General features: G+C 37.9%; 3 protein-coding genes and 2 long non-coding RNA genes across 11 annotated transcripts in view; 3 read left to right on the forward strand and 2 right to left on the reverse strand.

The window, feature by feature from the left end:
• Window positions 1–18,809: 18,809 nt before the first annotated feature.
• LOC118471694 (uncharacterized) lies at window positions 18,810–32,076 on the reverse strand. The gene is made up of 3 exons (XR_004849043.2): window positions 31,938–32,076; window positions 20,837–28,192; window positions 18,810–18,986 (listed from the first exon to the last, which is right to left on the reverse strand). It is a non-coding gene; the product is annotated as an uncharacterized LOC118471694 (long non-coding RNA).
• Window positions 25,136–37,709, forward strand: trib3 (tribbles pseudokinase 3). 3 transcript variants are annotated; one of them, XM_035957611.2, is made up of 5 exons: window positions 25,136–25,278; window positions 28,036–28,152; window positions 31,970–32,245; window positions 32,479–32,771; window positions 33,930–37,709. In XM_035957611.2, exons 3-5 carry the CDS (start codon window positions 31,970–31,972, stop codon window positions 34,411–34,413), a joined length of 1,053 nt encoding a protein of 350 aa, XP_035813504.1. In that variant the 5' UTR covers window positions 25,136–25,278; window positions 28,036–28,152; the 3' UTR covers window positions 34,414–37,709. The 3 variants fall into 3 exon arrangements, with proteins under 3 accessions (XP_035813504.1, XP_035813503.1, XP_023146845.1); XM_035957610.2 differs by lacking the exon at window positions 28,036–28,152 and adding an exon at window positions 29,662–29,691 and having other exon boundaries at window positions 25,140–25,278; XM_023291077.3 differs by lacking the exon at window positions 28,036–28,152 and having other exon boundaries at window positions 25,144–25,278.
• A 2,321-nt stretch (window positions 37,710–40,030) lies between these two features.
• atrip (ATR interacting protein) lies at window positions 40,031–65,416 on the reverse strand. Of its 5 annotated transcripts, none has more exons than XM_035957612.2 (18): window positions 65,341–65,416; window positions 63,841–64,178; window positions 63,301–63,383; window positions 62,834–63,004; window positions 61,248–61,363; window positions 58,947–59,071; window positions 58,729–58,824; window positions 56,665–56,764; window positions 54,846–55,001; window positions 52,862–53,120; window positions 52,654–52,707; window positions 50,884–51,056; window positions 46,528–46,664; window positions 45,566–45,657; window positions 45,412–45,486; window positions 45,242–45,320; window positions 41,661–41,861; window positions 40,031–40,328 (listed from the first exon to the last, which is right to left on the reverse strand). In XM_035957612.2, exons 1-18 carry the CDS (start codon window positions 65,379–65,381, stop codon window positions 40,261–40,263), a joined length of 2,364 nt encoding a protein of 787 aa, XP_035813505.2. In that variant the 5' UTR covers window positions 65,382–65,416; the 3' UTR covers window positions 40,031–40,260. The 5 variants fall into 5 exon arrangements, with proteins under 5 accessions (XP_035813505.2, XP_023146843.2, XP_023146844.2 ...); XM_023291075.3 differs by having other exon boundaries at window positions 58,729–58,827; XM_023291076.3 differs by having other exon boundaries at window positions 58,729–58,827; window positions 65,142–65,399.
• Window positions 48,404–50,728, forward strand: LOC129349025 (uncharacterized). Its single transcript, XR_008601817.1, has 2 exons — window positions 48,404–48,506; window positions 48,884–50,728. It is a non-coding gene; the product is annotated as an uncharacterized LOC129349025 (long non-coding RNA).
• A 4,085-nt stretch (window positions 65,417–69,501) lies between the features above and the next one.
• The window catches only part of LOC111582418 (uncharacterized), a 26,858-nt gene continuing 24,270 nt past the window's right edge, over window positions 69,502–72,089 (forward strand). Inside the window, exon 1 of the mRNA XM_023291078.3 lies at window positions 69,502–69,879. Coding sequence (XP_023146846.2) covers window positions 69,838–69,879 — 42 coding nt within the window. The 5' untranslated portion in view covers window positions 69,502–69,837. The remainder of the gene's footprint in view (window positions 69,880–72,089) is intronic.

Below are 72,089 nucleotides of genomic sequence, written 5' to 3' on the forward strand. Positions count from 1 at the left end.
TTTACCACTGTGCTATAGGAACTATGTTTTAGTTGATTCCAGTTCATAACAAAAACCCAAAATGAATGCTGGTTGGATGTCATTAAGCTTCACAGAAGTCTTTGTCATGGTGCCCTCAAAATGCTCAGAAAACTTTTTGAGTTCAGTCAACTTTTAATGAATTTATGTTCAACCAACAAACTTTAGTGGAAGTAGCTTTTCCTCTACAGTTAAAGGTGTTTAAATTAATGTCTTGCAGCTAAAACACAAGTATTTAAGTTGAGAATTAATAAAAATTAAATCATTCTAACCAGTCTTTTGCATGCCATTATGTATGTACTTAAAATATTCATGAACAGAAGTTCTAGGGTTGGTAAATTTTTAAGTTAAGTTGCTGTATTGTTGAAATTATGTTATCAAGCTAAATTCATTAGGTTGCTTCAACTTGAAATTAGTCTTAAATCAACTAAAGCAGAAATTAGAGTTTAAATTACACAGTATTAAGTCAATGCAACATTATTATGTCAACACAACCCATTAAAACAATGTTTGCAGCTTAAAATGTTTATCTGAATCATTAAATCAGAGTTTTTTTTTATATCTTGTTGTCATGTATTTAATTAATTTGTGTATCTGGTCCCTTGAATTACTTTTTATGGTTCAGTGTTTGTTACTGATAAACTAGTTACACAGGAAGGTTTAAAGAATCTTTGCCTGAGATTTATCAAACTATATGTCAAGGAGCAGCTCCTAAATGAAGTCATGAGAGTTTTCATCTGAATCATTAAGACAAACATCAGTTTCTGTCTCTTTCTGTTGTTTTATTTCAGTAAATGAGCTCTTAGCTCCCTGGAGAGGAAGAATCTGACTCTAATTAGCTGCTGATGTAACTCACCTGCATGATGAGGATCCTCACAGCCTTATGTTTGATTCTTTATTTAGACTTTAGTTGGGCACATGTGCACTTCTGAATGTATAGGAATACTTCTCGTATGGATCTGGGACGACATTTCTGCCATCAGAGTTTATATGGTGGTCATATAGTAAAAGCAATAATAGAGTTTAACAGGTCAAAGATAAGCACAGTTCATAGTATATTTGTGTAGGTATATAGAGCCTATATTGAATACCCTTTAAACTGCCTCTTAGTGAGAAAATGTGTTGAAATGGGAAACTGAGTGATGAACAGTTTTAATATGATATCTATACTTACTACTTACTGACGTCTGACGTTCTCTCTCTCTCTAGGTGCCGTGCTCCTTCAAAGCATTGGCTGTCATGGCCCTCCACTCTACCCTGCTCTTAGCTGTCTTCATCAATTCTTTAGCTTCTACATTTGCCCACGTGCTCAAAGCCTTCACATATCCAACTCTTGGTCTTCCTCTTCCTCTCTTTCCTTCTATCTTTCCAGTAACTGCTAGGTGTTCCAAGCCTTCCCTTCTCATCACGTGCCCAAAAAACTCCATCTGCCTTTTCCTGATTGATTTTAGTAGCCCTCTTTCCGTTCCCGCTCTTCTCAAAACTTCTTCGTTGCTTGTGTGCTCAGTCCATGGAATCCTCATCATCCTCCTTAGAAACCACATTTCTGCTGCCTGCACTCGGTCTATCATTGGTTTTGAGACGGTCCAGCATTCACAGCCATAGGATAGCACAGGATAGATGTAGCAGTGCAGAATCCTGATTTTAGTGGTCATTGGCATTTTCCGATCTTTGAGTATGCTTTGCATTTTGTGGAACGTTTCTTTGGCTATACCGATTCTTCTCCTTATCTCTGCATCACATCTACCGTCATCTGTTATCAAACTTCCTAGGTAGTTGAACTTCTCTACTTGCTTGATGTTATTCCCCTATACATTTAGGTTGCATCTCGGGTGTATCTTGCTTTTGCTGATGACCATACTTTCCGTTTTCTTGATGTTGATTGAAAGGCCCATTTTCCTACTCTCTTCCACTACCTTGTCCAGTAGTGCTTGTAGCTTCTCTTCCGATGTTGCTATGATCGCTGTGTCGTCTGCGTATCTCATATTTGTACTGTTTCTTCCCCCGACGATAAGTCCTTCCAACTCTTCTAGCTCTCTCATTATTGTTTCACTGTAGATGTTGAAAAGGTCTGGTGAGAAGACGCACCCTTGTCTAACTCCTCTCTGAATCATCTTGTACTGGCTGAAATCGTTTCCAATTCTGATGCATGCAGATTGCTCCCAGTAGAGGTTTCTTATCACTCGCAGATCCTTTCCATCTAGGTCTAGTTTTTCCAGTATGTCGAATAGTTGTTTGTGTTTCACCTTATCAAAAGCTTTTGTATAGTCGATGTAGCAGATGTACAGATCTTTTTGAACTTCTAGCGCTCTTTCTGCAAGCATTCTGATGATGAAAATGGCATTTCTTGTACCGGTGTCTTGCATGAAACCACACTGTTCTGGTCCGATTTCTGGTCTTATCTTGTTCCTTGCTCTTTTCATCAGAATACGTAGGAGAATCTTTGTCATGTGACTCATGAGGCTGATAGTTCTGTGTAGTTCACAGTCTATTGCACCTGGCTTCTTTGGTAGGGCAATAAAGATAGATTTTTCCATGTCCTCGGGGATTTCTCCACTGTCATAGATCTGGTTCATGATCTCCGTTACTTTGACGATTCCAAACTCGTCTAGTGCTGTTAGTTGTTCCACAGTGATTCCATCCGGTCCAGCGGCTTTGTTCTTCTTCATTTTGTGCATAGCTGCTCTCACTTCTGATTTCAATATCTTTGGTCCATCTATTGATTTAGAGATTGATGGCTTTCCTTTCCTGTCATCTTCGAACAGTTCTTCGATGTATTGCGACCATCTTTCTAGAATTTTCTCCTTATCCATAATAGTAGTACCATCCTTTGCCCTAATGCATCCTGAGGATGAACATGTTCTTGAACCAACCAAATCTTTTATCCTTTTGTACATGTCGTTGGGATCTGTTCGTTGGCTTTTCTCGATCTCTTCACACTTTTTCTGTAGCCATTCTTCTTTAGCATTTTTACATTTTGTTCTGATGGTTTTGTTCAGACGTTGGTATTCCTCACTTTCCCTGTTGAAAACTTGCTGCCTTTTTTTCATATCGTCTAGTATCTCTTGCGTCATCCATCCTTGCTTAGCTGTTCTTTCTCTCTCCGGTAGTACTTCCTCTGTTTTTTTGTGATTGCTTCTTTGAGGTTGTCCCATGTGCTCCTATTGTGATCTTCTGCCAGTGCTGCAAATCGAGTCTTGACCTTGATGTTGTATGTTTCTTTGGTCTCCTGATCAAGAAGAAGTTCTTTCTGTCTACTGGGTTCCGATTTCCCTTTTTTCACTTTCTTTAGTCTCGTCCGTATGTTGCAAATCACTGGAACGTGGTCACTGCCACAGTCTGCACCGGGGTACGATTTGACTTGGGTGACAGCGTTTCTGAATCTTCTGCAGATTGTGATGTAGTCTATTTGGTTCCTGACTTGATCTCCTGGACTTTTCCAAGTCCATTTTCTTCTAGGGTGGTTTTGGAACCATGTGTTGGAGATGACTTGGTTGTTTTGCTTGCACCACTGGACCCACTGTTCTCCTCTTTCGTTGCGGGTGCCTAGCCCGTGTTTTCTCACGATATCTGAATCCTTTTCTTCTCCCACCTTCGCGTTAAGATCTCCCATGATGATCACCATTTCTTGTGAGTTGCATTGGTTTCTTGCTTGCTCTAGTTCTTCATAGAACTTCTCGATCTCCTCTTCTGGTGCTTCTGCTGTAGGTGCATATAGCACGATGATTGCTACGTCAAAAGGTGTTCCACTCAGCCTTGCTAAAAGGACCCTGTCTGAGACTGCCCACCATCCTTTGAGTGCTTTGGAATTCTTTTCGTCAAGTAGTAAACCTACACCTCTCTCATGTCTGTTTCCTCCAGCATAGATCATTCTGTAACCTTCACTTTGGAATTCTCCTGAGTTTGTCCATCTCGTTTTACAGATGCCTAGGATGTTCACCTTCATTCTTGTCATTTCCTGCTTGATGTTGTCCAGTTTCCCACATTGGTAGAGAGTCCTGACATTCCAGGTTCCAATTCTTATCTGTTTCCTTGATTTGACGTTGCAGTCAGTAGCCTGTTGACGGTCCGGGTCCACCTGCTGCCCATGGAGTTCCGTGCCGAGCGAAGAAAGGACATACTTTGATGCCTTGCCATTCACGCTGTTCTTGTTTTTCCTTTTAGTGTGTTTGACCATGATAAACTAGGCATAGGTACTAATGGTAGTTTGCCGTTTCTTTCCAATAGCAGCAGTTCCATACTTTGATGGAGGGTGCTCTCAACCGTTTGGGTGATAGAATCACCTTTCCGCTTGATAGCTTGTTACAGGGCCAGAGAAGTCAAGCTTGCAAGCCACTTATAGCTGCCCCCGTAACACTTGCCGGCCTGCGTTACCACCGGTGCACCGTAACCCTGGCACGGGGAGCTACTGGGGTGCTAGCACCTTGCTCAAGGGAGTCCCAGGGATACAGTTTAACGTCATGTCCATGACGTGCTATACAGCACGTGGTTTGAAATCAGAGTTTTCCTTCTCCTAGCCTTTGCCTAAGGAGGCACGACCTACAAGGCAGCAGGTGGTTGAATTGGTAAGTGCCAGAGCATATCCACACGCCGGTGGGTCATGCGCACTGTACCTCTGGGGCTCCAACCTGCTCCGAGATCCCTCACAGTTTAGCCTGGGTCCACAAGGTACCCAGTTACCATGGTGTGCCACGGGGAGGCACTGTGAGAGTCTTGACATGTAGAACCATAAAACCATCAGGAAGGGGCTTACGCACTCGGCCCTTCTTTTCACTCCGGAGAGCTAGATGGCAGCTGCAGCTGGAAGCGAAAGAGACAAGCAGACTACACTACACTTCACTATGCTACAGCACTACAGACTACAAGCCCTGCGTTCACGAACACCACACCACGTCTGACGTTAGGGTGAGCGTATTGCGTCACTTCCTGTTGTAGCGCTGTGTTGTGTTCTGTGACTGTTGTAGCTTATCCACTCCATCTAATTTGATATTCATTAAATCTGTGTAGCGGTAATATTTGAATCGTAACATACACTCGTTTTCTTCACGCACCCTCTCAGTACTTAATTCTAAGTTAATCTGTTATCTCTGTCCGCTAGCCTAGCACTTAGCAGTTAGCATGGCTTCTCCCTCTTCCTCTCCTTCTCTTTCCTGCTCAGTGTGTCACATGTTTAGTTACTCCTCTGCCTCCTTTAGTCATAACGATACCTGTAATAAATGCAGTCTCTTTGTAGCTTTGGAGGCGAGGCTCTCTGAATTGGAAGCGCAGCTCCGCACCATGGAAAACACCCCGTTAGCTGTTAGCCAGGCCCCCTTAGCCGGTGCGGACCGCAATAGCATAGCTGCTAGTGTAGCTTCTGCTAGCCGTCCCCTAGCAGCTCCCGAGCAGCCGGGAAGTCAGGGTAGCTGGGTGACAGTTCGTAGGAAACGTAGTCCTAAGCTCAAGCCCGCTGTCCCGGCACACCACAAACCGCTTCACGTTTCTAATCGTTTTCCTCACTCAACGACACACCCGCTGAGAAACCAACTCTGATCACTGGCAGCTCCGTAGTCAGAAACGTGAAGCTAGCGACACCAGCGACCATAGTAAAATGCCTCCCAGGGGCCAGAGCGGGCGACATAGAAGCAAATTTGAAACTGCTGGCTAAAGATAATCGTAAATACAGTAAGATTGTTATTCATGTCGGCGGTAATGACACCCGATTACGCCAATCGGAGGTCACCAAAATTAGTGTGGCATCGGTGTGTAACTTTGCCAAAACCATGTCGGACTCCGTAGTTTTCTCTGGACCCCTGCCTGATCTGACCAGCGATGATATGTTTAGCCGTATGGCATCGTTTCGCTGCTGGGTGGCTCCGTGGTGCACTGCAAATGATGTTGGCTTTATAGACAATTGGAGCTCTTTCTGGGGAAAACCTGGTCTGATTAGGAGAGACGGCATCCATCCCACTTTGGCTGGTGCAACTCTCATATCTAGAAATATGGCTGATTTTATTAGAACTCCTAAAGCATGACAACCCAGAGTTCAGACCAGGATGCAGAGTTGTAGTCTTCCACACCTCTCTGCAGTTTTCTCTCAGCTGTCACCCTCCAGGAATTAGCTTTATTGAGACTGTGTCTGTCCCCCGACCACCAAAATTCAATAAATTAAGCAATTCAAAAATAAACAAAAGACATAGTAACCATAAAAATCTAATTAAAATTAATACCACTATTTCAACTGAGCGAAAAAACAGGAAAATTAAATGTGGTTTGTTAAATATTAGATCTCTCTCGTCTAAATCTCTGTTAGTAAATGATTTGATAAGTGATCACCAGATTGATTTGTTCTGTTTGACTGAAACCTGGTTGCAGCAGGAACAATATGTTAGTCTAAATAAATCAACTCCTACTAGTCATACTAACTGTCATGTTCCTCGAATCACGGGCCGAGGAGGAGGAGTGGCAGCAATTTACCTCTCTAGCTTAAAAATGAACCAGAGACCTAAACCTAGTTACAGTTCATTTGAAAAGCTTACTCTCAGTCTCTCTCATCCAGATTTAAAAGCTCAGAAACCAGTTTTATTTGTTGTTGTATATCGTCCTCCTGCTCCTTACTCTGAGTTTTTATCTCAATTCTCAGACTTTTTATCTAATTTAGTGCTCAGCTCAGATAAAGTCATTATTGTGGGTGACTTCAACATTCATGTTGACGTGGACAGTGACAGCCTTACGACTGCTTTTAATTCAATATTAGACTCAATTGGGTTTTCTCAACATGTAAATAAACCAACTCAGTTTTAATCATACCCTTGACCTCGTTCTGACTTATGGCATAGAAATCAAACAGTTAACAGTATTTCCCCAGAACCCTCTTCTTTCTGACCATTTTATGATAACATTTCAATTTACAACAATAGATTGTATAGGAGTTAAGAATAAATATCATTACAGTAGATGTCTGTCTCACAATTCGGTGACTAAATTTAAGGAAATAATACCCTCTCTATTTAGTCCAGCACCACTTACTGATATAATGGAAGGGAAATATTATAATTTTACCACCACAGAAGTGGATTATATTGTTAATAATGCTGCAGCCTCACTGCGTACAACACTTGATAGTGTTGCACCTGTAAAAAAGAAAGTTCTATCTCAGAGAGGAGCTGCTCCTTGGTAAAATTCCCAGCTGCGGACTTTAAAGCAGGCGTCCCGAAAGCTGGAAAGGAAGTGGTATTCCACTAATTTAGAGGAAGTTTATGTAGCTTGGAAAAATAGTCTAGTAATTTATAAAAAAGCTCTTCGTAATGCCAGGACAACATATTATTCATCTTTCATAGAGGAAAACAAGAACAACCCCAGGTTTCTCTTCAGCACTGTAGCCAGGCTGACAAAGAGTCAGAGCTCTGTTGAACCTTGTATTCCTTTAGCTTTGAGCAGTAATGACTTCATGAGCTTCTTTACAAATAAAATTATTACGATTAGAGAAAAAATTTATCTGGCCCTTCCTACAAATGTCATCATCGAGTACAGATGCTTTAGAATTGGCTGTAAGACCAGATGGATATTTAGAATTTTTCACTCCCATACATCTCTCTGAACTAATTTCAATAGTTTCTACATCCAAACCATCGACATGTCTTTTAGATCCTATCCCAACTAGACTGTTCAAGGAGGCTTTACCTTTAATTAATTCCTCAATGTTAGATCTGATTAATCTCTCTCTAGTAACAGGCTATGTACCACAGGCTTTTAAGGTTGCTGTAATCAAACCTTTACTTAAAAAGCCCACTCTAAATCCAGATGTTTTAGCCAACTATAGACCAATTTCCAACCTCCCATTTCTCTCCAAAATTCTGGAAAGAACAGTTGCAAATCAATTATGTGAACATTTACAAAGGAATAGCTTGTTTGAAGAGTTTCAGTCAGGCTTCAGAGTGCACCATAGCACAGAAACAGCTCTGGTGAAAGTTACTAATGACCTTCTCATAGCGTCAGATAATGGGCTGGTCTCTATACTTATTTTATTGGACCTTAGTGCAGCATTCGATACAATCGACCACAAACTTATTACAGCGACTAGAACATTCTATTGGCATTAAAGGGACAGCACTGGACTGGTTTAAATCCTACTTATCAGACAGGTTCCAGTTTGTGCATGTCAACAATGACTCTTCTGAGCATACTAGGGTTAATCATGGAGTTCCTCAGGGTTCTGTCTTAGGACCAATACTGTTCACATTATACATGCTTCCCTTAGGCAATGTTATTAGGAAGCACTGTATTAATTTCCATTGTTATGCTGACGACACTCAATTGTATTTATCTATGAAGCCAAATGAAACTAATCAGCTAGCTAGACTGCAAGATTGTCTTAAGGACATAAAGACCTGGATGACCTATAATTTCTTACTACTAAATTCAGACAAGACTGAAGTCATTGTATTTGGCCCCAAACATCTTAGAGAATTGCTTTCAAAGCATATAGTTACTCTGGATGGCATTACATTGGCCTCCAGTACTACTGTGAGGAACCTCGGCGTTATCTTTGACCAGGACATGTCCTTTAACTCGCACATAAAACAAATCTGTAGGACTTCCTTTTTCCACCTGAGAAATATTGTGAAAATCAGGAACATCCTGTCTCAGAGTGATGCAGAAAAACTAGTCCATGCATTTGTTACTTCTAGGCTTGACTACTGTAATTCCTTATTATCAGGTTGTCCCAAAAGCTCTCTGAAACATCTACAGTTGATCCAAAATGCTGCAGCCAGAGTACTGACGGGAGTTAGCAAGAGAGATCATATTTATATACTGGTTTCTCTTCATTGGCTTCCTGTTAAATCTAGAATAGAATTCAAATCCTTCTTCTGACATATAAAGCTCTTAACAACCAATCTCCATCATATCTTAAAGACCTTATAGTACCATATTATCCTAGCAGAACTCTTCGCTCTCAGACTGCAGGCTTACTTGTTGTTCCTGGAATCTCTAAAAGTAGGATGGGAGGCAGAGCCTTCAGTTATCAGGCGCCTCTCCTGTGGAACCAGCTCCCAGTTTGGGTTCGGGAGGCGGACACCCTCTCTATTTTTAAGACCAGGCTTAAAACCTTCCTTTTTGACAAAGCTTATAGTTAGGGCTGACTGGGTAACCCTGACGGGGTGAGCTGGTGTTTTCATTTGCACAACTGACTTCCCCTCTTGACGTCCCTTTAGTTTGCCCCTAGTTATGCTGCTATAGGCCTAGGCTGCTGGGGAACCTCTCTTGATGCACTGAGCCCTTCTCTAACTACCTATGTATTTACTATATATACCATTATTGCATTACATTCACTCTGTTTCTTTCTGTGTCCTTTCTCCGAGTGTCCCTGGTCCCAGAGCTGGATGCTTCAGATGTGTGGATGTGTTTTGTGGTCCTTGTGTCCCACCCCCCACCTCTCTATCTCTACCTCTACACCTCTATCTCTACCACTCTACCTCTTCCCCTCTACCTCTATCCCTCCATCTCTATCCCTCTACCTCCATCCCTCTATCTCTACCTCTCTACCTCTTCTGTCCCTCTCAACCCGCCCGGCCAGCAGGCAGATGGGTCCCCCCACATTAGAGCCGGGTTCTGCTCGAAGTTTTTTTCCCTGTTAAAAGGGTGTTTTCCTTGCCACTGTCACCTTTTGGCTTGCTCTGGGGGTCAGGCATATGGGCATATGGGTTCTGTAAAGCATCTCGAGACAATTTGACTGTAATTGGCGCTATATAAATAAAATTGAATTGAATTGAATTGAATGAAACAAAGATCAGGTTTGTTTCCTCATTCTGGTCACACAGGGCCTGGGCTCAGGTTGAAGGTGGACGGAGCTACAAGTCATGTGACGACAACATCCATCCATCCATCCATTATCTATACACCGCTTAATCCTCATTAGGGTCGCGGGGGGGCTGGAGCCTATCCCAGCTGACTCGGGCGAAGGCAGGGGACACCCTAGACAGGTCGCCAGTCTGTCGCAGGGCTACATATATAGACAAACAATCACTCTCACATTCACACCTACGGGCAATTTAGAATGATCAATTAACCTCAGCATATTTTTGGACTGTGGGAGGAAGCCGGAGTACCCGGAGAGAACCCACGCATGCACAGGGAGAACATGCAAACTTCATGCAGAAAGATCCCGGGAAAGCCGGGACGTGAACCAGAGATCTTCTCGCTGCAAGGCGAAAGTGCTAACCACTACACTACTGTGCAGCCCTCGTGACGACATGTCACCTGTAAAGACAGAAGGGTCACATGACTATCTGATCACGTGTAAAGAAAACCTGTCATTTTTTGGATTTTTTCTATTTTTGTGTAATTTTTAATATGTTATATATCCATATTTACGAAACACACACAAACATTATTAAATATAAACAAATAAACTGTGAATTTACATGAATAATGTAAAATAACACCAGAACCTTGTCATTGTGAATAACCATGAATTTGTATTTTTTTAAGAAACTTTGAATTTAAAATAAAGCATGATTATCTGATCATGTCTAAAGAGAACCTGTCATTTTTTTAACATATTTTTTCCATTTTTGTTTTCTGTTTAATATATTATATATGCATATTTTTCAAATGCACAAAAACATTATTAAATAACAAATAAATTGTGATTTTACATGAATATTGTAAAATAACACCAAAACCTATAACTGTGAATAACCATGAATTTACATTTTTTTAAATAAATTTTAAAAATAAATTAAAACACAATTAAAATTCAAATTAAAACAGGATTATCTGACCATGTGTAAATAAAAATTGCCAATTTTTTTCCATTTTTGTTGTATGTTTAATATATTATATATCCCTATTTCTGAAAGACACAAAAATATTCTAACGTTTCGAGAAATAAACTGTGAATTTACACGATTTATTTAAAATGACACAAAAACGTCTAACTGTAAATAATAAATAACATCTACAATATGTATAATAAATATAAATAATAATAATTTTCATTAAAAAAGAATGTTCAATTTAAATTAAAACACGATTTCAATTTAAATTAAAACATGATTTAAATTAATCTGATCAGGTAAAAGAAAGTATTTATCATGATTATTCTCAAGCTCAAATGTTTTCCTGATGGAGCTGCATGTCGGACATGAGATGTTCAAGGACCACCGGAAAGCTGAATATCCAATAATTCTTCCTGTTTTTTTGAATGAGAATCAATTTTATTGTCAAGCAGGTTTCACATACGAGGTGTTTGATATTCTGCTTTGGTGCACTACTGTAAAAAAAAAACCATTTTAAAGAAGAACAAAGCAATTTAGTGTGTTGAAAGTCAGCAGTAATGTTCGTTTTGGCAATTTTTATAGAAGATAATATGCCTTTTGAACTTACTGAATGGTTAAAAGTTATTCAAAACAATGAATTAATTATCAAAATACTTAATAATTAATGAATAAATCATTACAGTTTTCACAGTAATATATTTTGTACACTGCTAAAGTTTTATCATTTCACTAAATTTAGCTGTGAATTAAGTAACAGAAAATTTGTTTTATTATCGTGGAAACTTCACAAGTTTTTTTTTACTACAGACACACACACGGGAGGTCAAAGGTCTCACACACTCTGTAAAACACACACAACACACTCGCAGACACACACACACACATGTCACAGAGGATGGAGTCGTCATGCCAACAGCAGACATTACTGCTGATTTCATCACAGAGACAATCCCAGGCCGGCCTCAGCATGTGTGTGTTTATAGGGATGCACACACACACACACACACACACACACACACACACACACACACACACACACACACACACACACACACACACACACACACACACGCATACAGTATTTAAGTGTCTTCTTATCTCAGTTTTGCATCATCCCTGGTGACCTCTGAGCGTGTGCGGTGGGGGATTACTGAGGCTGAACATTGCCTTTCATTCTGCAGAACAGAGAGAAGCCAGAAAAAGAACCAGAACGAATATAATTGATGAAGTAATAACAGTAATTCAGCAGCTACTCCCTACAGGACTGCGTTTGGTATTTGATCGGTTAGCAGGTGTAACGTTAACCCTCATCTGAGTTTAACTGGCCGCTACGCTAACATGCTAACATCACAGCTGTGGGAAACTGATCCATTAAAACCCATTTTTCTCTCCTCTAAAAACATTTAATATCTGTAAAGTCTTCCAGTTCTGTAAAACACACTATAACAGTAGTTTAAATATATCTCTGAATAAATCATTAACAATTTGAACAAACAAAAACCCCACAGGCAGGTTTAAAAAGTGAGTTATCTTTGTGTGTTTTTTCACCATTTATCAAACTGTAAAAACAGAAAGAACCATTAGATTTGTTTTAAAGTTATTTTTTGGCCTTTTGCTGGCTTTATTTGAGAGGCAGACAGGAAAGTAGAGAGAATAATGGGGGGAAGACCTGCAGTAAAAGGCCGTGAGCTGGAACCAAACCAGACCACTATGTCGGGGACTATAGCCCCTCTTTTTGGGTCGCCAGCTCGACCAGTTCAGCTATCTGGCCACCTGAACCATGAGATTTTCAACTTTCAGACGGTCCTCAACTCTGTGAGATGTTGTTCACCCCAGAAAATTAACCAAACCTGACCTTAAAAGCCTGATATTTTATCAATGCCACTTATACTTGCATGTCTTATTTAAAATTTTGAGAAAAATAAAGAATTTCTTCGATTAAGATTGTGTAAAAAATTATAAAATTTGACGCTCCTCGATGCAACCATGAAGCCATGAATGACTCAGCTGTGATCCTCAGTGATCTGATAAAAATTCACAGAGTTTTTGGCTGAACTGCAGACAGTGTTGACACAACACAGCGGAGTATGGAAACTAATTAAACCATCTATGCATCGTCTATACACCAATTAATCCTCATCAGGGTCATGGGGTGCTGGAGTCTATTCCAGCTGACTTTAGGGTGAAGGCAGGGGACACCTGGACAGGTAACAGTCTATCACAGGGCTACACATAGAGACAAACAATCAGACTCACATTCACAACTACAGACAATTTAGAGTTACCAATTAACCTCAGCATGTTTTTGGACTGTGGGAGGAAGCTGGAGAACTGGAAAAAACCCATGCATGCACATAGAGAGCATGCAAACTCCATGCAGAATGATCCCTGGAAAGCCGGGACGTGAACCGGAGATCTTCTAGCTGTAAGGTGAAAGTGCTAACCACCACGCCACTGTGCAGTCCCTAGTTAAACATGTAAACAGTTAAATGTTTACAGTATGTAGAGTCACCATTTTTTCTCCAGTGGTGGTAACAGCTGCAGACACTTGGAAAAATATTGCACATGATTAGATTTTTTAAATTTTTTTGTAAAATAAATAATAAAAGAAATCAAATTTTTGGATTTTCTTGGATTTCTCTCATTCTGACTCTATCAAACTGCACAGAAGTTCTTCTTCACGGTTGTTGTATTTCCAAAAAGGTGCAGGATTTTATGTTGTGGTGAATATTATATATTGCACTGTTTGGATTTCAGAGGGTTAAATAGTTAAATGCAGGATTTGCATTAATGCAGTTTCTTTTCTTCATTACTTGAAGTGGTGGGAAATGAATGAATCTCTCTAAGGCGTAACTTTTGATTTACGACCCCACAGAACTGTTTCTGTTTGTGTGGATGAAGCATGAGATCGCTCTAACATCTTGTTCAAGGTGAGCCACTAAAACAGACCCAGAATCAGACATGTTAATGCATTTACATGGATCAAATATTTACTAAATTCTGTTTGTAAATACACACACATAAATCTGTGGACACATTGCATATTATTCATAGTATCTGCACTTTAATAAGACAGGGAAAATCTGTAAAATGATATTTTAAAATTTTATTTTTCCTTTTTCAATCCATAATATTGATATTAAGGCTTAGCAGATTTAAATACAGTTTTTTATGTAGTTTTAAGGCCAACAGGTTGTAAAAGAATGGATCGCCTGTCTGTAATTTAACAAAACAGGAAAAATCTGTAAAATACCAGCAGTATACTAGTGCTATTTTAAATTAAACTATTAACCATTTTTCAATCCATCGCCTCCTAAGACCTGAACTTTGAATGCACTGGCATTTTAGATTTCTTCCAGTTACTTGGGATAAGGAGTAACCAATAAATATAATAGCTGGATAATATCTAATATCTGATTATTATATATTTATATACACTACCATTCAAAGGTTTGGGGTCACTTAGAAATGTCCTCATTTATTAAAGATAAGTATGAAGATAGCATCTAATGAATCATAAATCCAGTCTAGACATTGTTAATGTGGTAAATGACTATTCTAGTTGGAAACAGCTGATTTTTACATTTTTTTCCCTTTATTTTTCAGTTTTATCGGATTTTTAGTGATGGGTACAATTCACATGTGCACAATATTATCATTGTTCTTTTTTCAGAAGACAATTTCCCATCCAAGAAAATAAAATACAATGGAATAAAATAAAATAAAATACAATGGAATAAAATAAATGGAAACGTGAACATCTTTATGAACATTAGGGAGTGATCATTACATTGTCTTTAAATTTTTAAACTCAAAATTAAATTGGGCTTTTTAATTTTTATATATGCTACCCATTTTCCCCAACATGCTTCAAACCAATCTTGTTATTTATTTATTAACGCTGTCATCTCTTCCATTTTATAAATATCCAGTGTTATATCCCACCAGGTTGACATGGTGGGAATATCCTCCAACAGACATTTCTTAGTTATCCATTTCTTACTTGCAACCAACAAAACATTCAGTAGATATTTATCCTTTTGTCTACAGTCCTGTGATAAACATCCAAAATAAACAGTTTTTATTCCAAATGGAATTACACATTTAAAAATGTCTTGCAGTGCTCCATGAACATCCTTCCAATACTGTCTAATAAGTGGGGAAAGAGCTGATTTTTAATGGAATATCTCCATAGAGGTACAGAGGAACATTTCCAGCAACCATCACTCCTGTGTTCTAATGTTACATTGTGTTAGCTAATGGTGTTGAAAGGCTAATTGATGATTAGAAAACCCTTGTGCAGTTATGTTAGCACATGAATAAAAGTGTGAGTTTTCATGGAGAACATGAAATTGTCTGGGTGATCCCAAACTTTTGAACAGTAGAGTACTTGCATGTTTTGTTTGATTTACTGGACTCAATGTAAGTTTTTTTTCAGATTTTACTAAATGTTATCTCAGGTAAAATGACATTAAATTATTGAAAAATAAATGAACTGGTGCAGGAGGAGAATCTGTCTGGGGAAGTTTTATTGCTGCCTCACCACCCCGAAGCTTTTAAAACCTCCACTGTTGGACCAAATGCTAAACTGGGAGAGATTCCCTGAGGCTGAATGCCCTGAAGCCAGTCTGAGAGAGCAGAGACCACCAGGACGGACCAGCAGCAGCATTTATTGCTGCACAAGACTCTGATCACAACCAGATCAGCAGCAGCAGATGGACAGGTGACGACCCTGAGAACCAGGACGGTGTGTGAGGAAACACAGCGGAGTGTGTTGTTGTTGTCGGTGTGTGTGTGTGTGTGTGTGTGTGTGTGTGTGTGTTCCAGCATCGGTCCACAGTTGAGTCAGATACTTGGCCTCTGATTTCATCACGTCGGTTATGAAAGAGACAGCAAAGTTTAACACACGCACGCACGCACGCACGCACGCACGCACGCACGCACGCACGCACGCACGCACGCACGCACGCACGCACACACACACACTCTCTGTGTTCCTCCGCCTCTGTTTCTTCAATATTTCATCATGTGGCATAAAAACACGCTAACCATGTGGAGATAACCTGCTGCGTGTGTGTGTGTGTGTGTGTGTGTGTGTGTGTGTGTGTGTGTGTGTGTGTGTGTGTGTGTGTGTGTGTGTGTGTGTGTGTGTGTGTTCGTGTAACCAGGTCAGTCTTTACCTGCTGCCCTGGAGTCCGTCCAATCAGATCCAGAGGTCAGAGGTCAGCACAGGAAGTGTGCATAATGAAGCTGACCTGGTTCATTGGCAGCAGCAGCAGGAGGCGTCTGAGTGAGAAGAAGATTCCTGCAGGATTAAAGTCCATCTTAACGTCCATCTGCACATGAGAGGAAACGCTGCTGTGAGCTGGTTTTTCTAACAAAGACATCTACAGTCCAGTTTCTCTGCAAAAAAAAATGATCCAAAGAAGAAGAAACTGGAGATATGATGAAAAGTCAAAAAGAAAACTGAACAGCTTCCTCCCATCAGTCAAATCCAACTCATTTTCCTGTAAAATTACAATAAAATATGAAGATGAGATGAGATTAAACTTTACTATTATAATTATTTTTCCATTCTAAAACCATCCATCCATCCATCCATTATCTATACACCGCTTAATCCTCATTAGGGTCGCGGGGAGGGCTGGAGCCTATCCCAGCTGACTCAGGTGAAGGCAGGGGACACCCTAGACAGGTCGCCAGTCTGTCACAGGGCCACACACAAAGACAAACAAGCACTCTCACATTCACACCTACGGGCAATTTAGAATAATCAATTAACCTCAGCATATTTTTGGACTGTGGGAGGAAGCCGGAGTACCCGGAGAAAACCCACACATGCACAGGGAGAACATGCAAACTCCATGCAGAAAGATCCCGGGAAAGCCGGGACGCGAACCAGGGATCTTCTTGCTGCAAGGCGAAAGTGCTAACCACTACGCCACTGTGCAGCCCCATTCTAAAACCAACATGTGAAATATAATATCTGTACACCACAAATATGTGCAATTTACATCCCAGGATATCTATTTATTTTATTTATATATTGAATGCTGTAGTTCTCTTTTGTATTGCTGCTGCTCTTGCCCCTTTTATTATTTTAATTTACTTTGTTTTGCCTTGTATATAAAGCCAACTCGAGAAATAAATAATTCCAGTGTACCTGTATGTCTATTCTATTCTATTCTATTCTATTCTATTCTATTCTATTCTATTCTATTCTATTCTATTCTATTCTATTCTAGATTTCCCACAGAAATTAAATGACACATGACAAATGTAGTTCCTAAGAGCAAAGTAGTAAGATATAGGTATAAAATAATACTAAAAAAAACGTCATTAAACTAAAATAAGTCCAGAATATAAAAATAGGAAGTAATACTGACAATAATACTAAACCAGTACATTGATTTCACACTATCTAATGAAATATTCCACCTGAGACCTCAATTATTGCACATTATCCTAGGATGTTGTGGATGAAAATTTGATAATTCATGACAATGAAACTTATATTGCACAAACTATTGAGAAAAATAATATTGCAATTTATTTATTTATTAATTACATGTTAATTAAAAAACAAAACAAACAAAAACAGGCCAAATCTTTTTTTAAAAATGCAGTAAATTAGTTCTTTAACAGCATTTAAAAGTAAAATTACACGATTTATTACCTTATTTATACATTTTTAATAACAGTGGAACACTGTGACAATTGAAAACCATAAAAACTGTTAAAATAATATTAAAAAAATCAGTAAAATAAAAATATTGTTTAGCTGATTTAAATACAGTAATTAAAGTGTAATTCTGGTCACACATGGTAAAATTTTTGATGTGGACGTTAATATTTATAGTGTTTTTTTGTTTATAGTTACCATATACATTCCTACTTTTTTCTGCGATTTTACTACATATTATTGCACACTTGAAGTCCAGTTTCTCTGCAAAAGAGATGAAAAGTCAAAAGCAAAACTGAACAATTTCTTCCCATGCATCAAATCTAACTAATTTTCCTGCAAAATTACACTAAAATAAGAATATAAGATAAAATAAATTTTATTATGACTCTTTTGCCAGATATTGCACAGAAATAAAATTACATGACATGAGAAATAAGATCAAAGTATAATAAATGACTAAAAATACAGCAATTAAACTAAAATAATTCCAGAATATAAAAGTAGGAAGTAACACTGACAATAATACTAAACTAGTAAATTAATTTGACACTATTTAATGAAATATTCCACCTAAAAAGTGAACTTGTTGTGGATTAAAATGAAATAATAAATGACACTGAAATTTAAATTGCACAACCTTGTGAGAAAAATAATACTGCAAATTATTTATTACTTCCATGTTAATCCTAAAAAAAAAAAAACTAAAGAAAAACTATAAATAATGTCCACATCAAAAATCTGGATTTTTACAGATAATTTGTTCTTTTACAACATTTAAAAGTAAAACTACATGATTTATTATTTTTTATATATATATTTGTAAGTATTTTACAGATATTTGTCATTATTTGAAATAAAATTATGTAAATTAAGGATTCAAATTTGTAAATCCTTTTCAATATTTAATCTTTTACAGATATTTCCTGTTTTATTATTAAATTAGAAATAATGTGCAGTAAAATGTATGAATTAATATGTTAACTTTAAAAAACCCTGTAAATATTAACGTCCACATTAAAAATCTTTTACGATGTGTGACCAGAGTATTACACTTTAATTACTGTACTTAAATCAGCTAAAAATATTTTTATTTTACAGATATTTTACATTATTTTAATTGTTTTTTTTATGGTTTTCAAATGTTAGTGTTCTACCGTTATTTAATGTATTTTTTACTTCCACAATTTTACTGTGTTTTTATTGTGGGATGTGTTTGACGCAGAAATTTGAGTTTAAATTACAAATAATATTACGTTGATGCAGCATTATTATGTCAAAACAATGTTTGCATCTTAAAGGTTTATTAGGATTAGTAAATGATATTTGTTTTATCTTGCAGCGCTGCATTTATGTAAGTGGTGAGAATAAGTCTTTATCCCACCAGCAAACTTTAAAAATCCACAAAGAGCCAAAACATTTTTACCAGTTTTTAGGAATAAACAGTGAGTTTAACAGCTGAACCTGCAGGGTCACTTCAGGTCAGTCACCTGTAGCCAGGAGGGGGCGGAGTGAAAGCAGGTCTCCTGAAGTAAAGACAAGAACAAACAACAATAAATAAACAAAGCTGGGCTCTTATTGTGTAGTTTATCAATAATTAATCATTTATTTATTTAATTATCAATCATAAAAACTCCAAACAATGATGTTCATCTACACTGTAAAACATTTCAGTTATAAAATCATTCAAATTTGGACAAATAAAAACTTTAGTTTGTAATTACTGCAGTTACAAACATGACACTTAAAATTCTCTTCAAATAGCAGATAAATACTAGTTGGAGTAACTTAATTGTTATGCTGTTTAATGCTAACACTCATTAAGAAATAAAAAAAAAGCCTTTGGTTGTAGAGGAAATGTTAATTCTACCAACTCAGTTTTGGTTGAGTCCATGAGAAGGTGTCTGAATTCAAAAAGATTGTAAATCTGTGGAGCACAAACACCTTTTCAGAGCCTGGTCTGTTTAAAATGTGAATATTTCTGTATTTTATTAATGTAATTATGGAGAACAGTAATAAAACAAACAGGCAGTGTGTTTCAGAGGCTCGTCGGGTCTCTGATTTCCTCGTTGAAGAGAAGAAACGTGTTGGTTAATTGAGAACAAGCTGAGCAGATGTGATCGGCTGCTGAGCCTCCGACTGAACTCAGATTAAGGCTAGAGGTCAACAGGTGGCTGCAGCTCTGCAGGTCAACAGACTGAACAAACAAACCTGAGATGATCTGTTAGTGTCTCAGGAACCATACAGCATTATAATGTAGAGTGATAATGACAATAACAGTCTGTGTTTATAGAGGACGTTTCAGAGTTTTAGACTGATTCAGAAGGAGGCAAAAATAAAACAGAAACAACATTAAAAAGACAGAAAAAAGCACAAATAGGTGCAATAAGAGGCTAAAGCAAACTTGGAACCAATATAGTAAAACTAAAACATACTGGGAACCAACATAAAAAAGCTGAAACACACTGGGAACCAACATAGTGAAACTAAAACATACTGGGAACCAACATAAAGAAGCTGAAACACACTGGGAACCAACATAGTGAAACTAAAACATACTGGGAACCAATATAGTGAAACTAAAACATACTGGGAACCAACATAGTGAAACTAAAACATACTGGGAACCAACATAGTGAAACTAAAACATACTGGGAACAAATATAAAGAAGCTGAAACATACTGGGAACCAATATAGTGAAACTAAAACACACTGGGAACCAATATAGTGAAACTAAAACATACTGGGAACCAATATGATGAAACTAAAACATACTGGGAACCAATATAAGGACTCTGAAACATACGGGGAACTAATTGAGGTTCCTTCTACGTCAGCTCTTACCAGAAACAGTGGCTGACTAATTATCTGCTGATCAACTAATCGATTTCATGTTAAATGAGTCATCTGTCAGCTCTCTTTCTTCCATTTGTGAGCAAAAAGCTGCTTAGTGGCACTAATTATAATTTTAAAATTAAACATTTTAAGATTTAACTTGCGTGTTTGTCAATACAAAGGCAATCTTCAGCCAGACATTAGAGGGGGTGCTGGTTTATCTGAGCTTATAACATGATTAAAACACTGAAATGATGGCTTATCTTAATATAAATAAACTCTTCATCTACTTCATGAATCAGCAGAATAAGAGAGAGATGACTGGATTCAGAAGTTTCAGACTCTTGCATAATGTTTGAAGAAAGAGAAACCACCCTGAAGGAGGAGTGACTGCAGCTCAACCAACCAATTAACATGACTCAGATACCAGAGGAGGGCAGGAAATATAATAACATGATGACTGACAACTTTTAACAGGAGTAAAACACAAAGTAAAAACCACAAAAATATCACAAATACCGTTCAAACAGAGTGAGTTACCTGTTTTATTTGTCCAACTTTTCCTGTAAAGTTCTCCAGAGTTGAGTGAATCCACTGATTGTGACTCTCAGCAGAACATGACTGATGTAATTTCAGCAACTGATGGACTGAAAGAACATCTGACATGTTAAATCCTCTGTACACTTAAAAAAAAACAGCATCTCAACATACAGAATTCAGCAAAAATCCTTCTAGTTGTCCACAAAACCAAACCTATTCTGGAGCTCAGCCACTCAGAATATCAGTCAGTTCTGTGGAACGAACATCCCAACGTTTGAGAACAAGTTCCACCAAAAGCCAACTTAAAACCTTCATATTTTTGTATTCAAACAGATGAACTGTTGTTTATGTCTTTGTGTCTGTTGAGGTGTGTACTCACAAGCTGCTACTTTCCATTTTAAAGGGAAAAAATTTGCACATCAGGTTTGTTTTACTCTGATCTCTGCCACAAATTCACTGGTGAATGCACATCGATGACGATATTTACCTATCTCATATTTTACTCTTAATAAAGACACATATTCAATGATTTCATGACCAATAATCAAACTTTTTGTTGTCTTCTTCATATTTAAAGCAGTCATTTGACACCACAACACAAATAAAAGACCTTTGATTAGAAGAAAAACATGAATATTTATCGAATATACATTAATTACTAAATTTATGAGCCAGAAAGTGTAAAACAGACAGAATCCTCAGATTTTTAACTTTTCAAGTTTCCTTCAACCAGCTATTTCTGATGTAGTTGATGCTAACGATGTGCTGATGGTGTCACTGATATATTGACACATCATCAAATCATTTTATTCTACAAACCTCGTTTAAAAAATCTCAAAGAATGAAGCATTTGTTCAAACTAGATTTTGCAAAAAATACAAAATTCAGAGCTCCTCGGTGCATTTATGAAGTCATCAGTGACTCAGCTACAATCAACAATCAGGTGACAAAAATTCTGAGGATTTGCAGGTTGAACTGCAGGCAGTGTTTCCACAGAGCAGAGAGGAAAATCAAACTGACTGGATGAATAAAATAAATGCAGCATGGCTCAGAAACAGTGAACAGAAGAGCAAGCTGTTGGAAGATACATTCATCATGGTGAAACATCTTTCTACAGCTGATGAGCAGAGTAGAGAGGAAAAAATTGTAGAGGCTGGAAACCTGTAAACAATGAAATATTTTTTCAAAATGAGTCCAAAAATAACTGAAACAGTTCAAAAATGGTTCAGATTCAAATTAGACTCAGAAATGTCTTTTCAGTCATTTTGGGTAATTTTCAAGAAATTTCGGACAGGTTTCAAGTTAATTTAGACAATTATTGACTCAATCAGGACAGTTTTAGGTTGTTATGGACACATTTTGAGTATTGTTGTCAATTTTAAATGACTTTGGACAAGGTTCAGATCATTTTTGGACAATTTCAGACCTAAACCAAAACCTACTGGATCAATAAAATAAATGCAGCTTGGTTCAAAAACAGCGAACAGAGGAGCATGTTGTTGGAAGATACATTCAGCATGGTGAAACATCTTTCTAAAAAAGCTGGTAGAGGTTGTAAACATGTCAATAGTTAAATATCTATAATATGTGGAGCCTCTATTTTTATTGGTAAGACTTGTGGGTATCAAAATTGAACTCAGAAATGTCCATAATGGCTCAGAATTGTCACTTGGAACAAATTTTGGGGCAATTTTCAAGCTATTTAAGGCAATTTTTGAGTCAATCTGGACAGTTTTAGGTTATTTTTGGACAAATTTTAAGATAAAGAATGAATTTCTTTCATTATACAGGCAGCCTGTTGATAAAGTAATGCTGAATACATCTCATGTGTTACAGGTTGTAGTCTATCCTGAGGAATTATGAGTAATAAATATATATTCCACCAACTATATATATACATATATTGCACAAGCAGCTGCTTTTGTGTAAAATTAAATCTTACAGCAGCCGACATCACAGAGCTGTCACAGTAGTTTTAAAATAGACAATCAACACTTGCTGCTTCTCCTCCACATAACGTCCTGGAATAACTGAGATAAAGGCTGCAGGAGGAGCTTTTTAAGGGGATTAACACCAAAGAGGACAAAATCATCCACAAATGTTATGTCTCCAATAACTCCACTCCATGTGTCACAATCTAAAATTAGATGTGTTTCTGTTTTCTGATAATTCACCTGAGAAAACTTTAAAAAAGTGCATTCTGGGTAAAATTTCAAGGCTCATATCATCATGTGTGGTAGGTGGTTGGTCAGAACAAGTTAGAGACAATGAAAGGATCATTTTTCAAATCTACATTTTGACCACTTGACAATTTTGGGTCATTTTGTGCAAGAAGTGAGTAATTAAAGAGACGTTTCAGATCATTTTTCGGGTATTTTGGACATCTTTTGACTCATTTTGCGCAATTTTTGAGCCTTTTTGGCCAAGTTTGGTGGAAAAAAGTACATTCTGGGTAAACTTTCAAGGCTCATATCAGCATGTGTGATAGGCGATTGGTCAGAACAAGTTAGAGACAATAAAAGGATCAGTTTTTAAACCTATATTTTGATCGTTTTGACAATTTTTTAAGTTTTCTCTGGTGAATTATCAGAAACAGAAACACATCCAGGATACCAATGATTGTTTCTAGGACTCAGACATTAAACTGCTCCAGTTTTATTGTTCTAACTATGATACATCCCATAATATTAAAGCTCAAAGTAGGTCAAATATTAATTTAGTTGCAGTTTTTTAACAGAACTCAAATTTTGTGTCTATCTGCTGAACTGATGAAGTTATGAGGCTTAGAAATAATGGAAAAAGACTTGAAAAGAGCAAAATTTGGACCCACCTCTGTGGACTTCTAGGGTCTTTAACTCTGAAAATATTCATAGAATGAAGATAAATCTTTGTGTCGCTTCACTAAATATAACAGAGTTGTTGTAGATGTTTTAAAAATTGTGAAAGTTTCAACAAAATGCGCTTTTTTAAAGTGAATTATCTGAAAACAGAAACACATCCAGGTTACCAATGATTGTTTCTAGACTTGCAGTTTGACTGTGCAAACTATGATACATTCCATAATTTTAATGCTCATTGCTGGTCAGAGCTGATTTGGTTGCAGTTTTTGACAGAACTTTAATGTGTTTTTCAGCCTTGAAAACCTCATGCGTCTATATGCTGAATTGATGAAGGTCTGAGGCTCAGAAATGATGAAGAAAGTACTAAAAAGTGTAAAATTTGGACCCACGTCTATGTACTTTAAGGGTGTGTTAGTCTGAAAATATTCATAGTATGAAGGTAGAACTTTACATGGCTTCATTAAATAATCTAAACTTAATGCAGATAAAAAAAAAACATAATCTGTTGAAGTTTAAACACAAACGTCTTGTGTTTAAACTAAATTTAAACTAACACTTTTTAAAAATGAATTACCAGACAACAGAAACACATCCAGGATACCAGTGAGTGTTTCTGGGAGTCTGCTGCAGTTTTCCTGTTGAAACTAGGATACATCCCATAATATTAACGCTGAAAGTAGGTCAAAAATTGATTTGTTTACAGTTTTTAACAGAGCTCAGATATCATGAGTCTATCTGCTGAACTGATGAAGTTCTGAGGCTCACAAATGATGGAAAAGTAAAATAAAATCAGTAAAACTTTGCATTATTTGATTAAAAACACACTAAAGTTGCTGCAGACAAACATCCAGCTGGTCCCAGAGGAAACCTGTACTCTGACCCAGATGTACTGAGTAATCTGATTACATTTCCCCGTAACGTGACCTCACGTGTGCTTTCTGACGACTGATCGGCTCAGAGTTGCAACATCGAAGCCCCGCCCCGCCGCTGACGTCACGGCGGGCGGAGACAGCCAAACAAACAGACCCAGGGTCGGTCCGTGTCCTCACACCGAGTCCACGCTCCCGACCCGAGTCCGGCTCCGAGTCCTGCCCTGCACCGGGACGCGCCGACACCGGAAGCTCAACCTGAACCCGCACCGACGCCCCGGAGCCGCTTCCAGGCGAGCAGAGCGCATCTCAGACGGACCGGAGGGAGCCGGTATGTCGGTCTTTTGTTCCCCGTGATCCGGATCTAAACACACCAGAACCAGAAACAAGTTTCGTTTGGACTTTTTTATTTTATTTTCTTTTTTCACTCCGCAGTTTGACTTTTATTCTCAGTTTTAATTCGGACCAAAGAAGAAGAAGCTCAACAGCTGACTGACGACACGTTGCGCAACTCAGACAATAAGAGACAAAGACGTCAGAGCTCCCAGTAAGACCACTAACACCAGGAAACCACTGCTGCTGCTCCCAGTAACACCAGGAAACCACTGCTGATGCTCCCAGTAGCACAAGGAACCTTCTGCTTCTGCTCCCAGTACAAGTAACCAGCTGCTGGTGTTCTTTCCTAACCACTTGTGCTGGTTTCCAGTTGAGCTGCACTTTGTTTAAAGTGAAGGTAAGAATCTCCACTCAAGCTGCAAAAACCCACTTAGAAACTAAGATAAGCGCACAAATACAGAATTTAACTGTAAAATATAAAGTTTAACCAGATAAAAGGGCCATTTAAAGTCATTTAAAAAGGATTTAAAGTCATTTTGGTTCTTCTACTGTGTGTCAAAGTCATATTTTTTCAGTCAAAAATAACATTCTGTAGTTACTTATGATAATATAATTTTTTTTTTACTGCTTGTATGGATCACTTGGAGGATTAAACATGAATTTCAGCAAAAAAAAACCCAATAAATATGTAACAATAATAAAAAAATATAGATATAAATTTGTAAATATAGAATTTTGCTAAGTTTAATCAGGAAAAATGCTATTTAAAGTCATTTTAGTTCTTCTAAAGTGTGCTAAAGTCGTATTGTCACAGTAAATATAAATTATAGATCATTTATTTTTAGAACACATAAAAACTGCAGATTTCTACTGTTTTCATGAGTTACATGGAGGATTATGCATAAATTTGAACAAAAAAAACAACAAATATGAATGAATGATAATATAAATACAAATGCAAGCTTTTCACTGTAAAATATTGAAGTTTAATCAGATAAAAGTGCTATTTAAAGTTATTTTAGTTCTTCTATCGCGTTAGTTGTATTTTTTCAGTAAAAAATAATTCTGTAGTTTCTTACAATAATATGCATGAAAAAACTGCATATTTTTAATGGTTACATGGATCACATGGAGGATTAAACATGAATTTGAGCAAAAAAACAACAAATATAAATATGTAATAATAACAATTATGTTAATAAAAATGCACAGATACAGAATTAAACTGTAAAATATTTAAATTTAATCAGGAAAAGAATGCAATTTAAAGTCACTTTAGTTCTTCTAACGTGTTCAAGTCGTATTTTTTGCAGTAAAAATATCATTTTGTAGTTTCTTAGAATAAGATACATAGAAAAACTGCATATTTTTAATGTTTGCATGGATAATATGGTAGATTAAACATGGATTTGAGCAAAAAAATTATATAAATAATAATATCAATATAAATGCTCAAATACAGGATTTAACTGTTCTGTAATATTAAAATATGAAACCATAAGAATAACTAAAAGTGATAGAATACTTGAGATTTTGCTAAAAAATGTGAAAATTTAAAGCTCCAAATACATAAAACTCTTATTTCACAGCAGCTGAAATGACATTTCTAATATAATTCAAATATGACAGTAAATTAACAAGATATTTTCTGTATTTTATTATCAGTAATTTAAAAATAATTGATAATAAAGTTACAGTAAAGGCAGAATCTTGTTAAATTATTCATAATAAATCATTTTCTGTCTGATTTATGCCTCAATTAAAGTAAAAACAACATGAAGCATTGACAATAAAGTTCATGTAATGTGGATTAAAATTGCTCCTGAGATGAGATTTTACTTTCAGTTTTATTATGACAAAAACGTCCTCACTTCTGATGCAATTCTCCTGTGAATGTGCTCACTTTACTGCACTGACTGTGTACATGGTATATAGATTTTATATATATGTATATATGTATTTATATATATGTATATATATATATTTATATGTATATATATGTATGTGTGTGTGTATATATATGTTTAAAAAAGAGAAAATACTAATTGTTTTTACTTTTTTAAAGCAAAAGTCTTGTTAATTATGTGTACAATCCTCATGTATGCCAAATATGTGCATGTAGAAGTCTTTGTTATTTTAATTATTGCTCTATTTTTGCACTTTTTCCTTGGTTTGTATTTTATTTTATTGTTATCCAGCTGCTGTAACAGGTGAATTTCTCCACTGAGGATCAGTAAAGTGTCCGCAGCCTCTTCAAGAGGAAACTTTTTTAGTAGTTTATGTAAATTCTACTTTACGGTGTTTAAAAGTCAGTCAGATACAGGAAAATGTTCAGTATTTTCCTCTGAAATGTGAAGGTTAAAGCAGCAGAACGTCCCTGAAAACAAATCTCAGCTTGTTTTTAGAGCAAAGTTTCAAAAAGTTCAGGTCAGAAAACATCAAAATGATCCAACTCAACGTCCTCTTACTTGATTTTTCGGTCTTTTTGTCTGTGTTTCTGCTGATCCGATGTGATAAAAACCCTGTAATGTAGCAGAAAGCTCTGTAAAAAGTGAACAAACAAGAGTCAGATGTGATGAACTGCCTTCAAACACAAACTGATTTAAACTTCAATGCAGGATTACAGCAGCCTGAGTGAACGTAAAACAGAAAACAGCCCTAGATCAGGCAATAATTACAGATAAAATGGGTTTGAAGGATTAAGAGTAAATAAACAAAAACTAATCTGGGTTTTAGCGTGTATTAGTGACAGTTTATTTAGGCTCTGGAGCTCAAACTAAAATTAAAACAGCACAAAGATTGTATTTAAAGTAGCTGAAAAACTCTTACTAAAGGGAGTTTCTTATATGAGGGAAAGTGAAACTATTCTGACATTCAGTTTGTCATTTTACCCTCTGAACTCCAAAAACCTGCTGTCGGGTTTGAAATGGATGTTGTCTTTTTAAAAAAAGCAGATCAATAAAATGGCCAAAATAAAGCATTTCTCAGAACAAGAAACCGTAAAAACAGGAAAATAATCATTAGAATTTCAGTTTTACGACATTCTTTCAACTTTCTATGACGTAGTTCGGTAAAATCCAAAAATTCCAGAATCACTTTATTCTACGTGTCTCATTCAACATTTTACTGAAAAGAAATGAATTGCTCTTGACAGATTCTGCGAAAAACAACAAATTCTGCGCTCTTTGGTGAAACAGAAAAGTCATCAGCGACTCAGCGGCGACCACCAGTCATGTGACTAAAATTCCTGAAGTTTTCGGCTGAAGTGCAGGTTGTGTTAACATGAAGAATCCATTTTTCCACTGTAACACCTGCGGACACAAAAATGTTAGACACGGTGATTGCAGGTTTTTCATGTTTCTTCATTTGATGATTTCTGCCTTTCTTTGTCAAACTGCACACAAGACATTTCTATATTCTTTCTCCTTTTTCATGGTTGTTCTGTTTCCACAGAGATGCAGGACTTTATGTTGTAGTGAAAAATGAACCAACAGTGAAGGAAATGTTCAGAAACTGCCCTGTGTTTGGAGGGTTGAAGACGTTTCTTTAAGCAAAAATCACAGATAGCGGGTCTAGCTGCCAAAATGTTAACAAAGGTCAATTTAAAGGTAATTTTTAAAAATGTCACCATGAGTTTGGATGTTGTTTTCTCATTTCTCGAGCAGAACTTGAGAGTTATTCTCCATGCCAATACTTATTTTTGACTACATCTGCTGCAAAAATTGTACGATTTAGTTGCCAGTCTTGTTTAGAAACACTGTCCTCATGAACTCCAGCATCATTTGAATATATGACTTCTAGTTGAAGGTCATTAAGCATCACAGAAGTCTTTGTCATGGTGCCCATTGCTAGCTAAACTCCCACTAGACTTTGATCAGTCTAAAAAACCCCATTTGGAAACATGTAGAATTTAGTAGGCAGGCAAGTTGTGGAACCTCCAGATGAAGTGATTTAGGAATGCTGTTCTGGTGGATTCTAGCTTCTCTAAATATATGAGTTCTAGTCGGCGTCATTAAGCATCACAGAAGTTTTTGTTATTGTGCCCCAGTGTAAAAAGCCCCACTGAAAAATACTTAGAATTTTGTCCAGGCAAATTGTGGAACCTCCAGATAAAGTCATCATTGATACGTTATTTTTGTACAGTGGACATTTTTCTATTCAATACCTGTTTATATTTGGGTTTAGGAACACTGTTCTAGTAGACTCCAGCATCTCTTAAATATATGAGCTCTAGTTGGAGGTCATTAAACATCACAGAAGTCTCTGTCATGGTGCCCTGTCGCTAGCTAAACTCCTTGATCACTGTAAAAGGCCCAATTTGCAAATACTTAGAATTTTGTTCAGTAAACTGGCAAGTTGTGGAAACTCCAGATAAAGTGGTAACATTATTCTATTTACCAATACCTGTTTTGTTTGGGTTTAGGGATGCCATTCTGGTGGATTCCAGTATCTTTTGAGCTCTAGTTAGTGGTCATTAAGCATCACTTAAAGTCGTTGTCATGATGCCCATTGGTACCTAAACCCCCACAATGCTCTCTGCTTCCCAACATAAACTGCCTGTCGTCTTAGTGACCTCCTCCTCTGGTCTCTACAGTACTAAATAGTAAGAGACTCCACCTGGTGGAACAACCAGGTACTACAGCTGCTCTACAATACATTTACTGACATGCATGTCTTCTTTACTTATTGGTGAAATTATTAATGGTAATTTGTTCACTTTTGACAGCAATTAAATTTAAGTAATGTATCAAACTTATATCTTATTTCTTTCTACTTTTAGGCGCTGCACTTCTGATGTTATGTCATCTAGGTTGGTTGTTTTTTCGCAATATCTGGCACAAGAATTTCCTTCTGGGTTAAGGTTGAATTCTATCTTATCTTAGTTAATTGATTAGTGGTTAGTCACCAACATGTTGAGTAACAAGATGTAAGATTTACCTGCTGTTTTTTCTATGCTCCTAATGTAGGCATTCAACTTTGTGGAAATCACAAAGACTTTAACTTCTCACAGAAACTGCTGCTGCACCGACTTAGTTTTTCCAGAACTGATGACAGCACCGACAGGTTTCACTGCTGACTTTCACAATCCGGCTGCTTTTGTGTTTTTGTCAACAGTCGCATGTGTGATTGTGAAACTACAGCTGATCGTGGGGAAACCGCACAGATTCACAGTGTGGGTGTGTGTGTTTGTGTGTGTGTGTGTGTGTGTGTGTGTGTGTGTGTGTGTGTGTGTGTGTGTGTGTGTGTGTGTGTGTGTGTGTGTGTGTGTGTGTGTGTGTGTGTGTGTGTGTGTGTGTGTGTGTGTGTGTGGATGACGTTGCCACGGTGACACTGTGACTCAGGGTGTTTCAGCAGAGTGAAAGTGGCGTTGGCCCACAGCCTAGCGTCACCACGACGACCACAGACTCTGACTAACTTCACACACCCTCTCACAGCGAGAGTGTGTTTGTGAGTGTGTGTGCGGTTGTTGACTGTATTTAAAGCCTGTTTAAAATATAAACTGTTGTGCTCTGATGCAACCATCTGAAAGCCGAGGCACCCGTCAGCTTACAGGAAGTTGCATCATGAAGCCTATAGACACATCGACTGTGTAATGTGTGAGCAGCAGCAACGGTGAATAAATGATGCTCACGTAACTCCTCCGACTGTAAAACAACACCGAGGAGACTAAACGGCACCAGCAGGGGGCACTGCAGTGGAGTCATTAACACTCGGAGGAGTTTCTGGGTGTTTTGTCCTATTTTTCCTCAATGTGGGTTAATTTTTTACTATAATATAAACTCCTGCACCTGTATGGAAACAGAACAACCATGACAAGAAGGAGAGAGAACTCAGAAATGTCTTCTGTGCAGAATGACACAGTTAGAATGACAGAAATCAGAAAAAGGTTTAATTTCTTCAATTATTTAATTTACAAAAATTGGAAAAAAATGGAACTAACATGTTTCCAGGTGAAAACATTTAAAAATCTATATACAGTTTGCTACTTAGATTTTATAGTTTCAATACTTGTCTATCATCTTACAGCCTCTCCAGACATTTTCTCTGTTCATCAGCTGTAGAAAGATGTTTCATCATGCTGAATGTGTCTCCACCAACTTGCTCCTCTGTTCACTGTTTCTGAGCCATGCTGCATTTATTTTATTGATTCAGTAGGTTTTAGTTTCCTCTCAGTCTAATCTTGTCAAAAAAATATTTCAAACTAGTCAAAAGTTACATAAAATTCCAAAAATGACTCAAAATATTTTTAAAAAACCTTAAAACTGTCCAGATTGACTCAAGAATCGTCTTAGACAGTTTGAAACTGTCTAAAATGACTCGTAATTTCTTCAAAGTGACAATTTTGAGTTATTTTGTACATTTTTGAATCTAATTTTGAGGCCCACAGTTGTTACCAACATTAGAAACAATGGAGGCTCCACATATTATAGATATTTAACTATCTTTTCAGCCTCTACAGACTATTCCTCTCTACTCTGCTCATCAGCTGTAGAAAGATGTTTCACCATGCTGAATGTATCTTCAACAACTTGCTCCTCTGTTCACTGTTTCTGAGCCATGCTGCATTTCTTTTATTGATCCAGTAGGTTTGGTTTTCTTCTCAGTCTCGCCTATCTCCTCTGTTTAAACACTGCCTGCAGTTCTGCTGAAAAGTCAGTGAATTTTTCCAACATAACTGTTGGTCACAGCTGAGTCAGTGATGGCTTCATGATTGGCCTCAGGGAGCAAAATGTATGTTTTTTTTACAGAATCAGGTTAGAGAGAATTGTTTGTTTTTGACAGAATTTTAACTGAGACATTTGGTTAAGTTTCCAAACAGAATGACACAGCAGAGATGTTTAGATTAGGAATCACAAGAAAGTTAAAAACCCAACATTTCTTTGTTTTTACAATTTATAGCTGATAAATGGGGACATTTAGGTGAATTTTTGGAGAAGGCTAACGTTCCCTTTGTTTTTGGTATTCAGAGGGTCAAACGCCTCCTGCAGCTGTTCCACAATAGGAAAAATAAAAAAATAAATCTAAAATGAAATTTTTGTTTAAGTATTACTCAACCTGATGATGTCACTCCTCTCCTCCAATCCCAGATGAGCATGGGCATGGCCACAACCAGGTCTCAGCTGTGTCTGAAGCGATTATTGGACGAACCCCAAGACAATCTTCTGAAATGTAAACGAGTTCGCTTGGCTCCGCCTCCTCCCTCCATCCTATCACCATGCCTCAGGCACACAAGCTCCGCCCCCAAGACCAGCCAGAGCCAATCACCATCCAGGGTGGGACCGTACCTGCTGTATGAACGCTGTGAAAGGGAGGAGACCTACAGGGCTGTGCACGTGCACACACAGCAGCAGTACACGTGCCAGGTAACACATACCACCAATTATCTCACGGATTTTACAAAAAGTACTGCAAAAATACTACTAAAGTCACTGCTAATGTTTCAAACAGTACTACAGGTAGTGTTGAAAATACTATTAATACTAAATGCCAAAGTATTCATTATATCATAACATGTACACGCAAACAATACAGAGTCTCAGTGTAGCAACTATTGCTATGTTACCCTCACGTTTCCTCCTGGTTGCTATGGTGACAGGTGCTCCCTCTGCGCGGTTATCAGGAACGTTTGGCGGCGTACGACCGGGTCGGTCATCACGACAACGTGTGCGGCCTGCTGGACGTGGTGGTCGGTCAGGACAGCGTGTACGTCTTCCTGCCTGGTCACCATGGCGACATGCATGCGTATGTGCGCAGCAGGAAGCGCCTGGGCGAGGAGGAGGCGGGGCTTCTGTTCGCTCAGATGCTGAACGCCGTAATGCACTGCCATCGCCACGGCGTCGTCCTCAGAGACCTGAAGCTCCGCAGGTTCGTCTTCACCGACAGATACAGGTGAGATACCTGCTGTGTACCAGGATGTACTGCACCAGCAAGTACAGCAGCTACACTTCTACAAGTTCAGTTAGCAGACGCTTTTATCCAAAGCGATGTCCATCTTAGAGTAGATGCAAATACAGGTACAGAAGTTCTGCAAATAAATGGTAAATTAGCGCTGCTGGAACTTATCAATTACAAGAAGCAGCCTGTGGTCAAAACCTGATGTTATACAGACAGGAAGTCGATCATCGAGAGACCCAAGAGGCCAAATTATCACCTATTGGCCCCTGAAAATACAGAAAATTGCAATTTTTTTTAAAGCGAGGGAGGTTCTGCTGCCCCAGAAAGGTCCTGTAAGTGTATATCTATGGATGCAGCCACATTTTCTACTAAATGAATAGTCTTTGGTCGAGATTTCACCAACTTTTGAGGCTCAAACATCAATAGAAGTTTAGTACTGTGACAAATATGGCAAGACCAGGGCTCCAGTTTTTTGCTATTTTGACAAAATGGTGATGTGGATTTACCCATAGGAAACAAACACTGATGCTGGAGCCTTAAATGTTCATGAAACATCAAACCAAGACTATATTTTTAGAGGGAAATCTGTATATATATAAAAATCTGTGTGTGTGTATATATATATGTATATATATATGTATATATATATATATATATATATATATATATATATATACACACACACACACACACACACACACACACACACACACACACACACACATTTACAGGAACTTTCTCTGGCCACAACACCAATATCACTTAAAAATGTTGTCCCTTTTTCCATTTTCAAGGACCAATAATTAAACATTTGTCCCCAGATGGAACCATTTGATCAGATTTGGATCTGCTGAAAATTGTGGAGTTTTATTTCTGGAGATATTGTTGTTTGAGGGTGAGAATTGAAAAAGTTCCCAGGTCTAAAATTGTCAAAATGCAGCCAAAACATTTTAACAGAACTTAGTTTTGGGTAATGGTGTGAAGAAAACACTTCCTCTGATAGTACTACAGTAGTAGTACTATCAGAGGAAGTCTGATAGTACTGAAGTCTGATACTATCCTCTGATAGTACTACTACTCTTATAGTAGTAGTTCTGTCACAGTACTGATAAAAGATATTCAGTAGAAGTAACGTCTGGTTTCCTCCTTCAGGACTCGTCTCGCCCTGCTCGGCCTCGACGACTGCATCCTCCTGCACGGTAACCACGACGACGACTCTCTGACGGACAGACACGGTTGCCCCGCCTACGTCGGCCCGGAGCTGCTGACCAATGGCGGTGGGTCTTACTCGGGCCGGGCTGCGGACGTCTGGAGCCTGGGCGTGTCTCTGTACACCATGCTGGTGGGTCGCTACCCCTTCCAGGACACGCAGCCCGCCGCGCTGTTCGCCAAGATCCGCCGCGGAGCCTTCAGCCTCCCCGATTGGCTGTCACCGCAGGCCAAGTGCCTGATTGGGTGCATGTTGAGGAAGTCGCCCAGCGAGAGACTGAAGGCATCCGAGCTGCTCATGCACCCGTGGTTAGCCAATCCCGGTGTACCGCATCACAGCGTGCACAAGATGCAGCCGAACTCGACACTGCAGCTGAAGCAGGAGGACGTAGACGACCAGGTGGTGCCAACGTGGAGCGGAGAATAAACACTCACATGTACTGTAATGAATCCTGAAACTAAAACCGGATTCAGACTTTAACGGGAAGTCTGAACCCTGAACCAGACCTTTAATCCTCTGAACCCCAAAACCTCACGGCAGGTTTGGAAATGATATGTATTTATTTTTTTTTTTAAACATCAAGGTGACACCATTTATCGGAGCTGGAAACTGTAAAAACAGAAAGAATCACCAGATTGTTGGCTTTCCGACAGTCCTCGAATTACCCATCAGTGAAATTTCATCAAATTCACTTTCCTCTTCATGTCACATTAAAAAATAGCCAAAATTAAACAGTTTTCATTAATCAGTTTCTGTAAAAAAAACACTAAATTTTGAGTTTCTCACTGCAACCATGAAGTCATCAGTGACTCAGCTGTGACCAACAGTCACAAGATAAAAATTCAGGGACTTTTCGGTTGAACTGCAGGCAGTGTTTACACAAAGCAAAAACTAATTAAAAATATAAACAGTTAAGTATCTATAGCATGTAGAGCCTCCATTTACTTTTTTTATATTTGGAAAAATTGTAAAACTTGTTGATTCTTGTTTTTTCCAGCCCTTGAACTACTCATTGCTCTGTTGGAAAACGTAACCAAACCTTAGCTTAAAATCAAGACATTTTTTTTACTCTACATCTCTCATTTAAAAAATTACCAGAATTCAACAGTTTGCATTAATCAGTTTCTGTAAAAACAAAACAAAAATAAAAATTTTGAGCTTCTCACTGCAACTGTGAAGCCATCAGTGACTCAGACGTGACCAACAGACACATGACAAAAATTCTGAAACTTTTTGGCTGAACTGCAGGCAGTGTTTTCACAGAGCAGAGACAAGTAAATAAACTAATTAAATATTTTTTTTAAAAACTAAATATCTATGGTATGTAGAGCCTCCATTCATATTTACAGAATTAGTCAAATCTGTAGACACTTGGAAAAATGTAAAACATGTTGATTCCAGGTTTTTTCAGCCTTTGAACTAGTAAGAAAACTTGAACAAATCTTAGTTTAAAATCGAAACATTTCTTTATTCTATGTCTTTAATTTCAAAAATTGCCTAAATTAAATCGTCTCCATTAACCGGTTTCTGTAAAAAACACTAAATTTTGAACTTCTTACTGCAACCATGAAGTGACTCACATGACCAACAGACACGACAAAAATTTAGGGACTTTTCAGTTGAACTACAGCAGAGAGAAGACAAGTAAAACAACTACTTACAGATGTTAGTAGCAAATTATCTATAATACAATATTAGCTATAGTAAATTCCAGCTTTTTTAATCCTCATGCTAGTCCTGTGTGACATGTGGTTCCATCAGAAAACTGAACCAAACCTGAGCATTTAAAACTCATAACAGTTTGCATTAACCAGTTTGTCAAAAACACTAAATTCTGAGCTCCTCGGTGCAACCATGAAGCCCTCACTGACTCAGTTGTGACCAACAGACCAAAAACACCTGTGTAGAATAGATAATCAAAGAAATTCAACTTTTTTTCATATGATTTACGGCATTCTGTGTCAAACTGCACAGAAGACATTTTTGAGCATTCTTCATGGTTCTGTTTCCACAGAGGTGCAGGACTTTAGATTGCAGTGAAAAATGAGCCCACAGTGAAGAAAAATGTAACAGGAGTGAAGAAATGTGGAGTTCAGAGGGTTAAAGCGACTCCCCGCTATACAAAACCTCGTCGGTCTCCACAAATATCGACATACAAAAGCACAGAAACACAACAGACTGATCCTGGATTACTTGACCCTCAGGTGCCTTCATCCTTCTGTATCTCAACAAGGTCTCAACCTGCTGCTTCTCCTCCACAAAAACCAGAACTGACGGTGTGTTCAGGTGCACCTCGACAACTCACAAAGCTGAAAATATCCCAGTCTGTGCCAATCAGGTTAAAGGAACGTGTGCCCATTTAAAGTCCAGCAGTTAATGTCTACAGTACGCAGATTTCTTGGAACTGGGTTTTAGTGATTGTTGTTGGGAACAAGAGAAATCTGATTCATTCAGGTGGATTTCTTGGTCTTTCTTGGCTCGCAACTCCTAAAAAAGACTGAAACATCACTTTCTTCCAGTTAAAGCATGCTTCCAGAGAAAAGAAATCTGACTACTGCTCTGCTGCATGTTTACACAGATTTATGCTAGAATTAGTGTTTTTATTGAGGGCATATAAAAATACTTTAGTGTGTTCTGCTGTGATGAAGAAGACAAGAGTTTTTGAAGACACCATCTAATTAAAAATGTGTATTTTAGAGTTGTTTTCTCTCCATGTTTACACTTCTGGTTCTTGCCTGTCATTATAAGACGCCACCAGCAACACGCATATATTCTGGAAGACAGAAAGAACCAGAGAAATGACACTAAAGGCGCTGAGCAGAGACCGTGAACGTAGCACAAGTGTTCAAAACATTCTTCTCATGATCTTGTAAATTTCATACCAGTTATCTCAGGATAAAAGCTTTTTTTTTTTAATATAATTTGCTCTAAATTCTGATTTTGTGGTGCTCAAAAGCAGTTAATGTAAAATAAAAAAAACAAGTACCACAATTATTTTTGTCTAGTTTTGATGGAAATCTATTTAAATTTTGATATTAACTGATGGTCCCTTGATATTTTTATATATTTAATCCAATGGCAGGTTTTGAAGGCGTTTTGTTTCTGCAAAATAACCAGAATTACGTCACAGAATCATTGGATTTTGAAGTTTCCTACTGTTCTTGAACTGGTTCAAAAACGTTCATCATGCCTTCTTGTTGATACTTTACTTTCTGATTCTTTTGTTCAGACATTTGTTCAGATGCCTAATGTCTGAACGAAAGAATCAGAAACTAATGTTCTTGAAGTGCTTGTGTAGTTTGAAAATTACCCAAGTCTGAGCTTTGCTGTGATATTTCCTCAAAATCACTTTATTAATGTCTCATTCAAAAAAAATTACCAAAAATAAAGACTTTGTTCTAAAAAGATTCTGTAAAAAACAAAAACTTCTGAGTTTATTGGTGTAACCGGTAAGCCATGAATGACTCAGCTGAGACCAACAGTCATGTGACAAAAATTCAGGGAGTTTTCGTCTGAACTGCAGGCAGTCTTTACACAAAGCAGAGAGGAGACAAGTTTGAACGCTGTAAAATGTAAGTAGTAAAATGTTTGGATTTAGATATTCTAGTTTGCAGTATTTTCCAGTATTGTTAACATGTGGGCACTTGCAAAAAAAAAAAAAAGTTGAACATGTTTCTGGGTTTTCTGATTTTTTGTAAAAATAAATATGCAACAAAAATCAATTTTTGTTTTTGTGTTTTTTTCCTGATTTGTCATTTTGACTGTTTCATTCTGCACTGAAGTCATTTCTTAGTTCTCTCTTCGTCTATTTTGTTTCCATAGAGGGTCAGGACTTTATATTGCAGTGAAAAATGAGGCTCACAGTGAAGAAAAATGTGACGGCCGCATGACAGATCAGTCAGCATCCAGAAATAACAGCAGCTTATTATCCTCATGCTGTTCTGTTGGTGTAACAGTAATTTAATCTTAGGATAAAGGACGAGCACCGTTTGTTGACTCATATTAAGAAATAATTAAATGAAGATCTTGAGATAACCAGACTATAATTACTATGTCCTCGATGACCGGCCAATCACCTCCCAGAAGACCTGGAACCAGCCAATAGGATTCCTTCTAGTATCTAGTGTTCAGAACTGTTCTGGTTCCAAACTGGTTTTTAATCCTACTCTGTGTTCATTTTTACACTTTAAAGAGTATTTTCTACGTTTTCTAAATTTTGACCTGCAGTTTTCTTTATCCGCACTCGATCTTATGATTTAAGACTTCAGTGTTCAAGCAGATTAAACAAATGAAACATATAAAATAAGAAGTTATTGGGTTTTAGAGCTATTTAGAGGAACGCTGACAGGGTTTGTGCTAAGCTAAGTTAAGTGGGTGTAGTTTCATATTTGACAGACATTCAAGGCATTGATCAGCTCATTTAACTTCCTGGAAGAGTGCAGCAGGATCTAACTTCACAACAGTCCCAGAACTCATAAGCAGTATCAATAACTATCAATAAAATCGCTCCACATCAAACAGTTATTGGTGGAAATGGTCTTCTTATATGGAAATCTGTTGGAGACTTTATTAAAGTGACTACATAATTCCAAAACTAAAATTTCCCTGCAGTGCTAAAATTTTACATATATATATAGGTATTATTTAAGTAAAAATGAAAGTGCTACAATCCAATTTGCATTTCTATTTTCGTTTACCTGCAGTGGTCTTTCCTAACTATACCGAAATGAACGTGGAAAAGGGCGCATTTCATGTTTTCAAATATTTAACCTGCTCTACAGTGGAGAAAATTCAAATCAATAACCCCCCAGTCTGTTTTGGAATCAAATTTACAGCAAAAATTATATTTTCTAACTATGAAGATTAAATGGTAACAGAATTTGTGGTTTCATTTTATTTTCAAAGACCAAACCTGTTCGTTAGTCAACAAAATTTAAATCCAACAAACCCCCAGTTTTTAGCATTTAAATGTGTTTAATAAAATGAGAAAATAAAACTGCAAATTGGATTGTAGTTCTTTCATTTTTTCTTCAATATCACCCATATATGTGTAAAATTTTATCACTATAGTGAAATTATATTTTAATTTAGGAATTTGCGTTGTCATTTTAATAAAGTCTCCTACAGATTTCCTTTTAAGGAACCCATTTCTGCTGTTTTGTTCTCAGAAAAAAAATAGAAAAAAAATTTGAAGAGAAAGACAAATCCATTACCATCTGAGTAAAAGGTGCTACAGTCTAATTTGTATATTTTCTGCGTAATTTACTTGCACAGAAAATCTACAAAGACAATAAAATGACAATATTTAAATGCAACAAGCCCCCAGTTGTCTGCATTTAAATGTTAAAGAAAAGGTAAATCCACAACAGCACTTTAGTTTTCCACATAAAAATGTTTAAAATAAATGAAAAATTAAAAGTAAAATGCTATTTGCATCTTTATTTTCATATACTTCTGTGGGCGTTTGAAGATTAAAATGGAAACTGCATTTCTTATTTCATTTTAAAAGACCGTACTTAAGTGTAAAATAGGGCTGCCACAAACGACGTGTCGACGAATCGCCTGAGCACGATACGTCATCAAAAGCGGACGTGAGCGCGCAATGCAACAGAAATCACCGTCCGAGTGAAGTGCGGATGTCCATGTGTGTTCCGCGCTCCACTCGGACGGTGATTTCTGTTGCATTGCGCGCTCACGTCCGCTTTTGATGACGTATCGTGCTCAGGCAATTCGTCGACGCGTCGTTTGTGGCAGCCCTAGTGTAAAATGCGAAAAAGCACTGATAGTCTATTGGATTTACATTTCCTGATTACCTTATTGTCAGTATCTGACAATAAAACTGAAACTGTCAGTCCTCTATAGACTGACACATCTGATGAAATGTCGTGTAAAAGTAAAGTATTGCTAGTGGTGCATACTGACAACTGTAGGACGATCCTCTGCATTTGCTGCCAGTTTTCCTCGATAAAACATGAAAATACAAACCACAGAGAAAAGCAGCAGCAGCCTTAACCGCTAATAAAGAGTCCAGACAGGCAGAACAGCAGCTTTTCTCACGTTCATGTTTTATTCTTAAATCCATCAGACAGAATAAATCCTGAGATTCTGTCCATCACAAACCTCTGAGGCCTCACATCTCTCCAACGTCTGCTTTAAAGAAAAGTCTGACAGAACAAAACAGCCTTTTTTCTGTCTTCATCTCGTCTCAAACGTCTCATCGCTCAATAAAATGTCCTTCAAGTCAAGTCATGGGTCACCTGTGGAGTCGGCTAATCAGGAGTCGGTATCCATGTCGTCGGCATCATCACCCTCTGAGCGGCAGATTTCCTCCAACGCCAGCTCTGACAAACAAACAGGTGAAAAAACATTATTATACAGCCAAAATTGCAGGTACAGTAAGGTGACAAAAATGCAACTCACTGATATGATACGACTAGCAGCGATGCTAAACGTAGAAATCTTAACAGCAGAACGGTTTATGTCAGGATATTAACAATAACGTGACACGAGTGACTTCTTATGTGTATGAAAGAGGAAAATATCAACTAACTGGATTTTTTTTTCCCCCCACCGTTACATCCTAATGTTGTCTTGGATATAAAATGAGTTGATTAGTGCCACACATTAAGGTACAGAGACTAAACAGAGGAGAAAGACAGTGTTGGCTTCATCCTTTGACCTTCAAAACTCATGACAGGGTTGAAAGACATTGTGTCTTTAAAAAAAAAGAAGAAAAATCATTGAAATTACATCAGTTTTTAGAGACAGAAACTGTCTAAACACAAAACACTAATCGGATATTCAGTTCCTCTGATGAAACTACGCCTAGGCTAAAAAAACAACAACAAATCTGAGCTTAAAATTGTGATATTTCATCAAAGTCACTGTGTCTCATTTAAAAATTTGCTAAAAATAAACAATTCGTAATAAAGAAAGTCTGCAAAAAAAAAAAAAACTTCTTTCCTTGACGCAACTTTGAAGCCATCAGTGACTCAGCTGTGATTAACGGTCATACGACAAAAATTCAGTTTTCAGTTGAACTGCAGAAAGTGTTTCTACAGATCAGAGAAGTATGGACACTAATTAAATGTAGATTACTTATAGTATGTGGTGTTACTAATTTTATTACAGAGTTGGTAACACATGTGGACACTTGGAAAAAGTGTCTAAACAGTTTGGTTTGGTGGAACCCTGGTGGTATAAACTGAAGCAGAATATTTTTTAAAATTGCACTCATTTTTCTTAAGAAAGTTTAGGTTGTAATGTTTTGTAAGAAAAATAGTTCATTAAATGTGAACATTTTCAGAATGTACTTATTTTTAAACTGAAAGAAAGAGAAAAATGTGGAGTTGTGGCTATTTATAGGTTATTACGCTGTGATTTTACTAGTTCAGCCCACTGGACATCAAATTGGGCTGAATGTGGCTCCTGAACTAAAATGAGTTCGACACCCCTGGTCTGGAAGGTTCATCAGTGTTTGAGCAGCAGGTGTGTTCAGGTGTGTTCAGGTGTGTCTATAATTTCAGACATTCACAGGTGAGTTCAGATATAATCAGTGGGTGGAGTCTTTGGTTGGGTATAAAAAGCTGCAGTCTGATAGCATCTTTTTGCAGAAACACTCCTGAGCCACTACATCTGAATCTGTTTATCACTGTGCAGAACGTCTTTCGTACCTTCGCTCTCGCTCAGACCGTTGAGCTTCCTCAGCGTGTCTCGGACTGCAGGGATCACCTGGTCGTACATGTGCAGCAGCGGCCTGCAGCTCTCCGAGAAACTGCCGTGGTGCAGCATCAGCCAGTGCAGCAGCAGCAGACACTCTCTGAGCAGCAACGCCGCCGGGCCAGACAACCACCGCTGCAGAGGCGGAGCCACATCTGGAGGGGAAACACACCATAAACATCTGGGTGGAGAAAAGTGACTTCACAGAGAGACCAAAAAGCCAAAAGAACGGGCAACATTCAAACTTAGATGACTTACCTCAGCTGTGTTTACTGATAAACTCAATTACAAAGAACTATTGTGATACAATGTGGTAAAGTTGTGACATAATGTGGATTCATGTTTATCCGTACTTGGACATGGTGCTAAATCTTGGGTAACATCAAATACTTTGCTATCACTCTGTTATGACGGAAACAAACTTAGCTAATTCCTGCTAATGTTTACTAGCTTGAGTTGCACCAATTACCTAGCTAAGACTTTATTATGATGGAACAAACTTCACTAATTCCTGCTAAACAAACTAGCATGAGTAACATCAACTACATAGCTATTACTTGTTATGTTGGAATAAATTTAGCTAATTCCTGCAAATAGTTACTAGCTCAAATAGCACCAGCTACTTGGCTATGACTGTCCAATGGAACAAACTTAGCTAATTCCTACTCATGTTTACTAGCCTGAGTAGCACTAGTTACCTAGCTAAGGCTTTATTATAATCGAGCATAATGTGGATATAATTCATTACCTACTGTCATTCCTGTTTTTCTGTGCATGAACATGGTATTAAATCTCATTTTACCGTTTTTCTCAATTGATAAGACACTAAATGCCATTCACTGCACACAGCCACCAACTGACTGCACACATTTCTCAAAAACAGGACACTGCTGTCCAAATTTTGGACACTATTCATGGTTTGCACACAGTTTCCAAAACTCTTGCACTCTTTTTGCAAAAGACTGAACACATTTTTTGCTCATTTGAACACACTTTTTCACTCATAGCACACATTTTTCAAAAAGTGAACACAAGGAAGCAGAATTGGGACACTGTTCCAACACTGCTGTCACAATTAAGACACAACAGGTCAAAACTGAAAACACTTTTGCCAATGAACTGCACACTATAAAACCTGCTGGGAAGCAGAATTAGCTGTTCAGAATGGATGTCAGAGGAGCAAGAGGTTGTGTTGGAAGAAGAGGACATGGATGACCCAGACCACGGCCAGAACCAGAACCTGGACCTGCCCCTGCACCTGGACCACTTTACATGGTATGTAAATGTTGTTTGTCACTTCAGTGACATGTCTATACTGGAACAATACAAGCAGTCAGAAATGTTCTGAGAATACTGTAAAAAATCTAATGCATAATTTTGGTTCACAAGTGCTAGTAAAATTACAGAAAGTGTACATGACTGACTTTTTCTCTGTTTGGTGTGTGTTTGTTCCAGAGAGTTTTTCAGTTGGATTCTGATGAAACACATGATTAAATCTATGTGGATGAGGCTGGTTTCAACCTGGCCAAGAGGAGGAGAAGAGGGAGAAACATCATTGGACAATGGGCTATAGTGAACATCACAGGTCAGCGTGGGGCAACGTAACCCTCTGTGCTGCAAGAAGCAATCATGGAGTAATTGACCATCATGCAGTTCTGGGCCCATAGAACATCTAGCATTTGTTGACTTTCCTAGATGGACTTGGTGAGGGTCTACTGACACGGTGCAGCAGGGCGTTAGCCAAGAAGACACGGTTTTTGTTTTTGTCTGGGACAATGTTAGTTTTCATAGAGGACTATTGATTCGGTAATGGTTCAATATGAACCCTCAAGTTATTGTGGTTTTTCTGCCACCATATCCTCCCTTTCTGAATCCTATAGAAGAATTCTTCTCTACATGGAGGTGGAAGGTATATGAGCGGCAGCCATACTTTGGGAAAATCTCTTGCAATCAGGGGTCTTGTCATGTGGTGATGTTTCTGCTGATGCATGTCAGGGATGGATCAGACAAATTAGGTCTTTCTTTCCAGAGAAAACATAGCTTGTGATGTTGATGAGGTCCTGTGGTCTGACCAGGCTGAAAGAATTGATGCAGATGTGGTGTAAATATATGCATACTGTACTGTGTACAATACAGTGCTGTATTTGTTGTCTAGCATTATTTTTATTTTGAAATGTACAGTCAGGCACTGCAATGACCCCTCTGATTCATTTATAAGATGCATTTGTGTGTAAGTTGTCATTTTTGAGGCCTGTATCATTTTTTACACTTCATGTGAAAACACAGTGAGAGAAGAGTGTTTTGTATTTAGCAGTGCAGTGTCCTACTTTTGCTTCGTGTCTTAATTTTGAAAACAAAGTTCAAATTTTGACAATAAAGTGCGCTTTTGACACAAGTGTGCAGTACTTTGTGAACTATGTTCAAATAATGAAAATAGTGTGCAGCGTGCTGGGAAATGTGTCCTATTTTTCAGGAACAGTGTCTTATCAATTGAGAAAAACTGTAAGTGATACTATAAAAGTTTTGAAAAGGCTTGGAAAAAAGCTCTAACAGTGCAGTGTTTTTTATTTTTTCTTATAGTTTAAGTTAACTGAAGAAGTATTTGGTGAGTTTCTGGTTTAGTATCTAAAAGGCTTTGACTGACTACTGTGATGAGGGAAGCTGTTTAACCCTCTGAACCACCAAAAGACATAGTATCTTTACAAAACAGCAAAAATTAAACCATTTGTCAAAGCTAGACACTGTAAAAACAGAAAGAACAGCCTAATCTTAAACTTGTCAAATGTCCCTTAAACTACTCAGCTAGAATGTGCAAATTCAAGCAAAAAAATAAAAAAAATTCTGTGCTCCTTGATGCCACCAAGAAGCCATTAATGACTCAGCTGTGACCAACAGTCATATGTCAAAAATTCAGGAATTTTTCAACTGAACTGCAGGTTGTGTTTACACATAGCAGGAAAGAGACAAGTATGGAAATGTATTAAAAATGTAAAAAAGTTAAATGTCTCTAGTATTTGGAGCCTCCATTATATTTTCCAGAGTTTGTGACACTTGTGGACACAGAAAAATGCTGAACATGTTGGTTCCAGCTTTTTTCAATCCTTAAACTCATCTGTGACAAACTCTTACCTTAAAATCACATTTCTTCTAAATCAACTCATTTTCCGTCTCTCATTTGAAAAATTTGCCAAAATAGACCATTTTCCCTGACCCCACCCCCCCCACCCCCCCAAAAAAAAATCCCTCCAAAAAGCACAACTTGGTGCAACTAAAAAGCCACAAGTGACTCAGCTGTGACCAACAACAAGTTTTTGCAATTTAATAAAACAAAGAAATTCAGCTTTCGTGTCTTTTTTTTTTTGGCAATCTGACTGTGTCATCCTGCACAGACAATAATTATGAGTTCTCTCTCCTAGTCATGGTTGTTCTGTTTCCAAAGAGGTGCAGGACTTTATATTGCAGTGAACAAAAAAGCAAAAAAAACCATCCAGATACTGTTTGGAATTCAGAGTTTTAAATCTGAAATGAGACCGACCTGTTGAGTCCGTCGGCTCCTGAGAACCACGAAGATCCAACCACTGGCGATGGAAGACGATCACCACCGTCTGAACCAGCTGTAAACCGAGAGGAGAAACTCTTGTAGAAAAGATGAAGCAGAGTTTGTTGTCACGACACAGTAAAACAGAGCAGAAGGTGAAGTTCTACCTCAGTATAACACTGACAACTGCTCTTCAGGCTCTGAGCTCCCTGAGTCAACAGTCTGCTCAACAAACGAACCACCTGAGACACAAAAATAGTTTAACATTTAAAACACACTGAGGCCAAAACACTTGTGTTGTTCACCTCCATCCTGAGTTACCTTCAGGTCCAGTAAGATCCAGTCTGTGTGTGCTGCCTGGTCGTCTGGTCTGGTTCTGATAAACTGGAACAACTTCAGGAAAAGACAAGGATCTGAAGACAAAAAGAAAACAATCGAAAATGTTCAGCTTTCTCAGTTTCTTTTGCGACCAGAAGAGGCGTCACTCAGACTATGGGCAGTTCATGTTGGCAAGCAGAGAGCATTTCGGGGGTTTAGCTAGCAATAAGCCACCTGCTACTGGGAGCTAGTTTAGCACTAGCTACTTAGCTATCACTATATCACGGTGAAACAACCTTTGATAATTCCTGCTAATGGTGACTAGCTTGAGTAGCACCAACTACATAGTTATCACTTTGTTATGATGGAATAAACTTGGCCAATTCCTGCTAACAGTTAATAGGTTGAGTGGACCTGGTTATTTAGCTTGCACTCTGCCACAGTGGAACAAAATGTTACCAAGTTCTGCTAACCAAAATATCTTGAGTAGCATCAACTACTTTGATAAAATTTTGTCCTGATGGAACAAATTTAGCTAATTCCTGCTAATGGTTACTAGCTTAAGTAGCATTACTTAGATAAAACTTTATTATGATGGGACAAACTTAGCTAATTCCTGCTAATGTTTACTAGCTTGAGTGGGACCAGCTACTTAGCTATTACTCTGTCATGATGAAACAAACTTTGCTAATTTCTGCTATCGGTTACTAGCTTAAGTAGCACCAATTACTTAGCTAAGATTTAATTACAAAGGGGCAAACGTAGCTAATTCCTGCTAGCGGTTACTAGCTTGAGTAGCACCAACTACTTAGCTATCACTTTGTCAGAATGCAACAAACTTAGCTAATTCCTGCTAATGTTTACTAGCTTGAATAGCCCCGGCTACTTAGCCATCGCTCTATCTGATACTGGATCCGAACATCCCTAATCACAGATAAATTCAAATCAGTGCAGCTTTAGCTCACCATGCTGAGAGCAGAGCTGCTCTGCCAACGTCTGGTGGTCGGACATCGACGTGAGGACGGACAAACACTCTGAAACCGTCTGCAGCCGGCTGTCTGCTGAAACACTCGTACAAACCACCTGCAGCACAGACTGCAACCTGAGAGAGAAAAACAGTACAGGTGTGACCCTCTGCAGCAGCAAACACTGACACAAGGTTTCAATCATCATCAATACTATAAATTCATACAGGCAAGAGTGCAAAACACATCTTAAAACAAAGAAAAACAAATGAAGCAGGAGGAAAACAAACACTGCAGAAAGTTCAGCTCTGAAACTCTCTGATGAACCACTTAGGACTCGTAGAACCATAAAACTAAACGCGTCATTAGTTTGGATGGTTTGTTATGTTACAGTAAAAATAACATTTGATGACAAAACATCAGCTGCCGTTGATGAATCACAAACTGGGCTATCTGGCAGCAATTTCCCTGGATAAGTTTCTGTCCATAACTTTAAAAAATATGATTATCATTACAATAAATATTTACTCTAGTACATTTCCTTCTGTTCATTTAACCACAGCTATTTATTTCCAGAAACCTACACAGCTGAAGTTGCCCCTCTGGCTCATTCCAGTTATTTCTGTCTCAGCAGCGTCACCGTGGCGACAGTAAATCACTGCAGGTAGTTTACAGTCAGACGTTACACAACCGCTGAGTCAGTGACACACACACAGTGTTACACACAGCTGAGCGTTGCATCATATCTGAGTGTAATTCTGTATGCTCTGCAGTTTAATTTGAGGCTTCAGAGTATTAAAACAGTGTTTATGTCACCGTCACTGAACAAACAGGTTCCAACCACATCTATAAACTTCCTCTGTTTACATACTCAGTTTAAATCTTCTTTTAGTTAGGTTTGAAAATAGTTCAGATTTAATGGGACAAATATAAACTGGAGTGAAAACTTTCAGTGCATGAAGGAGGAGAAAATTTAGTCTAAAATGTTCACAATGGCTCCTTCTCTGACTGAAGAAGAAAGAAAGTTTACCTAGAAATACAGGATTCATCACCCACTGAATCATGTTTTTTTTTTCTTCAAAATCATGGTCAAAAATTAGATCATGTGAATGAACGGTGTACAAATATCTGGGAGTTTAGATCAATCAGAAGCTCATCTTTACACATTATGTGTCCAAACGTAACTAAGCTATGACAAAAACGTAATAATAAAAAATATATATACTGTATATACACTATCAGTCAAAGGTTTTAGAACGCCCCAATTTTTCCATTTTTTAAAATTAAATTCAAGTAGTTCAAGTCCAGTGAATAGCGTGAAATGGTACAAAGGTAAGTGGTGAACTGCCATAAATCAAAAAATAAAAAGGTAAGGTTACCCAAAACTGAAAAATACATACAAGTTTTTTTTATGTTGACTTCATTTACAGTTTTGGCCTGTTTTTACTCGTTATCTGTAATTCGAGAAAATAAGTAAAATCTGCTAAACGACAGTTAATTGCATAAAAAATACAGTTAATAAATAAATAAATAAAACACAGAAAACACTTCTTAAATGCACCTAAATTTGCAAATTTTCATGTAAAACTGGTCCAAATCTAAATACTATTTTGTTCTTTAACATGTGGCTGTAAACTTACACTGATTTGCTGTATTTCAATTAAATAAAAATACCATTATTTTTCAGACATTTGCAGTTATGTCACTTATTCAATACATACATTACCGTTTGAAAGTTTGGGGTCACTTATAAATGTCCTTATGTTAAAAATAAGTGCATTTTTTCCACTGAAGACAGCACTAGACTAATCCTAAATCCAGTCTCCCACCAGTCCTCTAGGGGGCGGAGTTGTCAGTCATGGTCACATGACCTCAACCTCAACCAATCGGCTCTGACAGGAAGTTCCCCCAGCTTATTAGCGCTAAAATGCTAATTTAGTTTCTTTTGTTGTCAGTTCGTTCCTAGACCTGGCATTTAAGTGAGTAGATATATTTGATAACATTGCTAGAGTGTATATTTGTAATTGTTTGGACATGTTTGCGGTGTTGTGGCTGTCGCTCCGTTAGTGCGTTTATGATGTAAACACGGATTTCAGGCTTTGGGCCTACCTCTAATGTAGCTTAGCTTTATTTGTTTACCGAGCTTAGAAACGATTCCTCCAGTTATTCCAGTATTTCGATTGCTTTTAATCCACTACATACTAGACCCCAGGTCACTAACTGGACCCAGACTTCATCCTATACGGACCCGGACCTATAATCAATAAACTATGAGGGGATTTTAAATTGTAATGTCACAAGCAATTTGTATTGTTATTGACCAACGCCTTTCTGTATTTTTGTATGTCCATTTCAGCTTCACACTTTCTTGTATTAAATCCGTTCATCTACAACACTGGCCCGCTCCTTGGAGAATGCGGTACAGGGGAGAGTTTAGCTGGCTGTGAATCCCAGTACAGTACAGGAGTCACGTTAGGTGCAACAGTACAGTATTACACTGCAGAAAGTAGTAAAAATGTCGAGGAAAAAGCAATTAACAATGGAAGAGAGACAGACCATCATAAAACTTAAAAATGAAGGTCTTTCCTACAGAGAAATTGCGAAGAAAGTCAAGGTGTCACTGAGTGCAGTTTCCTTCACCATCAAAAGGCACTCAGAAACTGGAGGTAACTTTGACAGGAAGAGGTCTGGAAGACCCAAAGCCACAACAAAATCAGAAGACAAGTTTCTGAGAGTCAGCAGTTTGTGTGATAGGCGGCTCACAGGACAACAGCTTCAAACACAGCTTAATAGTGGTCGTAGTAAGCAAGTCTCAGTTTCAACTGTGAGGAGAAGACTTCGAGGTTCGACAGATAAAGCTGCAGCAACAAAGTCATCGGTAAAGCATCAGAATAAGAAAAAGAGGCTTGCCTGGGCCATGAAACACCACCAATGGACTACTGAAAACTGGAAGAATGTATTATAAACTGCTGAATCAAAATTTCAAAGCTTTGAATGCTAGGAGAAAGGATGGTTCCTCAGTGTGTGACATCAACTGTCAAACATGGAGGAGGAAGTGTGATGGTCTGGGGCTGTTTTGCTGGATCCAGGGTCGGTGACTTGTAGAGAGTGAGAGGAACCCTGACCCTAAACGGCTGCCTCAGCATTCTGCAGCGCCATGCAGTACCCTCTGGTATGTTCCTAGTTGGTCAGGGGTTCATTCTACAGCAAGATAATGACCCAAAACATAAGTCCAAGCTATGCTAGAACTACCTTAGGAAAAAAGAACAGGATGGTAAGCTTAAAAACATGGAGTGGCAGCACAGTCTGCAGACTTAAACCCCATGGAGCTGGTTTGAGATGAAATGGACAGAAGAGTGAAAGCAAAGCAACCTACAAGTGCCACACATTTATGGGAACATCTGCAACAGAGTTGGGATCACTGAGTGTTGGATTACGGTAACATATTAAGTCCTGAGTGACTATATTGCAACTATACAGAAGGATGATACTGCTCACTTCTGGGTTTCTTTTCACTGCTCCATTCAAATCAAATGCTTAATGGAAAAGGCATGGCGCTGTGACCTTCATCTAGCAAAATAAAAGGATATTAGATGAATAAAACTGTCTAAGATATGACTTCCTGCATCAAAATGAAGAAACTGACTCTTGGAAGATGCCGTCATAGGCGTTTCCGAGCCCTTGTCCATGCATGTATCAGCAGATTAGTTACTGGTGATAATTCCAATACTGTTCTGAGCTGTTTCCTTATAGCATTACTATTTGTATATTTTTGACCCAGCAGATTTTATGATATTTCCAGAAGACCTTTAATGAATCTATGAAAGAACCAAAATGAATGATTGTTTATTGTGACAAAGACTGGTGTGTTTATTTCAGTGGGAAAGTCAGGGTTATAGGAGTCACTGGAAATTCCAGACAGCAGTGATATGAAGTGGTCTTTACAAGTGCGTGTTATTTGTTCACAGCTGTATTTATAGACGTCTTACTGCTTGTTTTTACCTCAGTGCTGTGCTTTAATGTGGGTTCTCACTGACAGAATTATGTGGAAGATGCTGTTTTTACTGAACTTGAAAAGTCCAGTTTAACTTTACGTGGAGAACAATTAAAGATCATTTTTTTCCCTGTGGGAAACTTTCAATCTTACTTATTTAATCATATTATACTGGCTTTGCCTTTAAATATATTTATTGTCATCCAATTTTTCCCTTTTGTGTGCCGACATCTTTTCTTTCTCGTTCAGCTGCACAATAAATGAGGCCTTTACACCTCAGTGTGCTATGAGTTTAAATAAAGGTGGAATAAATGAACTAATTAATTAATATTCCCTCTAAAGCCTGCCGTGTGTCCGTGTACCTGTCGCTGTGTGTGCGTGGCGTCCTGTCCATTAGGACACACAGCGTCTTCATGGCGCTGATGTTGAGCTGCTGCCTCTGTGAGCCGCCGACGCCAAATCCCGCGTCGCACAACCGCAGCAGCAACTGCAGCAAAGCATTCTGGGAGCAGAGAGTCACAGCGGGGCGGTCGGTCTAAAACCAGAGGAAATATCAAGGACACATTTCAAGTCAATAATCTTGATTTTCTCTGCTGTAGTGAAGACAAAGAGGGAAATGTATTTATATTTAACCCTCTAAAATCCAAACCTCTTACAAAATTTAAACGTTTGTCTTTAAAACAAATAAATCACAAAATGACAGCCAAAAAACTGCAAAAACAGACGGAATATTTCAGAAGTTGAACTTTCTGATGGTCTTTAATGGAACAAATCATCTGTCATGTTATCCTGTCAGATAACACAACTAAATTTTAGCTCGAAATCGTGATATTTCATGAAAATTACTTCATGCTGCATGTGCCATTTTAAAATTTGCCAAAAATGAAACATTTGCTGATTACAAATTCTGTAAGGATTTAAAAATTCTGTACTCCTTTGTGCACATGTAGAGCCATGAGGGACTAAATTGTGACAAACGATTACGTGACAAAAATTCAGTGATTTTGGCTGAAATGTTTAAAAAATAAGACCATTTATCAGCCATTGGCTTAACGTTTTAGACACTTGGAAGTTTGTTTTCTGTTATTTTGGATCAATTTTGGACAATTTTAAGTTGTTTTGGACAATCATCAAATCATTTTGGACCAGTTTGTGTTATTATGGACAAATTCTGAGCAATTTAAAGTTGTTTTGGAACATTTTTGATGCTTTCTGGACATTTTTATTTTTTTCAAATTTTGAACACATTTCGAGTCATTTTGGACAATTATCAAAACATTTTGGACCAGTTTGTGTTATTATGGCTAAATTCTGAGTCATTCAAAGTTGTTTTGGAACATTTCTGATGCATTCTGGACTTTTTTTTTGGTAATTCTGGATACATTTCGAGTCATTTTGACAATTTTAAGTAGTTACGGAAAAGTTTGTCATGTTGGACAGTTTTCAAATCACTTTTAACCAGTTTGTGCGATTATGGCCAAATTCTGAGTCATTTAAAGTAATTTAAGAACATTTTTTATGCCTTCTGGACATTCTTTCTGTTATTTTGGATACATTTTGCGTCATTTGGACAATTAGAAATTGTTTTGGATAATTATCTAATAATTTTGGAACAGTTTGTGTGATAATTGACAAATTCTGAGTCATTTAAAGTCATTTTTGGAACATTACTGATGCTTTCTGGACATTTTGTTTGGTAATTCTGGATACATCTTGAGTCATTTTGGACAATTACAAAGGGATTCTAGAAATATTTTTGTCATTTTGGACACATTTTTAGTAATTTTGGAAAAGGTTTTGTTTTTTGACAGCGTTTTGACAGAGCAGAGAGGTAGTAGTATATATGGAAACAAATTGAACATGTAAATAGTTAAATATTTGTGGTACGCAGAGCATCCATTTTTCCCAGAGCTGGTAACAGCTGTGGACACTTGGAATAATGTTGGACATGTTGATTCGATTTTTTCTTTTTTTTCCAATTCTTGTCAATTAATCAGAGAATTTTAAAATCTCCTTCGTCATGGTTGTTCTGTCTCTATAAAGGTGCAGGTCTTTTTATTGCAGTGAAAAATGAACCACAGCACAAATGTGACAAACGCAGGGTCAAAACAGTAAAATAAAGCTGTCTGTACCTTGTTGTCTGTAACTCTGTTCCGGTTCTCCTTCGACAGCACGGCTTCCACCACCTGAAGAACAGATCAACAGTAAAAAGTTCAGCCTTGCAGATTCAGACTATCTTTAAAATGTGACACTTTCAGAGAAAACTTGAGTGATTTAAGGTTGAATTCAGCGTGAACACGGCTAAATAAGATAAAGAAGACATCTACAGAGTGTCATCACCTCATCACTGTGCGCCAGCAGGAGATAGAGGAGCCTCAGGGCAGCCAGACCAGCGTCCTCCACACTAAAACCAGACAAACCAGAGTCCTCAGGCCTCCCAGGACCAGCAGGAGCAGCTCGGCCCGCTGAGACTGAGCTGGAGGCTGCAAAGTCCGACCTGCTGCTGCTGCTGCCGGTGGAGCTGAGAGAGTCCAGAACCTGATGGAGCCGAGAGAGGTGGAGGTCCAGCAGAGGGAGGAGGAGGACGGCTCCAGGACACCTGGACCAACACATGTTTATGTTTTTAAAGTCTGTGCTCACATAAATCACAAATTAAGTGGTTCCTGAAATCACGCCACCCCAAAAACCAACCTCTACAGCAAATAACACCATATAGATCCATTTTATTCATCTATTTACTTATTTATGGATGGTTTTAAGAAACTGTGAAGATAGAAAAATCAAAAGCCATAAAGTAGAGTGTTAAAGGGCCTGTAACTGAAAATATTCCAAGTATGAAGGTAAAATGTTGGCTTCAGTAAATATACTAGTTATTTTAAATGTAATAGAACCCGACAGCTGCCTTTCATCGTGTATTTCCTCAGTTTAGATGTGTTTACATTGTGGGAGGAAAATGCAGATAACATAAAAATATTTTGTTTTTATCAACAAAAAATGTTAAAATGTTCAATATTATAATGTAAATAAATAAGAAAATCTTAAGGCTTAAAGGTGCTATTTTTAAAGAAAATTTTTTTTTCTAATATTGTGCAAAACTAATTTTGAACGGGGCACAGGGCTTATAGGTTGAATAATTCTGTAAATTTTTTGCAATTATTTACATTGATTCTTTTTGGAAAGAGTCTTTTCTTAAAAAAAAAAGAAGAAAATTTAAAGTGACACCATTCATCAGCCAAAAACTGTAAAAGGGACCAGATTTTAAACTTCCTGACGGTACTTGAACTGCTCATCTGTGGAAATGTAACCAAATCTGAGCTCAAAATTGTTATATTTCTTTAAAATCGCTTCATGTCTTGTTTAAAAACACAACAAAAATAAAACATCTGCATGACTGTTCATGTGACTGCTGGTCACAGCTGAGTGACCAACAGTCACATGAGAAAAACTCTGGGACTTTTCAGCTGAATTGTGATTGAAAATGTACACAAAGGTTTATGGTATGCGGAGCAACACTTACGACAGTGTTGAAAGGCATTTTATCTCTAAAAAAGACAGAAGAGAAATCAAAATTACATCACTTTTTACAGACAGAAACTCTGTAAACACAAAACACTAGCTGGATATTCAGTCCCTCTGATGATCCTTAAACAACTCGCATAGGAAAACTAGTCTTACATAAAGTGAATAAATATTTTTTTTAAATTTAAGCTTAAAATTGTGATGTCATCAAAATTAAGATATCCTACATGTCTCATTTAGAAATTGACTAAAATCAAACCGACTGTAATAAACAAATTCTGCTTTCCTCGATGCAACTGTGAAGCCATCAGTGATCCAGCTGTGATTAACGGTCATATGACAAAAATTCCGCTGAACTGCAGGCAGTGTTTCCACAAAGCAGAGTAAATGAGAATGGAAACTAATTAAAAACGTAAATAGCTATAAATGTATAGTATGTGGAGTCACCGTATATTTTTCCAGTGTTATTAACACCTGTGGATTCCAGGTTATTTAAATTTTTGTGGAATAAATATTAGAAGAAATTCAACTTTCCTGTCATTTATCTGTGTCATGCTGCACAGAAGACGTTTCTGAGTTTTGTCTCCTTCCAGTCATGGTTGTTCTGTTTCCATAGAGGTGCACAAGTTTATATTGCAGTGAAAAATAAACCCGCAGTGAGGAAAAATGTGACAAGTTGTCATTTCAGAGTTGCTGTAGCATCATTTGGCCACAAGGGGGCTCTGCTGTCCACGTGATGGTTCTGCTATAACAGCTGTTCTGGCTTCTTCAGTGAGCAGTTTGAGTCAGTCGGTCTGATTCTTACCTGTTTCTGCTGTCGGCTGCAGCTGCTGGTTGGTTCTGACTCAGCATGTTGAGTCCAGTTACAGCCAGACTCTGGACTGGACTCAGAGCCGCGGTGGGAGCGACACCGACACCGGCTGCAGCACCAGAGTCAAGCAGAAAACGTGCAGAGAGCCGACTGAACACAACATAGCAGAATAACACAACAGTTAAACTTATAAAGTCAGTTAAGCTGTGAGTACTACTAGTGTTACTACAAGTACTGCTGTTGAAACTGTGATCTCAGGAGCTACTCAGGTGGAATTTCTACCACAAAGATTAAAAATTAAAATGAGGAGTTTATTATATTAGAAGTTATTTTTCAGAATTTTTCTTTAAAGATTTGCACTTTAATTGACTTGGGATCACCATGTTGTGACACCAGATGATTTGAAAAACTATTTACTAAAAAATTAATCAAAAATGATTAAAATTGATTTTGTAGGAAGTGTATCTTTGTAGAAACTTTAAAATAACTGAAAAACACACCAAAAAATTGAATTTTTTTCATGTGGAAAATCATTTTTAGCTCATTTTAGCTCATTAATTCTAATGCTAATGGCTAATGCTAACAGTGACGTGCAATGATAATAGTGATGCTAATGCTAATACTGACAGCTTATGCTATGACTGACAGCTAATATTAATATCGATGGCTAATGGTGACGACTAATGCCAATACTGATGTCTAATATCAGTACTAACAGCTAATATTAATACTGATGGCTAATGCTAAAACTGATGGCTAATGCTAACAGTGACACCTAATGCTAATACTGATGGCTAATGCTAATACTTATGGTTAATGCTAACACTGATGGCTAAAACTAACAGTGACGACTAATGCTAACACTGATGGCTAATGTTAATACTGATGGCTAATGCTAACAGTGACGACTAATGCTGACAGTGATGGCTAATGCTAATACTTATGGCCTATGCTAACAGTGATGACTAATGCTAACAGTGACATACAATGATAATAGTGATGGCTAATGCTAATACTTATGGCTAATGCTAACAGTGACAGCTAATGCCAATACTGATGGATAATGCTAATACTGATGGCTAATGCTAACAGTGACATGCAATGACAATATTGATGGCTAATGCTAACAGTAACGACTTATGCCAATAATGATGGCTAATGCTAACAGTGACGACTAATGCCAATACTGATGGCTAATGCTAACAGTGACATGCAATGACAATAGTGATGGCTAATGTTAATACTGACGGCTTATGCTGTGACTGACAGCTAATATTAATTGCTAATGGTGAGGACTAATGCTAATACTGATTGCTAACGCTAATGGTGACGACAAGTAGTGGAATTAATTCTATGATCCTGAAAAACCTGCCGGAAAACTGCAAAAACAAAGCAAATTTTCAGATTTCTAACTTTCCAACAGTCCTCATGATGTTCACTGGGACTTGCTTTTTAAAAACGTAACAAAATCATAGTTTAACAATGTGTTATCTCATGAAAATCACTTCATTTATTGCATGTTGGTCGTTTTAAAAAGCTACCAAAAATCAAGCATTTCTTCAAACCAGATTCTGTTAAAAACTAAAAACTCTGAGCTCCTTGGTGCAAACGTGAACGATTTAACAACTCAGCTGCACCTAAGTATTGTCAATTTAAAAGCAGAAACAACAAACCAAAACATCCTGTATGTTACAACGCACAGCTGGATGTTTTGACTCCTTCATTTTACAAGCCGAGTGACTTCAGTGAGTCAAAAGTCTCTGTCGCATTCATCCCTGTCCGGGTTGTCATGGTTACCGTGCAGGGTGTTTACCTGGATGTCAGGTGGGCTTGAGTCACTGACAGCAGGTGAGAGAGGCCGAGGCTGCTGGGAGATAAAGGCTGCTGCAGTAACAACCCCAGCAGGACGCCACCTGGAGGACGACAACAGAAAGTCCAAATTAGACCATTTATCAGACATGAGCTCGTCAGATTGGACATTTGGAAGCTGTAGTCATTTTGGACACATTCTAACGTCATTTTGAAAATACTTTTGTCATTTCAGACACATTTTTAGTACTTTTCGACAAAATTATTGGGCATATTTTTGTTATTTTTATTACATTTTGAGACATTTGGGCCATTTTTTGTCATTCTGGACAATTTTTGAGTCTCAGATAATTGTTGAATCAATCTGGACAAGTCTTTGTCATTTTGGACATATTTTGACCAAATTGGAGTACTATTGGTCATATTTTTGTTGTTTATATTACATTTTGACGATTTTTATTCATTTTGGACAATTTTTGAGTTAGATAATTGTTGGATTGGACTGTTATTTTGGATATTTTGAGTAATTGTAAAGAGCTTTGTTGCCATCTTTGCCATATTTTGGACAAATATTTGTCATTTTGGACACATTTTTAGTATTTTTCAACAAAAGTGGAGTATTATTGGTCATATTTTTGTTGTTTATATTACATTTTGACCATTTTTTAGTCATTCTGGACCATTTTTGAATCACATTAGATAACTGCTGAATCAATTCGGTCACTGACTGTTATTTTTATGTTTGGAGTCATTTTAAAGAGTTCTGTTGCGATTTTTGCCATATTTTGGACAAATGTGACGTTATTCTCAAAACATTTGTCATTTTGGACTCATTTTAGTCATCTTTGAAAGGTTTTTGTTGTGTTGGACAATGTTTTAGTAATTATAAACAACTTTGGAGTTCCCTTGGACAAGTTTTTGTCATTTTGGCTAATAAATGTCACTTGGACAATTTTTAGTACTTTTCAGCAAAACTGGAGTATTATTGGGCATATTTTTGTTATTTTTATTACATTTTGAGTCATGTTGGTCATTTATTGTCATTCTGAACAATTTTTGAGTCACATTAGATAACTGCTGAATCAATTTGGGCAAGTCTTTGTCATTTTGGACATATTAGAAGTCATTCTGGAAATACTTTGACCAAATTGGAGTATTATTGGTCATATTTTTGTTTCTTATATCACATTTTGACGATTTCTTTAGTCATTCTGGACAATTCTTGAGTCACATTAAATAACTGTTCAATCAGTTTGGACAAGTCTTTTTCATTTTGGACATATTTTGAGTCATTTTGGACATATTTTGAGTCATTTTGGATAAATTAGAAGTCACTCCAAAAACGTTAGTCATTTCAGACAAATTTTTAGTACCTTTCGACAAAATTGGAGTAATATTGGTCATATTTTACATTTTGAGTCCTTTTGACAATTTTTAGTTATTCTGGACCATTTTTGAGTGACATTAGATAATTGATGAATCAATTCAGACACTGACTGTTATTTTGGACAAATTTTGAGTAATTTTAAAGAGCTTTGTTGCCATTTTTGTCATATTTTGGACAAATGTGACCTGAATCTCAAAATATTTGTCATTTTGGACACATTTTTAGGACTTTTCAACAAAACTGGAGTATTATTGGACATATTTTTATTACATTTTCACCATTTTTCAGTCATTCTGGACAATTTCTGTTTGACATTTAATAATGGCTGAATCAATTACCACACGTTTTTGTCATTTTGGACAAAACATTATTTTGGATCTATTTTGAGTCATTTTGGTAAGCTTTGTTGCCATTTTTGTCATATTTTGGACAAATGTGAAGTTTTTCGCAAAATATCAATGTCATTTTGGACACATTTTTAGTCATTTTTGAAAGGTTTTTTGTTGTGTTGGACAATGTTTTAGTAATTATAGACAACTTTGGAGTTCCCTTGGACAAGTTTTTGTCATTTTGGCCAATAATTGTCACTTGGACATTTTTTAGTAATTGTGGACAAGTTTGCTTCTTTTCTTCAACATCCACATGGTTGTGCAGCCCTTGTATAACCAGGACATGACTGACCTCTGTGCTGTCGATGAGCAGGTATGACGGACACAAAGTGGTCTGGACGAGACGCTTCTGGTCTGTCAGCAGATCTGCAGCTGGACGTCGTTCTGTCTGCTGCACCACAGATACAGACATGCAGATTACCGTACACTGTTTGTGAGCAGAGGTTCAGAACACCTCAACATCCTCCTAACACATGGAACTTGTTTGGCCATCATCATCATTAGACTTACCGTCTCTCCGTGTCTTCAACGGTGTGGTTCTGGACGATATTTGAGCCCCAAACATCTCCTTGGTGATGAAACCATTTCCTATCGGAGAAGGCGAGCTGCTCCCAGGATTCATTGGTACTTTAGGGCTGAGAGCACAGAAAAAGAAAGAACAGCTTAATTAGAGAGGAGTAAATGACTGTCAGGGGTCATTATGACTAAAAACTAGGGCTAGGACTTAACATGTTACAAAAAATAACACATTTAATCACACCTTTCTCGGTTCCCTAATTTCTGGCACACCGGTAACACTGATGAACACTCCAGCCCAGCAGGTGGCGGTAATGAACCTAAAGTCTGTTTTCCAGCCGTGAAGAAGCAGCACAGGACGCACTGAGTGATGTCAGCGCACAAGAAAGTTTGGTGAACAGTAGTGTTGCTTTCGTCAACGAAAATTATGATGAAATATTGTCGTCAACGAACCTTTATCACTTGACGAAAACGAGACGAGACGAAACGTAAATGGTGGTTATGTGACGATAAATAAAATATATAATACAATATTGTTGACGAATAAAAAAGAGACGAAATTCGGTTTACAAAATAAAAACTCTGCTGAAATGTCTCTTCATTTTCGTTGACCAAAACGAGACGAAATTATTTCGTCTCGTCTCGTTTTCGTCAAGTGATAAAGGTCCGTTGACGACGATATTTCGTCTTAATTTTCGTTGACGAAAGCAACACTATTGAACAGTGAAGGAAGACAAGACTGCATTCAGCTTGTTGGGCAGAAAGTTTTCTTTTAAAATCTTCCTGATCGTAGCTTGGATAAAAGCCTGGTTCTGTGCACATTGTGGAACACAGAGTTTTCTGATCACCGCAGTACTTCAAGCCGATGATAAAGCGATGTGTCCACAGGGACGTTTCTTCTCGCATAGAAACGCATCTGAATATCACACGTTTGGTAGAAACGTCAGACCGACATGGCAGCTCCGTCGCAAACTTTCTCTTTTATTACAAAAACAGTTCAGCAAAAAGTATTTCTGAAAGCATTTGAGGCGAGAAATAAGCTGCTGAATCTGTCCTTGTTTTAGTTCAACAACGGCCAGTTTAGACGTTTAACAAAAGTTTTGTAAAGCGTTGGACCTCCACTTCCCATGCTGCATTTACATAAAGTAGAAATGAAACTACTTCATGTAAATGAGCTCCGGGGTGACGCAACATACGTTAGCTTTGACAATCCTGGTACCTCAAACGATGTAGCCATCCCATAATGGACCATTTTTCAAGACACTTGAGTTTACAAAGTCTTAAAATGTTGAGTATAACATCTATAACTTTGAGTTTGCAGTAATCTGTGAATGTAGAAGACAGATGAAATATGCAGATTAATATAGTGTTGTGAAAAAGTATTTGCCCCCTTCTCGATTTCCTGTTTTTTTGAAAATTTCCCACACTTAAATGTTTAAGACCCTCAAACTAATTTAAATATTAGACAAAGATAGCCAAAGTAAAGACAAAATACAGTTTTTAAATAATGAGTTAATGTTTTAAGGGAAAAAAAGCGATCCAACCTACCTGGCCCTATGTGGAAAAAAGTAATTGCCCCCCTAGTTAAATCATGAATTAACTGTGGCTAATCACATTATCTGGAAAGCAAGTTCAATTTCAGAGTTAACGCTGGCAACGACAGTCCTGGTACCGGCGAACGGTGTAGCCATCCCATAATAGACCACTTTTGAAGACATGAAAAGACACGGCTTGAGTTTACAAAAAGTCATAAAATGTTGAATATAATCACTGTAATTGCACTTTGAGTTTGCAGTAATCTGTGAATGTAGTAGACAGATGAAAAATGCAGATAAATAGAAATGAAACGTTGTTTAAGTTCATGTATATGTCTATTCATTGATTCAATCATCAACCAACATTTATTTGAACTGAAAAACTTTGTTTATTGTGTCAAATATTGCTATCTGACAAAAATGCGACTAATTAAGTACAAAGCCTCTAATTACGTAGATTATTTTTTTTAATTGCGTCCCACCACTAGTATATTTACAAAACTCTAAATATTAGATAAGAGGTAGCGTCACCTCCGCCTCAAGACGTGTAAAGATTCAGTAAACATTTAATTCACCGACAAAACACAAGCAAAACTAAAATGATGAACTTTACAAACTTTAACTGTCTGACTGCCTCAAAGATATTCAGTTTGTTTCTATAATAATCAAATAGGAAATGGGTGAAGTTTGTGATAATAAATTGCATAAAACATTTAACCAAATATCAGATCTGTTGTCGGTGATGTCGAGGATGACCGACCTGTTTCTGGGCAGCGGTGAGGACGTTGCCTTGTTTCTGTCTGAACTGTGCAGTTTGGTCTTCATCTCGTTGATCTCTGCTTCTTTAAACTGCAGCTCAGACTGCAGAGACTGAACCTGAGCACAGAAAACACAACCGTGTTAATCTGAGGATCAAGTTAGGGCTGCACAATGTTAGGAAAAAAATTATATTTAGTTTATTTACAATATGAGAAAAATGCAGAAATTTTCACCAGATAACTTGAATTGCCTAAAGAATTAATCAATCTAGAATGATTAAGAATGATTTTGTAGGAAGTGCATCTTTGTAAAACTGTAAAATAACTGAAAAACACACCAAAAAAAGCAGGTTGGAATTTTTTTCATGTGGGAAATCATTTTTAGCTCATTTTAGCTCATTAATTTTAATACTAATGCAAATACTAACAGTGACGACTAATGCTAATACTGATGGGTAATGCTAATACTGATGGCTAATGCTAATACTGACGGCTAATGCTATGACTGACAGCTACTATTAATATTGATGGGTAACACTAATACTGACCACTACTGACAATACTGACAGCTAATTCTAATAGTGACAGCTAATATTAATACTGATGGCTAATGCTAACCATGATGACTAATGTCAATATTGATGGCTAATGCTAACCGTGATGACTAATGTCAATACTGATGGCTAATGCTAATACTGATGGCTAATGCTAAGAGTGACAACTTCACTGTGTCGACTAATGCTAATACTGATGACTAATGTTAATGCTGAGAGCTTATGCTATGACTGACAGCTAATATTAATATTGATGGCTAACACTAATACTGACCACTACTGACAATACTGACAGCTAATGCTAATAGTGACAGCTAATATTAATACTGATGGCTAATGCTAACCGTGACGTGTAATGCTAATAGTGGTGGCTAATGCTAATACGGATGGCGTATCCTATTACTGACAGCTAATATTAATACTGATGGCTAATGCTAACAGTGAAGACTAATGTCAATACTGATGGGTAATGCTAACCGTGATGACAAATGTCAATATTGATGGCTAATGCTAATACTGATGGCTAACGCTAACAGTGACGACTTAACCATGTTAATGCCAATATTGATGGCTAATGCCAATACTGATGGTTAATGCTAGTACTGATGACTAATGCTAGTACTGATGGCTAATGCTAATACTGATCACTAATGTTAATAATGATGGCTAATGCTAATAATGATGGCTAATGATGGCTAATGCTAATACCGGCAGCTAATGCTAATACCGATGGCTAACGCTAATACTGATGGTTAATGCTAATAATGATGGCTAATGCTAATAGTGATGGCTAATGCTAATACTGACAGCTAATGCGAATACTTCAGCATTTGTCTGGTAACTTCAATGTAAACTGAAAGGTAAAATGAGGAAAATGGTTCATATCAATGAAAGCAAAGTCTGATCATGCAGTAAATACATCCCAGAATCCACAGAAGTCATACTGATTTTTCAGAAAGACATTGTAAACAGAAACTTGAAGTTGTTTCCTGCAGTGTGCTGTATATGTGTGCATGTGTTTTTTAGCTCCTGACCTTCCTGTTGAGCTCCTTCTCCCTGTCGCTGTGTTCCTTCAGCTTCTGAGTGTCCAGCAGCATCTGGTTCTGTCTCTGAGCCTCCTTCTCCTGCTGAGCTGCTTTCAGAGAGTCTCTCAGGACCCGGATCTCCCCATTCTTCAGGAAAATCTCCTCCTCCACCTCCTTCAGCTGGTAACACACAGAAAAACGCTCACCTAAATCTGACTAAATTAAACCATTGAACAGACACAGACTGCAAAAACAGAAAGAATCTTCAGATTTTGTCAGTTTGTCATGGTCCTTAAACATATCTAAACTTTAAAAAATAGATTTTCATCATTATCATTATTTTAAGCGTCTCACACTGTCTAATTTGCGAACATATATTTATTGGTGCAATGTTTCAGTGTTAGACCTTCATCAGGCAAACAGTATTTGACAGTTAGTGTGCAGGAGACTATCTGAACACACAAAGAGAGTCTCACCTTCCTCTTCAGCTCGGCATGCTGAGCCTCCAGCAGACTGTAGGAGTCATCTCTGTCCGACCCAAACTGCTGCTGCCTGTTGCCTGAACACACAAGACAACAGAGTCAACACAATAAACAGCACCAGCTATAACAACGGTTTGACTTTCACTTTGTCATCTGCTTGTTCAAGATTGAACAAAGTTTGGGAACAAGCTACCAAACTAAAATTTGTTTGTGAGATGAAATGAGAACGGAGCAAAACACACACAGAAACTGCTTAGGGTTAAATCACTGTTGAAATAAATAACAGAGTTTGGACAGAGACGTGATGCTTTCTGAACACTGACTGTGCTATGTTTCACTTTTACAGAAATTAAGTCAAACCAAAAGAAGCCTGGAAAGATGAAAATCAAACTATGAACCAATTAATGATTTGGAATATTATCAGAGTGAAATAATCAGATGAGAATCCAGTTGTCAGTGGGAATAAATCTATAAATAAACCAGATTTGTGTAAATATGAGAAGATTTCAGAGTTCTGTTCAATTCTGGACTCACCCAGAGGCTCCCTGCTTGGCATCCCGGCATTTCCTCTGCTGAACCCAACTGAGTTCTCTCTGCTCTGATTGGCTGTGGTTCTGCTCAGAGGTTTGCTCTGCCCTGCAGAAAACGTCCGGGTCGACCCGCGGGCCGCCTCTGTCTGTTTGGTGCCAGATTTAGACGCCATCTCCGCCCCTGCAGCAGCTGAGGTGATGGCCTGTGAGGCAATGATGTCAATTTCATCCAAGACATCCTGAGTGAAGTCTTCGTCATCTCCAAAAGGGTCATCGAAGGCCACCGCCGTCACCACATCCTGGTTCAGGCCTCGGAGGCGCTTCGTGGGGGGACAGTTCATACTGTGAGGGTGAAGACACATCAGAGCTATGACCTCTGAACAACTGTTGGTGCATCATTATAGCCTCATTTACCAAGCCTCTCAGACTACAAACTTTGTAAGAAATGGCTTCAAATTGTTATATAGTGGTGTAAATGACTTTTATCTCCACTAATATTTAGAAGGCTGCAAAACCCTGCACTGAAGTCCCAAAATACAAGTTCATTTGTTCAGCATCTTATCACAAACAGAAGTTATCCAAAGTGTTTTACAGGCAAAGGTAAAAATACTTGAAACGTGAGAGATGCAGCACAGTAAACAACTCCAAACACCAGTACAGACAAGCTACAAAAAGTGGGCATAGATACTATAGAATAATTTAAACTTACTGAAACTGCAGAGAAGACAGAAGAATAAAACTACAAAGACAAAAGATAAAGTGGACAATAAAGTAGAAAAAAACTACTTAAAATACACAAATAAAAATGCAGACAAGTTTTATAAAAGTACTAATAATTTAGGCCAGATTAAAAAAAATGAAACTGAGAAACAAATCGAGGAAGTTGCAGGTAAGTTAACTAATAAGCAAGTTGCATGAATGAGGCACTACAGGGCAGTGACAACAGTCTAAGTTTGCTTTTTCTCTAAAATACCAATGCAAGCAAATGTCATTAATTTCTCCATTACTTTCCTGATCTTTGAGGTTTTTACTGTTGTATCGTTTCATAATTAGTAATGGTGTATTTGGCAGGAATCTTATCAAAGTCAGAACTTTTGTAACACTGATAGTTTGTAAGTAAAACATCAACTTGTAGCTGATTATTTATCAGCTACAAGGTCATGTGTGCAGTTTAAGAGCTAAATGTGGGTTAAACAGCCGTGTATTTCAGCTTAGTGCAAACCGCTGAGACTGTACTGTGTGTATCCCTTTTTAAACTCCAGTTACTACCTGTTAACAGAGGTTTCTCTGAGTTTTCTGCGTTACCTGGCCTCTCTGTGGTGCAGGAGTCGCTGCTGGTAGCTGCTAGCTAAGCTAGCGCTAACTAGCTGCGATTCCAATTGGGAGTTAGCCTGCTAAGCTACTGAAGCTCCCACCTTCACAACAGTAGACAAATATCTTGTAACAGTTAATGAAAAAGGACGTTAGACGTTTCAGATAACGGCGTTTCCCTGCTCTAAATTACCCGGAAAAATACGACGTTAAGCTTTTGAGACCGAAGAGCATCGCTCAGCCCGCTCCGGCACCGCTGACAATCTGACCAATCACAGCGCTGCTCTGACAATCTGACCAATCACAAGCGCTGCTCGGACTCCCGAACCAATCACAGTCGTCCATTCGCGGAACTGGGTTATGTACAGGTCCCCGTTCGAGACAAACTGTACAAAACGCGCAGAGGAAAATAAACTTAAAAGAAACAATTACAAAACAGAACCAGAATCAGGATCTGTTTTGCTACCGAGGAGGTTTTCAAAACAGTATAAAAAAAATATAAAATTTAAAAACACAAGTATTGCAAGTCAGAGCTCTTAAAAAAGACAATAAAGTGCACAAATCTCATAGAAATACACTCTAATGTGTTTTCTCAACAACGAGGTAAAATGACCTTTAATATACCACATCACATTCTTTATAAAAAAAAATCAACATACTGTTATGTAACATCTGAAAAACATTTTTGGATGGTGGTTTGGGAACCTTATTTACTTTGAGACTGCTTCATAGAAGAATGTTCTTCATTATGTTTCTTTAACGACATTAATCTAACGTACTAACATTGCAGGCAGAATGTTCCACTTTTGTTAATGAATCACATTGCAGGAACGTCTAATAAAGTTCATCGTGGGCCTCAATAACATCTGGAAAACATATTTTTGAATTTTGGTTTAAGAACGTTTCTCATCATCTGTGTTCCTGACAACTTCCTCTGAATGTGGATGATAAAGCATTATCTTGCCTTTATCAAACAGAAAATGTTCTTGAAACATTCTTTAGAAAAATATCAGAACTTATAGATAATGTTAGCTAATGTTCTCTCAGAATGTATAATCTCTCTCCTAGTCTGGGTCCCTTGTGAAGTAAATACGCCCACATCCCAGCTGTTATTTTTGTCTTTCAGTTGACTTTTGATCCTCAGGTGACCAAACCTGTGAAATCTTGTTTTTCCAACCAGAAGCAGCTTACCTAAGACCTAGAAAAGGTCATTCATGCTTTTATATCCAGACTGGACTATTTATTGCACTTTATTCTGGTATGAGCACATAAAACATCCAAACACTGCAGTTAATTCAAAAAATGTTGATGTTATCTTGGATCTTGAAGCACCAAACTAATAAATCAGTGAAGGTTTGGTTCATTAGAGCAACATTTAGACAAAACCACAACAGATTGACCCTCTTTTTGCTGTTATGCGAGACAATCAGCCGTATAAGATCAAGTGTGATTTTAAACCTTTGGCTCAAGATGAATCAAACAAGATTCAAGATCAAGATTAGATCAAGAAGAAGGTTTTATCAGCACTGCTATTCTCTTTTTTGAGTTTTCGTGGCTAAAAAGATGCTGCTGAGACAGATTTTAGTGAGTGATGAGGTCAACATGAACGCTTAAACAATTTAAGAAATTAGAAAAAATAAGAATGTGTTAATTAAACGACGCCCTTGTAATGAAACCCCACTGTGTCGGCATGTAATCTGACTCTAGCTGGCAGTTTTTTTCTATCTGCATCCTTCTGTTAGGTGTCTGAACATGTGAATCCCTGCGTGCACCGTCTCCTCATAGAGCAGCTTCTTGCGGCTTCTCAGCAACAGCAAGTGTGTTTTCCATTTTTAGCCACAGACAGGTCTGTGTGTCGCAGCTGAGGCCGACTCTGACACATGCTCTCTCTCTCTCTCTCTCTCTCTCTCTCTCTCCGCCTCCATACTCCAGCACACCATCATCATCCTCATCATCATCTTCATCCACATCCTCCACACTAACATCTGCATCACCAGTAGAACCGGCTGCAGGTCTCCTCTTGCACAGTTTTCATCTCAAGATTTAACAAGGCAGCACATATTTGTCAGGCCAACCCGTTGCCATAACGACCAGCAGTCAGAGCAGGGTCAGTGGGAACGAATCAGACGAGATGAAGCCAACGTACATGCCTGTGCGTTTCGCCACAGGATGGTGGATGCTTTCTGACTTCTGTGCAGATTTTCCCTTCCTGAGATGCCGTCGGCCAATCAGAGCTGCTCTCTTGGTGCAGCAGCAGAAGATGTGATGTTTTATTGACAGATTAAAGACTTCTGGGAGCCACCAAGTTCACATTCTGCAGCTCAGGAGTTAAACCTCCTGAGAATCGGCCTCACTGTAGAAATAAAAATGTAAAAAAAACGGTAATATTATTGCAGCTGGGACACCAATAAAGTACTGCAAAACAAGAGAAAACTACTTAAAAAAATACAGTGTATTTACCCAATAAAAATACACTTTTCTTTGTAAATCTATGCAAGATCCTGTATTATTTGCTGTTTTAATGTTTACATCAGAATCAGAATCTGCAATCAAGTACGTCCACGACATACTAGGAATGTTTAAAATAAATAAAGAAAAATGAAAACGTATTTACAAATATTCACACATATGAAAAGAATATATAAACACAGTAGTGCAAAACAATACTTGCTATGTGTGAAACGAAGAAATAATCGTCTTTACAGAATTAACTATTAACTATTTAATTTATATTTTGTGCATTTAAAAAATTCTGAAAAAAATCTTTTTTTAAAAACCTGAAAAAAATCTGGACATTATTGATTTTTTTATTTAAAGTGCATTTGCAGTGTTTTGTAAATGACAATCTATGTAATTAACAATACAATACAATTTAACAAATAAAAAAATGTTTTTATTTCATATGATGGCAAATATCTGTAATGTAATGCTATTTATTTAAAATCTGATTTAGATACATTAAAAATGTGTAATTTAGCAAATTAACATTTGCAAACATATAGATTTTTCTTTTCTTTTAAGTCATTAACGTGCTTTTTTAAATAAAATTAATGGCAAATATCTGTAATGTCATGATACTTTTAAAAATCTAAATACATTCAAACAGTGTAATTTTATGGTCAAATATTATTAAATAATAAATTAAAATTTGCAAAAATACAGATATTCCATTAAAATATGATTTGCAGTTTTGGAACGGCATTTTGTTTATTTGTTTTGTTTGATATTTCTGGTGATTTCACCAGTTATTATCTGTAATTTAACATTAATTAGTTAATGAATTAATTAATAAAAGTAAATTGCTGCAGTAAATATTCTAAGTATTAGTCAAAATTCAGGTATTTCATATGCACATTATTTACAGTTTGGAGTTTTTCAGCAGTCAACATGTTAAGAATTGTTGCTTTTTATTGCTTTTTTATCTGTAATTTACAGATGCGACACATACAAAATTGTCAAACAGATTACATTTTTTTTCTATTTAAGTCATTAACGTGCTTTTTTTTCAAATAAATGGCAAATATCTGTTAACATTTTTCTTTTTTTTTCAAAACAGTTAAAAATAGTGTAATTTCATGGTCCAACATTGTTAAAGAACTAATTGTCACTTATAATAAAACTGATTTTTAATCTGGATATTCACAGTTTTAGGGCTGCACAGTGGTGTAGTGGTTAGTACTTTCGCCTTGCAGCTAGAAGATCCCTGGTTCGCGTCCCGGCTTTCACGGGATCTTTCTGCATGGAGTTTGCATGTTCTCCCTGTGCATGCGTGGATTTTCTCCGGGTACTCCTGCTTCCTCCCACAGTCCAAAAATATGCTGAGGTTAATTGATTATTCTAAATTGCCCGTAGGTGTGAATGTGAGAGTGATTGTTTGTCTCTGTATGTAGCCCTGCGACAGACTGGTGACCTGTCTAGGGTGTCTCCTGCCTTCACCTGAGTCAGCTGGGATAGACTCCAGCCCCACCCCCCCGCGACCCTAATGAGGATTAAGCGGTGTATAGATAATGGATGGATGGATATTCAGAGTTTTAGTCTCTTTTTTCAACTTAACGTGAAAATTAATACTTTTTTCATGCAATTTTACTAAATAGTGTCTCTATTTTGACTGTTATAAGCTGGTAAAATGTGTACATTCAACACAGTACTGCATCTCCCAGCATGCACCTGCTGGGGGATCCTGGCCGAGCAGCTAGAAGATGGATGGTGTGTTTCCTCAGCTGCTGCAGCAGAACCTCCATCCACAGAGGAAGACGTCCATTGGGAGAACGCCACCTCCGATTGGCCGACGGCCGCTGAAAGGCCACCAATCAGGTGGCGTCCTGGCTGTGTGTCTTCGTGTTTCCCTTCTCCATCCCACCATGTCAGCCTGCGCATCTTCCCGTTTGCAGTGCTGCATGCAAGACTGCGTGTGTGTTGGTATGTGTGGGAGCGTATGCTGAAACCTGAAGCTGTGGAGGAAGGGGAGGGTCGAGGGCAGAAAACAGAAGGACCGGGGCAGAAAAAGACAGAAAGAGGGATACAGGGAGGAGAGGACGGATGCTGAGGAGAGAGCGATAGTGAAAGGACCAGAGAGGCTGCTAGGAGGAGGAGGAGGAGGAGGAGGAAGAGGAGATCTGCTGAAAGAAACAGCGAGCAGCATCGTCGATTTTCACAGCATCCCTGGCAGCTGTCCTCTGTTGCCGTGACGATGGGCTGCTGGCTCTCTGGACCGTGGATGGGCGACCAGACGGTGAGATCCGCCTCGAGAGACGCTGCTCTCATTTCATGAAGATGTTCATGTGCAGATGCAAAATGGCATCTTGGTTTCCTTCCAGCAGGACTCTGGATTAGTGATGATGATAATGATGATGAGGAAGAACCCAATTTAAATCTGACTGTTTGCGGTTTTATTTCTGTTTCTTTTCTTGCAGAGGTGTAAATTTTTTCTCATTGTGCATCAGAACATGGTTGATATTCGTCATCTCCATCTCCTTTTGCACACACACACTACACACACACACACACACACACACACACACACACACACACACACACACACTCAGGTGCCATTTTGTGCTGCTCGGCTCCTGCTGTGTTTGTGTTCGCCTGGATGTAGCAGAGGGTGACTCATGGTTGTGATGATGTGCTGGAGTTAACAATACTGTTCATGCCTCTAATTCGAAGGCTACCGAGCTGCTGCTGCTATGTGTGTGTGTGTGTGTGCGTGCGTGCGTGTCTGTGTGTGCATGAGGCTTGTGCTGCTCGTAGGTGTTAACCCTTCACTGCAACCAGGAACACCGTGTCCACATTTCTCACATTGGATGTAAATCGCCACGATTGGCCCGTCCATGTGTCACATCATAGTAAATCCACAGAGCGTCCTTTTGGCTCGTTTGCGTAAAACCGACCTGTAGTGTGTAGCGTGCATGTAGCGTAAAATGTAAGGTGTTGTTAAAATGGCAGCATGCAAACTAGATTTTGATTGCGGTGTCGATGGATGCTGGTTTCCCTACAGAACAGCGATTCAGTCTGTCGCTTCCATGTAGTTTTTATGACAGGGGGAGATAGAATCTTGCAGCAGAAGCTCACATTTTATAACTTTTAGCTGAAACACTGGATCCTAAATTCTCCATGATGCAGCTAAACAGCATCTCGTCTTTAGGTAAGCAGCTACACAAGAATTTTATCCAGTGTCTCTGCAGAAACTGAAAAACCAATAGTGGTCCAGCTTTTTATAGCCCCCGTCCACTCACTGCTTCCAGGTGAACCAATCAGAATGAACAGCCAGTTTATTTATGTTCCACAGCTGCTTCAGCTAAACTCTAAAATGTCCAAACCATGAACTAAACTCACCAGATGTTCTGCTGTTGGCTGTAAGAGTGAACACAAGCGTCTTCAAGCACTAAAAGCATTTGAGGAACTGAACACCCAGTGGATTAATGTTATTATTACTCTGCCGAGGAACATGGTGAAGTTGTGTGACAATTGGTGTACGTTTGTCTGTCTGACTGTGCACAAAATTACGCAAAAACGGATTTGGATGAAATTTTCAGAGAAGGTCAGAAATGATACAAGGACCAGGTGATTAAATTTTGGTAGTGGTGCAGCTTATAGTCTGGATCCAGATTTCTGTATCATTGCAACACAGCGGCATGGCGTCACTGTTAAGGTATGTGTCCACAGGATGCTGCAATTTCCCACATTCCATTAAACAAGTGAATACTATGTCGGCTGCCTGCTGATGATCACATGATTGTGATCCTACTACTACAAACTCACCGCTGTAGACTTATCGGGACTTATCCATCAGAAATGATACAAGGAACAGTTGATTAAATTGTGGGGGTGTTTCTGAGTCCCATCAATTCCCGCCGCCTGCTACATATTTAGGTCACATATTTGAACACACATGCATAACACACGCCTGTCATTTTGTTTGTGGGTACATCTATATTAAATGGTCACATTCTATGTTGCCGTGATTTCTGATCATCAATAACTAATAAACAAATGCTGCATTTCTAAAAAAAAAATATGCTGCATTTCTGACAAAGCTATATGGGGGAATGAACAGACTTGGCGGAGTACTGTGCTCTCTGAGTGCTTTTCTTGTTGATGGTAATGTGCCCACAACAATAGAAGAATTATCAGTGTTAGCATGTTGTGTGCTATTGTGGCTAACGTTAGCTTTGATGTTCACAGGTCGAAGCTGTGCAGAACCTTTAAACCAGGAAACAAGGACTGGGTGTGTTACCGTGTTTTCATTTTTCCATCTGTTAGCTTCTCTCCTGCTCTCTGTGTTCACATAAATTTTATTTTAATACAGACAAATAAAAAACAGATTTTATTAGATTTAACTTTATTGTCATTACATATGTACAAGTACAAGTAGCGAAATGTGGTTTGGCATCTAACCAGAAGTGCAATAAGCAGCAGGTGCAATATTTACAAAACGCACAG

This window comes from Amphiprion ocellaris, chromosome 5 (assembly GCF_022539595.1).
Source record: "Amphiprion ocellaris isolate individual 3 ecotype Okinawa chromosome 5, ASM2253959v1, whole genome shotgun sequence".
NCBI lineage: Eukaryota > Metazoa > Chordata > Actinopteri > Pomacentridae > Amphiprion > Amphiprion ocellaris.

Bases quoted from the DNA above. Each gene is read 5' to 3' on its own strand.
- trib3 (XM_035957611.2), top strand. From the start codon at position 31,970: ATGAGCATGGGCATGGCCACAACCAGGTCTCAGCTGTGTCTGAAGCGA. The intron at 32,246-32,478 runs GTAACACATACC...CTATGGTGACAG, and splicing joins AGCAGCAGTACACGTGCCAG to GTGCTCCCTCTGCGCGGTTA. The intron at 32,772-33,929 runs GTGAGATACCTG...TTCCTCCTTCAG, and splicing joins GTCTTCACCGACAGATACAG to GACTCGTCTCGCCCTGCTCG.
- atrip (XM_023291075.3), bottom strand. From the start codon at position 65,381: ATGCTCTTCGGTCTCAAAAGCTTAACGTCGTATTTTTCCGG. The intron at 64,179-65,340 runs GTAATTTAGAGC...TCACCCTCACAG, and splicing joins TTAACGTCGTATTTTTCCGG to TATGAACTGTCCCCCCACGA. The intron at 51,057-52,653 runs GTACAGACAGCT...CTCTGGTTTTAG, and splicing joins ACAGAGTTACAGACAACAAG to ACCGACCGCCCCGCTGTGAC.